At 38.0% G+C, this 71,307-nt stretch overlaps 5 protein-coding genes, 1 non-coding gene and 1 pseudogene across 7 annotated transcripts; 4 read left to right on the top strand and 3 right to left on the bottom strand.

The window, feature by feature from the left end:
- LOC139194110 (ent-kaurenoic acid oxidase 2-like) overlaps positions 1 to 6,260 on the bottom strand; it is a 9,157-nt pseudogene extending 2,897 nt beyond the window's left edge.
- Positions 6,261 to 39,732: 33,472 nt separating this feature from the next.
- Positions 39,733 to 40,137, top strand: LOC139194782 (uncharacterized mitochondrial protein AtMg00810-like). Its single transcript, XM_070819697.1, has one exon. The coding sequence runs from the start codon at positions 39,733 to 39,735 to the stop codon at positions 40,135 to 40,137; it is 405 nt and encodes a 134-aa protein (XP_070675798.1).
- A 4,946-nt stretch (positions 40,138 to 45,083) lies between these two features.
- On the top strand, positions 45,084 to 46,557 carry LOC103429190 (early nodulin-like protein 9). Its single transcript, XM_070818430.1, has 2 exons — positions 45,084 to 45,395; positions 45,924 to 46,557. Exons 1-2 carry the CDS (start codon positions 45,200 to 45,202, stop codon positions 46,343 to 46,345), a joined length of 618 nt encoding a protein of 205 aa, XP_070674531.1. The 5' UTR covers positions 45,084 to 45,199; the 3' UTR covers positions 46,346 to 46,557.
- Positions 46,558 to 48,124: 1,567 nt separating this feature from the next.
- Positions 48,125 to 56,958, bottom strand: LOC103429182 (protein disulfide-isomerase 5-3). Its single transcript, XM_070818429.1, has 15 exons — positions 56,650 to 56,958; positions 54,935 to 55,025; positions 54,476 to 54,570; positions 53,870 to 53,927; positions 53,564 to 53,745; positions 53,385 to 53,442; positions 52,677 to 52,717; positions 52,414 to 52,488; positions 51,127 to 51,183; positions 50,312 to 50,378; positions 50,033 to 50,179; positions 49,196 to 49,417; positions 48,798 to 48,950; positions 48,621 to 48,698; positions 48,125 to 48,544 (listed from the first exon to the last, which is right to left on the bottom strand). The coding sequence occupies exons 1-15, from the start codon at positions 56,688 to 56,690 to the stop codon at positions 48,467 to 48,469; spliced, it is 1,443 nt and encodes a 480-aa protein (XP_070674530.1). The 5' UTR covers positions 56,691 to 56,958; the 3' UTR covers positions 48,125 to 48,466.
- A 2,707-nt stretch (positions 56,959 to 59,665) lies between these two features.
- Positions 59,666 to 63,500, top strand: LOC103429171 (electron transfer flavoprotein subunit alpha, mitochondrial). The gene is made up of 8 exons (XM_008367317.4): positions 59,666 to 59,861; positions 59,994 to 60,176; positions 60,460 to 60,671; positions 61,103 to 61,266; positions 61,526 to 61,684; positions 62,136 to 62,188; positions 62,736 to 62,876; positions 63,199 to 63,500. Exons 1-8 carry the CDS (start codon positions 59,778 to 59,780, stop codon positions 63,274 to 63,276), a joined length of 1,074 nt encoding a protein of 357 aa, XP_008365539.3. The 5' UTR covers positions 59,666 to 59,777; the 3' UTR covers positions 63,277 to 63,500.
- A 780-nt stretch (positions 63,501 to 64,280) lies between these two features.
- Positions 64,281 to 64,351, top strand: TRNAG-CCC (transfer RNA glycine (anticodon CCC)). Its single transcript has one exon. It is a non-coding gene; the product is annotated as a tRNA-Gly (tRNA).
- A 2,539-nt stretch (positions 64,352 to 66,890) lies between these two features.
- Positions 66,891 to 68,196, bottom strand: LOC103419004 (vascular-related unknown protein 3-like). Of its 2 annotated transcripts, XM_008357125.4 has the most exons (3): positions 67,561 to 68,196; positions 67,365 to 67,433; positions 66,891 to 67,226 (listed from the first exon to the last, which is right to left on the bottom strand). In XM_008357125.4, the coding sequence occupies exons 1-3, from the start codon at positions 67,933 to 67,935 to the stop codon at positions 67,089 to 67,091; spliced, it is 582 nt and encodes a 193-aa protein (XP_008355347.1). In that variant the 5' UTR covers positions 67,936 to 68,196; the 3' UTR covers positions 66,891 to 67,088. The 2 variants fall into 2 exon arrangements, with proteins under 2 accessions (XP_008355347.1, XP_008355348.1); XM_008357126.4 differs by lacking the exon at positions 67,365 to 67,433 and having other exon boundaries at positions 67,561 to 68,059.
- Between the last annotated feature and the right edge of the window lie 3,111 nt (positions 68,197 to 71,307).

Raw genomic sequence — 71,307 nt, 5'->3', positions numbered from 1 at the left:
ATATAATGGATATTGATCATACATATCCGAAGCTTTTCAAGGACATTAGGGTGTTTGGAAAGACAATATATAGCCCACATTGATGCAATGCATATCCGCCAACAACAAGGCTCAAAATGTTATCGATCACCTCTTGGTCACTTAGTTTATCACCTTCATCATCTTTAATTTGCATCAGTCCATCCATCAGGTCATTTGTCAACCCCTTTTCTGGGTTTTTTTCTTCTCTAGCTCCCTGCCGAAAATGGCCTCGAGCTTCTTCCTACACTGCACAATATTCATTCACATTCACACGTAAAGAACATATTAACGAGAAGTGATTTCCACACTCCCATTTGATCTTATGCCCACTTCTAGGAAAAAAGAAGTGCAAGAGGTGAAATGAGGAACACAGAAATAGTGTTCTTAATTAAACCCTTTCCGGTAGATATAGAAAAATGAATGGACAGTATATTTTTATTTTTGGTGAAATTAAAACTAAAACCTGAAGAGCATGGTGAAAAGCAGATCCAGGAATGTTAAATGGTTGAGCCCTAAGTCCATCAGTCAATCCACCAAACAACTTATCAATGGTATCTAGGAGAGGTCCCGCCTCCTAACTTAAGAACAACCTTCCAATATTTTCCAAAAGTCATCTGCAAGTAAAAAATATTGTGAGTATCTAGAACTTGTCAACTAAATTACTTGATTCGAGTAACTAATCATTTAAGTGATTTGATATTCGAGTGATATTGCAGCCCCAATATAAATAAAATAATAGTCTTAACTCTGATTAATCTTGTTGATGCACAAAACCGGAGGTCTTGGAACAACGTAAACCCGACCGTGAATTTGCAAGAAAGTAAATAACACAAGATGTATCGTGGTTCACCCCAATGTTTGGGCTACGTCCACACTGATGTTCGTATTTCTGAGAGGATTGTGAGGGAGAGAGCGTGAGAGCCTCTGTAATGAGAGTGAGGCTTTGAGAGGGGTGAAAAGGCTTAAGAAATGGCCTCCTTTAATTGTGAGGGTGAGGAATCCTTTTATAGAATAAGGACTCCTCACTTATTACATATTTGCCCCTTCCTTTATTACATAATTACATTTAAGTCCTCCGAGTATTTATACGAGGTCTAAATACGGAGGCCCTAAGTATGGTATAAACAGTAGTCCCCCAAGTCTTCAGTTAAGAGAGTTTTTTGGCTGAAGACTTGAAATTCAGTCCATGTATGGGCCGAAGTAACTAGATGTCGTCTAGGACTGATACTCGATATGAGGCGGTGCTCAAAGTGAAATGATGCTCAACTAGAAGTAGCACATGTTGCGAGGCTGCTCTGCTTGTGGCTTATGTTGCCTTGGTTGGCTCGGCTTGTGGCGTTTGAAGGTGAGGGAGTCTGTTTTACAGAATAAGTGTTCGCTCCTCAATACATGAATAACGTGCTAGAGTTGATGCTCTCTAATGAGGGTGAGGGAGTCCCTTTTATAGAATAAGGGCTCGCTCCTCAATACATAAATAATGGGCTAGAGTTGATGCTCTCTAATGATGGTGAGGGAGTCCCTTTTATAGAATAAGGGCTCGTTCCTCAATACATGAATAATGGGCTAGAGTCCCCCAAATATTTTTTATGAGGCCCAGTTGAGGCCCAGTTGAGGCCCAATATATGGTACATAATGTAGTCCCCCAAGTCTTCAGTCAATAGAGTCTGTTGGTTGGAGACTTCAAATTGAATCCATGTATGGGCCGAAGTGGCGGTTGTTTGGAGCCGGTTTTTGTATACCCTGCACTGAAGCTTTGTAGATGAAGCTTTGTAGGTGAAGCTTTGTAGGTGAAGCTTTGCAAGTGAAGTTTTGAAGCTGGAGCTCTGTAAATGAAGCTTTTGAAGCTAGAGCTTTTGTAAATGAAGCTTTTGAAGCTAAAACTCTGTAAATGAAGCTTTTGAAACTAGAGCTTTTGTAAATGAAGCTTTTGAATCTAGAGCTCTGTAAATGAAGCTTTTGAAACTAGAGCTTTTGTAAATGAAGCTTTTGAAGCTGGAGCTCTGTAAATGAAGCTTTTGAAGCTAGAGCTCTGTAAATGAAGCTTTTGAAGCTAGAGTTTTTGTAAATGAAGCTTTTGAAGCTGATTGACATGAGTGATGCTCATGAATGTTTATGTTGATTGACATGAGTGATGCTCATGGATGTTGACATGAGTGATGCTCATGAATGTTTATGTATGATTGATATGAGTAATGCTCATGAATGTTTATGTATGATTGACATGAGTAATGCTCATGTATAATTTGGGAGTACTGGACGTACTTTTGATCACCTGGTTGGTGGTAATAGCGGCATGTTGCCGAATAATTTTGGAGTACTAGGTGTACTTTTGATCACCTGGTTGGTGGTAATAGCGGCAGGTTGCCGAATAATTTTGGAGTATTGGGCGTACTTTTGATCACCTGGTTGGTGTTATTTTGGGCTTATGGGCCTTCGCCCTCCACAGCATTCCAGCCCATTTATTTTGGGCTTGCCGTTTTTTTTTTAAATTACCCTCTGATGGGGTTATATAGATGTCTCCGAAAAATAAGAAAAATAAATTACATCATTTTGGTGGGGTGTTTATTCCTTGCTTTTGCAGTGTACCCATGTGCCTCCCTTTTGCTTTCTCTTTATTTTTCTTTCTTTTGGCAGATGACAGACAAGGGAATAATGCCATTTCCTTTTTTAGCCATTGCTTTTTGCTTTTGTTTTTTTTTTGCTTTGCTTTTGCTTTTCCACCGCATCCTCTCTGTCTCTTCACCTGGCAAAAAAGAATCATGATAGAATGATAATAGGAAGCTTTATCTTTTTCCTCTCTACTGTCGTTCTGGGTGAAGGTTATGGCTTCCTCTGGAAATAATTGTTGACTGCATAGTTGTATCCACAATGGTAGTGTTGACTGCATAGCTGTGATAGTCTTTGATTCAGTAAAGTAATCTTTTTTCCTCACCAACACAAAAGCAGAGAAAGTGGTGTACTGGAGGAAAGCCCTCATCTTTTCCTCACCAACACAACCCGTTTCAACTTTTTCTTTTCTCTTTTCTGTTGCACGTTATCTGTCTCTTTCCACTTTCATTTCTGCTTTAATTATTTTGTTGCTGCTCCTTTAGCATTCACTTCTTTTCACTCTTCCCTCAATAAAGCTAGCAATAGCACTAGTGTCCAATCCATTTGGATCTATCGAGGCAGAAAGTGCTTCGAAAATGATTGCATTCACACTGGGGCAGATATTGCATCAGATAAGCCAGTCGAGGAATCATTCGCAACTGGAGTTGTATCGCGTCTGACTCGAGTTTCTGTTGATACCTCGCCTTTGAATGGAGTTACCGCTGGTGCATCGCGCCTGACTGGAGCTCTGCTGGTGAATCATGTCTAGCTGGGGTTGCTGCTTTGAGGAAGGCTTCATTGATGGAGTATGGCGGGAAGGCACATTCTTCGAGGCTGGCGTCTTCGAGATGTGGAGGAAGGATCTGGTGTAATATCCTAGCTCCTTTATTCTCGGTGGCCTTCATCGTTGAAACCCGAGAGGAAGAAAAGCTTCGAGTTCGGAAATCCCTCGCCAACAGTAGAAGCTCCAGTTAGGCCTCTCTCAAGCCGCCAAATCCCATCCCAGGCATCATCATCACCATCGCCGGCATCTCCTTCACGCCTAATTTCTTCCTCAGAACCTCCGTGAGGTCCGAGACTTCGTGCAAGGTGAGGCTCGAGATCTTGTCCGCGATGGCCGATATCACCCCAGATGGTGGCGACCTTTGTTCCACCACAGCACTGACTCACCAAAATCTGACTAAAACCCAGTTTAGCTTCCTTTAAATCAAACCCAGTTTCTTTCTTCATTGGCTCACAAAAATCTGACCAAAACCACTCTAAACCGCGATGTATGGACCGAGTCAGACTCTGCCAAGAAAACCCATCAGGCCCATTTGAATTTACAGACGCCATAACTCGAAAGGTTGGTTTTTGCTGGGAAATTTTGGGTCTGTGCTTTGTGGGCAGGTTGAAAAGAAGGGGTCTTGGAGATGTGTGATTGAATGGGGTCAAAGAAACGAGAAATGGGTTCGATTTCAATGTGATTTGAAGGTCCATTTTTTGGTGGAGAATAGGGAATTACAGAGATTGCATAGAGAAAGAACTTGAATTTGTGGGAGCTCGTCTGCAGAGGTTGAATAGGGAATTAGAGACATCACAGAGGTTTTCTGGAAAAGCTCAAGGAGGGAGATTCTGGGTTCTTGTGATTTTGCAGATTCATGGTGGAGGTGAAAAAATTGAAAGAGAACCGACATAGTTTTTCGTGTCGATTCCCACAGACGGCGCCAAATGTTGATGCATAAAACCGGAGGTCTTGGAACAACGTAAACCCGACCGTGAATCTGCAAGAAAGTAAATAACACAAGATATATCGTGGTTTATCCTAATGTTTGGGCTACGTCCACACTGATGTTTGTATTTATGAGAGGATTGTGAGGGAGAAAGTGTGAGAGCCTCTGTAATGTGAGTGAGGCTTTGAGAGGGGTGAGAAGGCTTAAGAAATGGCCTCCTCTAATTGTGAGGGTGAGGAGTCTTTTTATAGAATAAGGGCTCCTCACTTATTACATATTTGCCCCTTTCTTTATTACATAATTACATTTAAGTCCCCCGAGTATTTATACGAGGTCTAAATACGGAGGCCCTAAGTATGGTATAAACAAGTCTATTACGCACTCCTATTTGAAAGACTTATTATGGTCGGATATAAAATATACAATTGTGATTTTGAGTATTTTTCATTTTAATATTAGGCTTTATTGAGAGATATTGTAGTAACCATATAAGAATTGTTCATGCTATCACAGTATACGCCATATTCCAATTCTAAACCATATTCAATAAGATTGTTGAGAGTTTAAGACATTCTTGACCATATGCCGACTCTTCTTCTATAAGTTAATTGTAGTTAATTCAAGTAATTTTGGTTTATTAAATTTGTGATCACGATGTCTTGTTGTTGTATTTCATCATAAATTTTACAGCAAATGTCACTTATATGCGACGAGATCAACCTCTAGCTAGCTACAATTACAATCGTATAACACCAATTACCACACATCAGTAAAACTGCCGCATCAAACGTACATATAACACTCGAGAGAAGAGAGATGACAAGCACTCGAGATCAACTCAAGAAGTGTCAAGATGAAATTCTTACTGGCAATGAGATTTAGGTAAACAAAGGGTTGAATGCAGTTACAACAAAAGGGCCAGTTAGGTCTTTTACCTGAAAAAAAAAAAAATTAAGGATAAAGTTTTAAGAGTTTTGAAAAGAAGGGCAAAAGTCTTGTTGTCCCTCTGATTTTTTTTCCAAATTTCCCTAAGCCTTGAGCAATTTGAAGAACTTTGGGGTTCTTTATTTCTTTCCCCTTCTCTTTTGAAGCAAAATTAATATATGCTTGATATCTTAACTTCTTAACCTCATCATATGCATTAATTCTACCCTTTTGAGCCCATGATTCAAGTGATGCAATCATGTGGGGTTGGACAAGGAGAGCAATGCCTCGGAAAGCGTCGGGCTGATTGATTACTTTCGTGATTAGCTTTTCAGTCGTTCATGAGACTTTCCATGAACGGCAAACATGACCAAGAAGATCATATTACTTGGCCAAACTAGGGTGAATATATCCGATGATTGTAATACAAATTTGTTGACTGCCGGAAAGCATGTTATGATGGATGGTGATCCAAACAGGTGGGTTCTATACATTCCTACTCCATCACCATACCTGATCCATAAGTTAATATTTCAATATATATTCAACTTTCAAAATTGTTCTCTAGGTTATTTGGTGCTGAAAGAATGTATGGTCACTCATCTTTGAATTTGACATCAAGAGTGGAGATTGCTTTAATCTTAACTCTTAATAAATATGGAATCTAAAGTTGAGTGTTCATAAATCCGTCATCTCACCTGATGATCAAAAGAATGAGACTCATGCTATAAGTAGAAATTTGAAGAACATTGAAGAAAATAAAAGCATACTGAGCCCGTTTAGCATTGATAAATTCATTTGGACGGCAAAGAAATTTGAAGTACCAAAGGAAGGGGAGCAGTTCACCAATAAATGGAAATCCCATAAGACCGGTCAGAAGTTTGGCACCAGTAGCTGAACGTTGTAGTTTGAGAGGAAGCACATACCGGAGCTCATTCCACCACCAGAAGAGCAACCCAACAGTGGCAAACCTCCCAAAACCACAGCCGCCCATACTCCTACAGAAATTTCCATGCTTTTGGAACAAACAAACCCTGCAACACTAGTCGGTTTATCTTTTGACAAAAAAAAAGTCCGTTTATCTTTAACAACTTATCCCTGATCTGTTAGATTGGATTAAAATAATGCATTAGGTATACCATCTTGGCATCTTGCTATGCGCCAAAAATCTTGTTAGTGTTTGGGAAGAGAGTTGAGATGGCAACTCGGATGCGTCAAAATCTGGGCTCCCCATAACAGCATTTTCACTTATTTTGGTAAAAAGAATAAAAAAATCTTAAAAAGGTTTTTTTTTAATTAACACTCCATATTTTGTTGACTACACCCCAAAGAATAATTTAATATTAAATTGCTCTTAAATTGACTATTTAAGCCCTAAAATGTTCTAAAAATTAAAAAGAAGATTCTAAATACACCCCAAGTTATTTCTTTGAGTCATACCTAAAATTACTTTTACGCTCTCACATAAGCAATATGACTATTTTTCTAGAAAAGAATGAACAAGTTTTCCATAAAAGTTTGAAAACTCAATGTGAAACTGCATCACTTCAATATATATACATACAACTGCAAGACTTAAACCCTTTTGCCCTCGAGTCAGTTTGGGCGAGGCTTTGTGAAGACGAATACACGGGTTTGATGTGGGGTGTATGTGAAGAGTTTAGGGTGTGAGGGTAGCTTGGGAAAGAATGTGGGGTGTATTAAGATATATATTTCTTAATTTAAAAAGTAGATGTGGGGTGTTTTTAGCACGTGGGGTGTAATCAACAAAATATGGGGTGCCAATCAAACAACCCACCTTAAAATTTGTTTGAGTGGATATTTAATGTTGGGCTTAGTGAGAATGGAGGCCTAATAACACAAAAAGCAAAGGGAGGGTTGGGCTCGGACAAGTTGACAGCCCAGGAAGAATTAAAAATCATTTTTTGCCAAGGAATAGGCAACAAGCCTATGTGAGAAGTGACAATTAGAGGGTAGCTCACCTCCAGCAAAAAGCACTTTTCAAGGGCATGAATAGGTAAATAAGTGGTGACTCACCATGTTCTGGAGGCCATCACCAAAAGGCAAGACTTGGACAGTCGGGATAAAAAGTCTATAAAAGCAACAAGGAACACCAGAGACAAGGACATTCAACTAATCAATCAAAAGACATCCAACTTTGTTCTAAGATAATCAAGAAACTAGAAAGCTTCATTTTGTCCAAACTCTACCCTTTTAGTCATAAATCCACCATAGAAAGCCATCTTTTGTCAAGTTTTAGAAGCTCTACTACCTTTTTCTAGTATTGTAGTATCAAATCCGCTTAGTAAACCAGATTTACATCTCATTCTTCAAAGATTACAACCTTTGTAAAACACAAAGAGAAGAGGTTGCAAGAAGATGAATCTTGCCTAACAAGGTTATAATCATGCCCGAGTCTCTTTTGTTTATACTTACATAAAGTAGATTTGTTGTTTAAAATATCTTCCATTGCGTTTTAAATCAGTTTCAATTGCTTTTCGTTCAAAGTTTCATCATTAATCTGGCTAAACTAATTAACCTTGCTTCTTTAGTATTAATTGTAATCAAAGAAATGGTTGGAAGAGCCCTGAACTCCCTTTATCTAGACATATAATATTATGAGTAAAAGTCCTTGTTTACAAGGCAAGAAAAAGAACTTTATATTGACTTAACCCATTTGTAACAATCCAATAGAATCAACAAGTCTAAGTAACTTGTGGCGCAAGTAATCAACCCAGTTCATAACAAAAAAAAAGAACAATCTGTTATACAAAGATGACAGTGGCATGCTCAGATTCATATTAGCTTTGATTGTGAGCCTCAAGGCCTAACAAAGGCACCATTCAAACTAATAGCATACTCATATCGCAGCACACCAAGCAGCAAACTTTGCTTGACAGGCAAGACCGGAGGGGAGTTGTGCGAGGGATAGATCTAGCCCGAAAGTTAATTTTGGTATGTCTGGTGGGACCTATTTTGTGATATTGTATGCCAAGACTAATGAAGGATCAGACGTTCAGGTGGAAGGTGCAATTTGGGCAACCTCTTTGTCTAACAGAAACATGCATGACAAATCACCCAGAAGACTTTCCTTCACTACACGACCTTAGAATCTTAGAGAGCCCGACCATTTCTGAAAAGTCGGGTGGAAATGCTACTAATGAAGATTTGCAAGCCACTATGGTGCAAGTATTGTATGGAGAAGATCTCTCTAGAATCTAGAGGAGAAGTTAGTAGGCTGTGTTCCTTAACAAGAACGCTACAAAGAAAGTTGGAGTTAGAGTACTCCACATTGAATGATGGTTATACCATGGAAAGATTCATGGAGGCAAGCCCAGAAATGGAACTAACAATTCCTTTGTTTCCCTTACTTGAAGAAAATAAGAACAAACGGAAAAGGAAGGAAAAGGCTGAAACCAGTCGGTAAGAAAAAGAAAAGTTTCAAGAGACAGGCTTGCCCGATGCTCTGCCACCTCTACCAGATGTTAGAACGCAGGTCAGGCAGAAAGGAATAAAGATTGGTGTGTCTAACTCGATGGGAGAGACAAGCCTTATCCTTATAGACCACCACCATTGTCTAATAAAGGAGGAGATAAGCTAAATGGAAACAGCCAAACACACAAAGGGAAGCTTTCTCAGGCATCGATCATAGCCCAAAGTGGGGACTTCTTGTACCCCACACAATAAAATAGCTAACCAAAACTCAAGAATGAATTAGCAGAATTGAGGAGGATGGTGGTACGGAATGCTTAACAGCAAGCCCGGTCGATGTTTAAGATAACATATCATAAGCCTTATCTTGAGTACATTGATGAACAAAATCATTTCCCTCTCAATTTTAAGATGCCCGCATTCCCGACTTTCAGTGGAGAAGACTGTAATGCATATTCTAGAGATCATGTTTTCAGGTTCTCAAATCACTGTGTGGCATTCGAGAACAATCCCAACTACAAACTGAGACTATTTGGAAACTCACTGGTAGGCTTGGCTTCCCAATGGTACTCTCTGTTACCCCTTAATTCCATTACCAATTGGGGGCAGATGGAGATGGCCTTTCACGATCAGTTTTATAGGGTGGAACTTGAAATGACCATTAATAATCTGGTGGAAGTAAAGCAATATGAACATGAGTCTACGTAGGATTTTATGATGAGGTTTAAGAAAACCAGGATGAGATGCTAGTTCCCAATCAACCATGCCCAACTCATAGCCATTGCCCAAAAAGCTTTGAGACTACCCTTGAGGAAGAAGTTATATGATGTGCAGTTTAACGAGCTTTAGGAGCTGGTGATTACGGCTACTAAGTATGAGAAGCTGTTGGAAGAAGAACAACAAGTGTAGCATTCATCTAAAGTACCCATTTTTTATAAATGCAAAACGCCAATACATCAGCTGGAGTTTGAAGGTTTAGAGGCAAGAGAAAATGATAACAGGTTGGGAGAATGGATAGAGTTATTTGTTGCAAAAATGACCACTGATTTCAAACCTTTAAAGGTGAAGGGATTGGTTCAACCCATCAAAGACCAGAAGATCGTGATGAACGATTTAGGCTTTGTACCCATGAAGCCGCCAAAGTATCAGTCATATTCCTTTGATTTAACTAAGGCCGCATGCATTTATGAGGAACTGGTGAAGGCTCGAGTAATCTTGCCTGACAACACCAAGAATATGCCCAAACCGGAAGATCTTAGAGGGAATAAGTATTGCAAGGTCTACTATACCTTCAATCATTCTATTGCTAATTGTGTGCAATTCAAAGATTGGATCCAAGACCTTATAGTCAAAGGAAAATTATTGCTATAAAAACCCCAAGCTAACATGATGATTGACACAGGTCCATTCCTTGAAGCCTCAATCAACATGATAAATCTTAATTGGGTTGAGAAGAGGAAATGAAAAGTTACCTTGGATGAAAGAGGAGAAAGAATGCAAGTTGGTAGGCCAACAGAAGACGTCAGTAGGTTGCTTGACAAGCCCAAGTAGTTGTGGTTAAATGAGTAGTTTTGTGAAGCAGATATCAGTTTGAGTATGAGCTTGAGGTACCAACATCAGGTGGCATCTGATAGAAGCATATTTATGCGACTGAGTTAGCTTGTTCTCATGAATTTATGTTGTTATTTCTTAGTTAATTATGTATTTTAAGCTATTTTCGTGTGTTTGTAGATCCATAGGCCTTATAAAGAAATAAGATGCATTTTGTTGCATTTTGGAGCAATTTTGGGCTTGGAATGAATAGCACATGCATGGAGCAAGGTGGATGGACGAAATTGAAGACTAAAGAGGCTAGGAATGTGTTAAAGAGAAAGAAGAATTAATGTAAAAAGGACAAAGAGCTCAGCCACAAAGGGGTGTCACTCCACCATTCACCTTTCCATCATTGCCGTGCACCACCATTACACTCCCTTTGGATTCCTATGCCGTGCATCATCATCCATGTTCCCTCCATTGACTCATTTGTTGCATCATTCCACTTCATTTCCTTTGTCTACCATGTGCATAATATCCTTTCACCTCCTTGCACTCATTGATTCACCACTTACTCACCTTTCCACCCATGCCATGCATAATCACCCTTGTCCCCTCCATCATTTCATATTTCATGCATCATTACATTGAATCATTGCACTCAATTGCTACACCATTCCTTGTTCCCTGTATCATTTCAGATTTCATGCATCATTACATTGCATCATTGCACTCAATTGCTACACCACTCCATGTTCCCCTCCATTGCCATGCACTTCCTCTATAAAAGGAAGTGTGTATAACATAAATTTAGTTCATACTTGGTTAGATCATTCACTCCCATTTCAACACAACCTTCATCCAAACACATCCATTCATCTTCACATCCATTCCTCCATACAAACAAACCTTCAAACACTCACCAACACCTTGTGCCATAGCAAAGGAAGGGAAGGAAAGTGTTTGGATGTGCTTGCTGTCCAATTTGGATTGTTGGAGCGTTTAGGTGTTTTCTTTCTTTTGTTTCTAATGTTTAAATTCATTTCCTTTCGTTTTGTTGTAAATATGAGTGGCTAAACCCCTCTTGGCTAGGGGTGATTTCAAAGCCATGATTATGTGTGCAATATAATTTGATAAATTCCAGTTATGAACTCTTGAATCGTGAATGCAGTTGGCTTAACTATTTGATTGATAACTTATTTGTAATTGTTGATTAAGGGTCGACACTTAATTGGCATGCATAAATCCGATGCTAGAATATAAGGAAGTTTTACATAATCGTTACAAACTTATATTCATAAGTAGTGGAGGTCGCTTATAAACGGTCGCGTTAAGTTCAATTCCTAGCATCAGTGACATGATGTCATAGTTGCAAGTGCTTTGTCAATGCTTATGATTTTCATTAAACGTAATGATCTTTGATTGTATCTCTATTATGATGTCATGTAGAGAACTTTAGAAGAATGTTTTGGGTTGTCGAATGATGTCATCCAATCCAATACAATAAGGAAAACTGAGAGTTAACTAGTGATGTCACGGTTAATTTGGAGCATTGTCATTCATAATTCAATGAAGTAGTAACTGGAAATTGAGTTATTTGCATACATGTCATGTGTGGAGAAAAAACCTCTAGCTATCCCATCCATCATCTTATTTCTCACATTCGTTTTACAATCCGTCTAGTTTTTCATACTTGTTTGTTTGTTTCAACTTTATCCAAATCAAAACCCCCATTTTAGTTTCTTGTTTCAAAGTGTTTCAAATCTGTTTTAGTTTGTGTTTTTAAGTGTTTTGATTTAAGTAAAAGTCAATTTTCGTCCAAAGTCATTCCTAGTGTCTAGTTTAAGTTTATTTGGTTGTTTTAAGCTGTTTTGAGTATTTTAAGTTGGCTTTGAGTCTTGTGAGTCTTGTTAAGTGTTTTTAAGTTTAATTTTATGTTTTTGAGTCAGTTTAGAGGTTATTATCAATCCCTCTTAATCCTCGGTCCATAACGATCCCTACTTATACTTGTACTACAATTGTCAAAAGAGGGTTAAATTTGTGTGTTAAGATAATTTTCGCATCAAGTTTTTGGCGCCGTTGCCGGGTATTAGCTAATCCCTTATTATTTCTTTTTGTTTATTTTCGTGTCTTTTGTTTTTAGTTACTGACTTTGTTTCTGTTTGTGTTTTTTTTTGTTTTACTTTTGATATTTGATTTAGTTTTGTTTCCTTTATTTCAGGTACTAGAGAAGTAAAACATGGATTTTGCTACCATTCAAGCTCAATTGGCGGAACTTACTTCTCAATTGTCACAATATGCCGAAAGGACCACAATGCAAAGTGTCCCTACATGTGGTGTGTCCTATGGGCAAGGATATCCAACTCAGCAATATTCTCAATTCGTTGCGAATGAAGATGTTTGGGGTTATCAAGGCCATAGCCAATCATGGGACAACATGTTTTCCAACGCTTACAATTCGGATTGGAGAGATTATTTAGATTACATAGAACCTCAAAAATTCCAACAAGATGGATATTGGTAGCAAAAAGAGTAGTTCCATTCAAGACCTATGCAGCCATCACAATCTCATATACAACATGCTCAATCAAACTCAGGTTCGTCAATAGATTATGATCGAATTTTTGATGAAATAAATTCTTTGGTGCAGGGCTCACAAAATCAAACCAAGGAGGCTCAACAAGATGGATATTGTCAGCAATTTAATGAGTTTTATTTAACACCTATGCAGCCACCACAGCTTCCCCTACAACAATTCCAATCAAGTTTAAGTATGTCCACAGATAGTGATAAAAAATTTCAATTACTAACCTCTTTGGTGCAGGGGCAGCATAATTAAAATGAAACAATGCTCAATCAAGCTAAAGAGATGAGTGAATTGAAAAATCAACTTGGAGAGATTATGGAGTTCACGGCACAAATTCAAGAGAAAAGTGAACTCTCCAACTCAACTATTGAAAATTTGAAGGAAGATTTTGAAATCCATGATGCTATCACTTTATGAAGTGCTATGGAGGTTGGAGGTGAACCCAAGACATCCAAACCAAGCCAAAACATGGATGAACAGCTGATGCTCGAAGAAGAGGAGAATAACAAGGCCACGGTAAGGGAAGAACCACCCTTGCTGCAGCCCCATATGCCCTCTATGCCGTCCACTACAACCAAGGTAAGCCTAAATTCAATTCGTCTTGACCCCGTTTCACCAAATGTCCTTATTCCTTACAGGATCATGCAATCCAAGGAAGAAGAGGGTGAGAAAGGCATCTTCAAAACCTTTCCAAAGAATCAAGAGCAAGAAGTGGATGGGGAATGTCTAGAATTCATATAAGAAGATACACTTAAGATGAAAATTCCCAAAGAAGTTGAATTTTATGACACGGGAAAAGTCATAACTCTCAAAACACCAAATCTGGCCAAGTCCTATATCCCTGCAACCTTCAAAGATATGGTGTTTGTAATTGAGTTTGTGTTGGAGCAAGCAAGTAAGCCATCTTTTCCAACTTCGATTTTATTATATACTAACTTGCTGATTTTGATGATTCAGGCACCTACACTAGAATTTAAACCATTGCTGGATCATGTCAAGTATCACCTTCCATTCAAGGATCAATTCCATACTATGGGCCCTATCCAAGTTTAGAAGGAAGTTTCGTCTGGCTGGAAGACGTTAAAGCAAGTGCTTCTTGGGAGGCAACCCATGTATTCAAATGAGGAAGATTTTTGAATCGCTCCACAATCAGTTTTGCGTTTCTAAAAACCTTCTCTTTTCTGCAGTTTTATTTTGCCATGATTGTCATTTTTATTTGTTCCTTGTTTAATTGTTTTTGGTGTGGGTTTATTTTTGAAACATTGATAGATATGCAAGGTATTTAGACATTCATTTTCATGAAAAAAAAGGAACATTAAGCAGAAAATACAAGAGGAAGCCTTCACAAAGGCTGCTTAGGAGAACTCTCAGTAGTCAGCGGAGCCCCAGAAGGAGGAGGAATCAGAGGTTGATCATTTGGAGCTTCATTACATGGTACAGCTCCAGAAGACGAAGACAAATGTTGTTGGAACAAACCCACAAACCTCTGATGATCAAGTAAAATTTGACCATCAGATTCCTGCATTTGGTCAATCTTCATCTTCATGTTTGTAGCATAGTTATGTGAGAGCTTGTGCAACTGTTTATTCTCATGCTTGAGCTCTCTAATCTCCTATTTGAGACTCATCACTTTAGTCGCCAACGATTCAACTTGACGGGTTCGAGCAAATAGGCGTTGGGCCATATTAGACACAGAACCTGCACACTGCACATTGAGAGCCAGAGAATCCTTAACAGCCAACTCATCAGACCGTTTGGAAAGTAGTCTGTTATCTTTGGGAGTGACAAGGTTTTGAGCCACCACCGCAGCGGTCATATCATTCTTCATCACCGAATCCCCAACGGTAAGAGGACCAGTATGGGATATGAAGGATGGGCGTCATATGTTGTCTGGAGAAGGCATGGCTGCCTCTTCACCAAGGTTCAAGTCAAAACGACAGTCGGATGGGCCATACATTTTCAAAGGTGTTGAAGAAAGAAGAGGTCAGACAAGTCAAGATCGTAGAAGTGCAAGAAGGGAGTTTCTACAAGCAGAAATTCAAGTGTGCTTTGAAATGTACTGCGCGCTTCTATAAAAACCAGCGCTCAACGGGATTTCAAAGATCGAAGAGGCGAGCTCAGAAATCGAAGAGGCCAATTCAAAAATCGAAGAGGCACTAGCTTTCTCAAAAGTTGGGCTTGCTCAGAAACCACGGGCCAATCTTCTTTTTCAGATTTGTCCGCACTTGTCACATGCAACCTCTGCACTCGACAGAGCTCAGAACTCGAAGAGGCAAGCTCAGAAATCGGAGAGGCATCTGCTTTTCCAGACGTGTCAGCATCTGTCACATGCACACTCAGCTTTGTGGAAATCATGGGTAGTTTGTTGAAGCGCCGATTCCAGATATTGAAAAGGCACTTGCTTTTCCAGACGTATCAGCGCCTGTCACATGCACACTCAGCCTTGCTAAAATTACGGGCAATCTGTCGAAGATTTCTTGTGAAGTAGAAGGCATGTGAAGTTTACCATTAAATCATCCAACGGTTGCCGACAAGAGTGAAAGAATAGTACCGGTTATTAATTCCTATAAATATCAACTTTCACCCTCCATTGCAAGGCAGACATACATAACCTTTCTTCATCTCCGAGAATGCCTTCCTAACAAAGCCTCTCGAGTCACTCAGTGTTCCTTATTCCTTGGGGTAACTCTGCAAACAACTCATCCAAAACAAAAGTATTTCATATCATAAAGGTTGAAAGCAAGAGTATCTCATATCATGCTTTCTCCCTGTCCTTCTCCTTGTCGTTGTTTTCATCTGCGGGATAAGGAGAAAGAGAGCAATTAGCCAGCACTTGGTATCAATTTTCCGATTTGGAATCGACTGCCTGGAACCCCTTCCTGATTGCTTACCTAGCCTTGCTCTCGAGTAATCATCTTCAACATCTTATGCTTCCTCTTCGTCTACCACATCTGCCTGGGGAACAGATAAGGGAAGTGAAAATGATACCTCGAAGCATGTGGAGACAATGTGCTAATTCATCATCAGCTAGGGTCAAGGAGAAAGAAAGCAAATGGTGGGCACCTGGATAGATTGAAGAAATAAACAGATTATCACCTCTACCTCGTGCCTGCCTGCCATGCAGAAGAAACAAGCAGAGAAGAATATAGACTGCACAACCAAGGAACTCTAATATTCCTCACTCAGAATTCCAAACCAGTTCGAGATCAAAGCTGTGGAAAGTCAACAAGATCATCTATCTCTAAAACCAGATTTGCGTTCTTAAACTCTACTCTGTCTAGTTTTTACTTTGCTATACTTGTCATGTTTATTCGTTGTTTGTTTGTTTGCTTGTTTTTGTGTGAGTTTATGCTTGAAACATTGAGGACAATGTTTGATTTAAGTGTGGGGGAGGGGGGTAACCATTGTTTTGCATGAAATTCGTAGGAGTTTATCACCCATTACTTCTAGTGTTGTTCCTTGCTGTTTTAAGCTGTTTTGGAGTGTTTTAGTGTGTTTTGACATAAAAATCCGAAAATCTCATAAAAATTTGAAAAATTGTTTTGAAAAAACCAAAAAGAGTTGTTTTTGTGTGTTTATTTGTGTCTTAGGGTACCTTCCAACACAATGATAAGGATTTGGTTTTTAATTACATGACTGTTAAAGAGAGTTATAAACATGGATGAAAATTTGATTTACTCTTTGGTGTATGCTTGGTTGTGGTTATAATTTATGAATTCACATGCAATCATAAAGGAAAAATCAGTTTTTGTAACATGCTTGAAGGAAGGAACTCAAATGAACACTACAACCTTGTGAGACTTGAGCCTAAACGTTTATTTGGAGAGTTAATAATATGTGCATCATTTTTTTCTAAAGTCGTTGGATGATCTCATTACTCTTTGCTTGGTTGCTACTGAGAAGGCGTTTCATCATTTAATTCCAAATGCTAGAACTCATGCCTATTTCATTCAAAGCATGCAACTGATTTGCATAACACATATTCAAGATGAAGTTGTGTAGTGACCACCAAAGCCAAATTGCCGTGCCCCTATTTCATTATGTGTTTAAGTTTAATCTCGTTGAGCCTTGTTAAGCCTATGTTCTTTGTTAACCCACACTATCCTTACCGAGCCTAGTTTTAGGACCATCCATACCCTTATTCTTGAAGCATAGTAAAGCATGACTTAAAATGAACTCATTTTTTATCAATGTATTGCAGAAAGCAAGTGTGGGGGAAGTGATTCTTGTGTGTGTGTGTGTGTGCCAAAGTCCTTAATAAGGCACGGGTAGAAAAGAAAAAAAAAAGAGTGAAAAGAAAAAAAGAATTGAAAAGAGTATGAAAAAGAGCCTTAAGTGTCGCATGAATCTTCCCTTTGTATTTAAAAGTTGATTCTGCATTCTAAAGTGAACTCCAAGTGTCTATTTCATTGCTTTGCTTGCTATCGCTTTAAGAACGTTTGTTATTCCTATCCTTTCTTTATTAGCCATTACCCCTAAGCCCTGTTACAACCCTTGACTTCAATCTTGAGTGTTGTGTGTTTCAATTTGTGGAGTTCGAAATTGGTATGAGCATATGGTGTCACTGGTTCTCGCATCTAAGTAGTAGCATTCCATTCATGAGATCATATCTAAACATGCTTAATAACTCCAGAAAATTGCTTTCTTTGTTATAACATATGTGAGTCCTAGTCTTTTGTGTTTACATCAATCTTCTCACATATACTAGTGTAGGGTGTGTAGTCAGAAAATGTGTGTGAAAATAGAGAGTATCTGGTAATGAATTGAGCAAATTCTCTAAGGCATGTTACTACATTCAAAACATTGTTTTAATTGGTTAATTGTGAACTAGTAAGTGGTGACTGTGATTAAGTATGTGCTCAAGTGTAAAGATGACCAAAATATGTGGGAATGATGATTTTTAACATGTCATGTTTTATTAAAAATCCCTGAGGCAAATGTTGGAAGATCTAGGTTGTGTTTTGTTTGTTTCGTTTGTTTTGTTTTGCTCGAGGACTAGCAAAAGCGCACAATATCCTTTCACCTCCTTGCATTCATTGATTCACCACTTACTCACCTTTCCACCCATGCCATGCATAATCACCCTTGTCCCCTCCATCATTTCATATTTCATGCATCATTACATTGAATCATTGCACTCAATTGCTACACCATTCCTTGTTCCCTCCATCATTTCAGATTCATGCATCATTACATTGAATCATTGCACTCAATTGCTACACCATTCCTTGTTCCCTCCATCATTTCAGATTTCATGCATCATTACATTGAATCATTGCACTCAATTGCTTGTTCCCTCCATCATTTCAGATTTCATGCATCATTACATTGAATCATTGCACTCAATTGCTACACCATTCCTTGTTCCCTCCATCATTTCAGATTTTATGCATCATTACATTACATCATTGCCCTCCATCATTTCAGATTTTATGCATCATTACATTACATCATTGCACTCAATTGCTACACCACTCTGATAGGAGCATATTTATGCGCCTTAGTTAGCTAGTTCTTATGCATTTTCTTTATGTTTTCTAAGTTAAAATAGACTTTTAAGTTACTTTCATGTGTTTTCAGGTTTTAAGGGCATATTACATGAAAAGATGCAATTTGGAGCCTTTTGGAGCAAAATGGAGCTTGGAATGGATGTCACATATTTGGAACCAAAGGTTTGGACGAAAATGAAGATTTGAAGATGATGATTCCTACTTGAGCAAGGATTCCTAGTTGAAGTAGGAAAAAGCCAAATTGAAGATGAAATCCTAGTCCATGAAGGAGTCCTAATCAATCAAGGATTCCTAATTGAAGATGGATTCCTAGACGAATGAAGTTTCCTACTCAAACAAGGTTTCCTACTTGAAGTAGGAAAGTGAACCCTAATTGGCCTTGATTTTCAGCAACAAAGAAGTATTCCAAGTTGAAGAAGGAAAAGGTTTCCAAGAAGAAAGAGGAGTCCCAAATACTTTAGGACACTTTATCCTTGTCTTAGAAGTATGCCGTGCACTTTCCCTTGTTTTGTAGGGTTTCTAGAAACCCTATCCTTCCTTGCCGTGCATAACCTTATCTAGAACCTATTTCCTTGCCTTGCAAGGCTTTCTAGAAGCCTTATCTTACCTTATCTAAACCTGCCGCACCTAGGAGGTTTTTTCCCTTTTTAATTCTGATTTTTAAGCCTCTTTCCTTGTGGATTTGGGTTATTCAAGTCCATATCTGATTTACCTAGGGTTTTAAATGCCTATATATACTCATTAAACCCTTTGGCCGAATTCACCACCTCTCATAATTCACAATTCACGCCAGAAATCTGCCTTGCCCTTTGCCGCAGCCTTCCACCACCATTCTTCCAAATCTTTGCCAAAAACAACCCCTTGCCGCACCACCCATCAACCCTAAACCTTTGCATACCATTCCCCATCCATTCTACACCATAAATCCACCCAAAAACCTGTCCACAAGCTTCATGCCGCATCAAGGAGGAAGGGAGATCCATTGATGCACCTGCTGTCCAAGTTGGAGCATTTTAGGTGTTTTCTTTCCTTTGATTTTAATGTCTAATTTGATGTATCTTTGCTTTGGGAGTATGAGGAACTAAACCCCCCTTGGCTAGGGGGGATTCAAAGCCATGTTTATGCTTGCTATATGATTTGATTACTTATAATTGCGTTTCATAAGTTGTGAATTCAATTTACTTATCTATGTGAATTAAAACTGGTTTGTGTATGTTGGTTAAGATGGCCCGCTTAGTTTGCATGCATGAATTTGATGCTAGGATATAAGGGAATTTCAATTAATTGTTATGAACTTATATTCACAAGTAGTAAAGGTTGTTGATCACAATCGCGTTAAGTAAATTCTTGGCATAAGTATCATGCGCTTTCATAGTTACGAGTGCCTCGTCAATGCTTATGATTTTCATAGAACTTAATGATCCTTGCTTGAATCTCTATTATGCGCTTTCATGTAGGGAACTTGTGGGGAATGCTTTGGGTTGTCGTATGCAATTCATCCAATTCAATAACTTAAGGAAAATCTGAGGGTTAATTTAAGCGGACCTAATTAACTTGGGGCGTTGAGAATTCATGGTTTATTGAGAAGCAATTGGAAATTGTTTTGTATACAAGTGTGACATGTGTGGAGAAGAACCCCTTAGCTAGCTTCCCATCCATCCATTTAAACCAAATTCGTTCTCAAATCTGTTTAGTTTACAAAGTTTTCGTTTTGTTTTCAAATTCGTCTAAAAACAATTCCCCTTTAGTTCAAGTGTCATATTAGTTAAAAATTCATTTAGTTTGTGTTTTTAAGTGTCTTGAGTCAAGTTAAAACCAATTTTCGTCCAAATTCTTCCCTAGTGTTCAAAACTGCCCAGATTGTGATTTTAAGGCAGTTTTGAGTGTTTCTAGGCTGTTTTGAGTCTTTTGGTTTGTTTTAGTGTTTTAAAGTATAGTTTTGCATTCTTTGAGTCTAGTTTAGTGTTTTAAACTTTGTTTTTACGTTTTTGAGTCAGTTTTAAGTGATTTAGCAATCCCTCCTAATCCCCGGCCTAGAACGATCCCTACTTACATACTTTGCTACAATTGATAAAAAGAGGGTTTAATTTGTGTGCTTATATATTTCGCATCAAATTTTTGGCACCGTTGCCAGGGATTAGCAACATTGCTAATCCCTTGGATTGTTTTATTTCTGTTTTAATTCTATCCAGATTCTGAGTTTGTTTTGTTTTCTTGTTTTAGGTACTAGTTTATGACTCGGAGTTCTCATCCGGTTCGTGAACACATCTTGGACTTTGACGACGATTTTGAGCGAGAGTTGAGACGAAAGAGGAAGAATCCCGAACCTAGCGAATCAAGTTCAAATTCAAAAGCCGAAGTTGAGTTTGAAGAAGAGGAACCCACGGTAAGAGTGGGTGAAGTAGAGGTAGTCATGGCACAAGACAATCGTGCAATCAAGGAGCTTTCGGCTTCGGGATTGGACAATGCCGCACCCTTATGCATCCAATACCCCGCGACTGCCCAAGGAAAGACTGAAGAATTCGAGTTGAAGTCAAGTTTGCTATACCACATTCCGAAGTACCATGGGTTGTCCATGGAGGATCCTAACAAGCACTTGAAAGAATTCGAAGTGGTGTGTTCAAGCATGACCCCCATCAATGTTGATGGAAGTATTTTGAAGATGAAGGCCTTTCCCTTTTCTCTCTTAGAAAAGGCGAAAGATTGGTTGTATGAATTAGCTCCCGGAACTGTCACATCTTGGGAAAGCATGAAGCGGGCCTTCTTGGAGAAGTTCTTCCCAACTTCTCGAGTCATCCTCCTACGAAAAATGATAAGTGGAATTCAACAAGATGAAGGTGAATATTTTCCTACTTATTATGAACGTTTTAAATCTCTTGTTGCTTCTTGTCCACAACATCAAATGAAGGAGAAGCTCATTCTACAATACTTTTACGAGGGACTTCTACCAATCGAACGTTAAATGCTAGATGCCTCAGCGGGAGGAGCGTTGGTGGACAAGACCCCCACGGCAGCAAAGACTTTGATTGCCAATCGAGCGTTAAACGCTCAACAATACGAAGGTGTTGGGCAAAGAGGGACCCCACGGCAACACCAAGTGAATGAGGTAAGTGCCATCTCCGAACTTCAAAATCAAATGGCTAACCTTACTACTCTTCTTTCTCAGGTTGTGGAAGGACCAAAAGTATAAAATGTAAGTGCTTGTGGCGTGTGCTCCATGCAAGGACACCTTACGGACAAGTGCCCACAATTGATAGAGAATGGAGGGTGGGAGACCCTCAATGCCGTGGGTCTTAGGCAGCCATATCAACAAAGAAGTGATCCCTTCTCTAATACCTACAATCCCGGGTGGAGAGATCATCCAAACTTCAAATGGCGAGAACCCCAACAAGGCCAACAACAAAGCACATTTAGGCAACAACCCCCGGGTTTCTATCAAAAGCCGTTTGCACCCACACAACCTCAAGCACAACCTACCCAAACCAATTCAGGTTCGTCCATTGATAATGATCAGATTTTTCAATTACTCACTTCTATGGCGCAGGGTATGCAAAATAGAGACAAAAGGATGGATGAGTTGGAGAAGCAAGTAGGGCAGATTGCGGAGTTCATGGGCCAATTTCGAGAGCAAGGCAAGTTGCCAAGTTCAACCGTTGTCAATCCGAAGGGAGGATTCGAAACTGCCAAGGTCATCACGCTAAGGAGCGGGAAAGAAGTAGGAACTGAGCCAAAACCATCCAAATCTGCCCCCAAGAAGGACGAGAAGTTGCAATTTGAAGAGGAGAACCAAGCAAAGGCCACGGCAAGGGTAGAAACACCCTTGCCGCAACCACCCAAGCATTCCAATTCGGCCACCATAGGTAAGGAAGGTCCAATTCAAGTTAATTCTAATGTCATTCCTCTGAATGTACCGTTTCTTAGCAGATTTTTGCAAGCCAAGAACGAAGAAGAGGAGAAAGAATTTTCTCGAGACGTTTAGGAAGGTGCATGTCAATATCCCACTCATTGATGCTATAAAGCAAATCCGGAAGTATGCCAAGTTTTTTAAGAAGCTTTGTACAACAAGGAAACGGATTCGGGAGAAAGAGGTGGTACACGTAAGTGAGAATGTATCTGCATTGTTGCAAAGAAAGTTACCACCTAAATGCAAAGATCCAGTTAGTTTCACTATCCCTTGTGTTATTGGCAATACGAGGTTTGATCATGCTATGTTAGATTTAGGTGCATCTATAAATGTCATGTCATATTCTATTTATGCATCTATGAATCTAGGAAAGCTTAAAAATGATGGAGTTATTATTCAACTAGCCGATCGATCTAATGCATATCCCAAAGGAGTGTTGGAAGATGTTTTGGTCCAGGTAGACCACTTGATTTTTCCTGCAGATTTCTATGTGCTTGATATGGAGGATTCAACCCACTCTCCACCATCACTACTCTTACTTGGACGACCATTCATGAAAATAGCTCAAACCAAGATTGACGTGGCCAAAGGAGCAGTAACTATGGCCTTTGGTGGTGATATGATTAACTTTAAGATTTCTGAATCGGTTGAGAATACTAATGATGTTCGTTCTTGTTGTGCTATTAATGTAATTGAACATATAGGGCAGGAATGTTCAACACTAGTCAAGAAGAATGTACCACAACCCACCATCGAGGAAGGAATTGGAGTGAACAACGAAGAGTGCACGACCTCAACCTTGAAATCACCAAATCTGGCCGAGTGCACCCCTTGTGCATCTGTCCATAGTGCTACCACTTCTTTGCCGTACAAAGGTAAGCCACCTATTCCAATTTCGATTCCCATTTCAACTAATAGGTTGCTACCTTGTATGGTGTAGGTACCTAATCGAAGTCAACGTGGTGGGAGAGTTCGTGTTGATTTAGAGAAGCAAAACACGATAATAAGAAAGGATCATTATCCCATCCCATTCAAGGACCCAAAGAATGAAGTATTTCGTAGGACAGGTAGTGGAAAAACCCCTCCATGCTGTGGGGTTCCATAAACCTTCAATGGAGCATCGTCCGGCTGCAAGACGTTAAAGAAAGCGCTACTTGGAAGGCAACCCATGCATTCGACAAAGGAAGACCTAGAGAGCACTCCAATTCCAGATTTGCGTTCCTAAACCCTTCTCTTTGTTGTTATTTCGTTTCTGCCATGTTAGATTGTTTAGTTGCTGTTTTCTTTGTTTGTTGGTTATTTGTGTTAGTTTATGCTTGAAACATTGAGGACAATGTTTGATTTAAGTGTGGGGGGGGTAAGCAAAGTGTTTTGATACAAATTCGTAGGGTTTTATCACCCATAATTTCAAATGTTGTTCCTTGCTGTTTTTAGGTGTTTTTAGGCTGTTTTGATGCATTTTAGTGTGTTTTACTTAAAAATCCAAAAATCCCAGAAAAAATTTGAAAAAATGTTTTGAAAAAAAACCAAAAAGAGTCATTTTAAAGTTGTTTTGTGTGTTTGTTGTGTCCAACACAATGATGAAGATTCGGTTTTTAATTGCATGACTGTTAAAGAGAGTTGTAAACATGGATGAAAGTTTGATTTACTCTTTGGTTTATGCTTGGTTGTGGTTATAACTTATGAATTCACATGTAATCACAAAGGAAAAAAAATTAGTTTTTGTAACATGCTTGAAGGAAGGAACTCAAACTAACGCTACAACCCTGAGAGACTTGAGCCTAAACGTTTATTTGGAGAGTTAAAATCTGTGCATTATTGTTTTCTAAAGTCGTTGCATGATCTCATTATTCTTTGCTTGGTTACTACTTAGAAGGTGTTTCATCATTTAGTTCCAAACACTAGAACTCATGCCAATTTCATTCAAAACATGTTATTGAATTGCATAACACATATTCAAGATGAAGTTAGTAGTTACCACCATAGCCAAAAAGCCTTCATTCCATGCATTTGTTTTTGTAGGTTTAACCCCGTTGAGCCTTGTTTAGCCTATATTGTTTGTTAACCCACATTATCCTTACCTAGCCTAGATTAGGACCATCCCTAACCTTGTTCTTGAAGAATAGTAAGCATGACTCAAAATGAATTCCTTTTGATCAATGTATTGCAGAAAACAACTGTGGGGGAAGTGATCCTTGGGTATGTGTGTGCCAAGTCTTAAATGAGGCATGTATGGAAAAGAAAAAAATAAAAAATAAAATTTCGTGGAAAAAGAAAAAGAAAAAGAAAAGTGTGTGAAAAGAATGAAAAAGAGTGGAAAATAAGTGAGAATGTACTCACATGTGTTGATTGTTGAAGAAATGATCCAAAAAGTTGAATTTGACCCTAAATGTTGTATGAATCTTCCCCTGGTGTTTAAAAGTTGATTTTTGCATGCAAAAGTGAATTCTAAGTTTCAATTTCATTGCTTTGCTTGCTATTGCTAAAAGAACCTTTGTTATCCCTATCCATTCTTTGTTAGCCAATACCCCAAGCCCTGTTACAACCCTTGACTTTAATCTTGAGTGTTGTGTGTTTCAATTTGTGGAGTTTAGAATTGGTATGAGCATATGGTATCACTGGTTCTCGCATCTAAGTAGTAGCATTCCATTCATGAGATCATACTTATATACATGTTATTAACTCCGGAAATTGGTTTCTTTGTTATACATATATGTGAGCATTCGTATTCATATTTACATCAATCCTCTCACATATAACTAGTATAGGGTGTGTAGTCAGAAAATCTGTGTGAAAATTGAGTGCATATCTAGTAAGGAATTGAGCAAATTCTCTAAGGCATGTTACTACATTCAAAATCATGTTTTAATTGGTTATTTGTGAACTAGTACGTGGTGACTATGATTAAGTATGTGCTTAAGTGTGAAGATGACTAAAATATGTGGGAATGATGATTTTTAATATGTCATGTGCATTGGGAATCCCTGAGGCAAATGTTGGAGGGTTTAGGTTGTGTTATGTTTGTTTTGTTTCGTTTTGTTTTCTTTTGTTTCTTTGTTTTGCTCGAGGACTAGCAAAAGCTAAGTGTGGGGGAATTTGATAGGAGCATATTTATGCGCCTTAGTTAGCTAGTTCTTATGCATTTTCTTTATGTTTTCTAAGTTAAAATAGACTTTTAAGTTACTTTCATGTGTTTTCAGGTTTTAAGGGCATATTACATGAAAAGATGCAATTTGGAGCCTTTTGGAGCAAAATGGAGCTTGGAATGGATGTCACATATTTGGAGCCAAGGGTTTGGACGAAAATGAAGATTTGAAGATGATGATTCCTACTTGAGCAAGGATTCCTAGTTGAAGTAGGAAAGAGCCAAATTGAAGATGAAATCCTAGTCCATGAAGGAGTCCTAATCAATCAAGGATTCCTAATTGAAGATGGATTCCTAGACGAATGAAGTTTCCTACTCAAACAAGGTTTCCTACTTGAAGTAGGAAAGTGAACCCTAATTGGCCTTGATTTTCAACAACAAAGAAGTATTCCAAGTTGAAGAAGGAAAAGGTTTCCAAGAAGAAAGAGGAGTCCCAAATACTTTAGGACACCTTATCCTTGTCTTAGAAGTATGCCGTGCACTTTCCCTTGTTTTGGAGGGTTTCTAGAAACCCTATCCTTCCTTGCCGTGCATAACCTTATCTAGAACCTATTTCCTTGCCTTGCAAGGCTTTCTAGAAGCCTTATCTTACCTTATCTAAACCTGCCGCACCTAGGAGGTTTTTTCCCCTTTTAATTCTAATTTTTAAGCCTCTTTCCTTGTGGATTTGGGTTATTCAAGTCCATATCTGATTTACCTAGGGTTTTAAGTGCCTATATATACTCATTAAACCCTTTGGCCAAATTCACCACCTTTCATAATTCACAATTCACGCCAGAAATCTGCCTTGCCCTTTGCCGCAGCCTTCCACCACTATTCTCCCAAATTTCTGCCAAAAACAGCCCCTTGCCGCACCACCCATCAACCCTAAACCTTTCCATACTATTCCCCATCCATTCTACACCATAAATCCACCCAAAAACCTGTCCACAAGCTTCATGCCGCATCAAGGAGGAAGGGAGATCCATTGATGCACCTGCTGTCCAAGTTAGAGCATTTTAGGTGTTTTCTTTCCTTTGATTTTAATGTCTAATTTGATGTATCTTTGCTTTGGGAGTATGAGGAACTAAACCCCCCTTGGCTAGGGGGGGATTCAAAACCATGTTTATGCTTGCTATATGATTTGATTACTTCTAATTGCGTTTCATAAGTTGTGAATTCAATTTACTTATCTATGTGAATTAAAACTGGTTTGTGTATGTTGGTTAAGAGGGCCCGCTTAGTTTTCATGCATGAATTTGATGCTAGGATATAAGGGAATTTCAATTAATTGTTATGAACTTATATTCACAAGTAGTAAAGGTTGTTGATCACAATCGCGTTAAGTAAATTCTTGGCATAAGTATCATGCGCTTTCATAGTTACGAGTGCTTCGTCAATGCTTATGATTTTCATATAACTTAATGATCCTTGCTTGAATCTCTATTATGCGCTTTCATGTAGGGAACTTATGGGGAATGCTTTGGGTTGTCGTATGCAATTCATCCAATTCAATAACTTAAGGAAAATCTGAGGGTTAATTTAAGCATACCTAATTAACTTAGGGCGTTGAGAATTCATGGTTTATTGAGAAGCAATTGGAAATCGTTTTGTATGCAAGTGTGACATGTGTGGAGAAGAACCCCTTAGCTAGCTTCCCATCCATCCATTTAAACCAAATTCGTTCTAAAATCTGTTTAGTTTTCAAAGTTTTCGTTTTGTTTTCAAATTCGTCTAAAAACAATTCCCCTTTAGTTCAAGTGTCATATTAGTTAAAAATCCATTTAGTGTGTGTTTTTAAGTGTCTTGAGTCAAGTTAAAACCAATTTTCGTCCAAATTCTTCCCTAGTGTTCAAAACTGCCCAGATTGTGATTTTAAGGCAGTTTTGAGTGTTTCTGGGCTATTTTGAGTCTTTTGGTTTGTTTTAGTGTTTTAAAGTATAGTTTTGCATTCTTTGAGTCTAGTTTAGTGTTTTAAACTTTGTTTTTACGTTTTTGAGTCAGTTTTAAGTGATTTAGCAATCCCTCCTAATCCCTGGCCTAGAACGATCCCTACTTACATACTTTGCTACAATTGATAAAAAGAGGGTTTAATTTGTGTGCTTATATATTTCGCATCACACTCCATGTTCCCCTCCATTGCCATGCACTTCCTCTATAAAAGGAAGTGTGTGTAACATAAATTTAGTTCATACTTGGTTAGATCATTCACTCCCATTTCAACACAACCTTCATCTAAACACATCCATTCCTCCATACAAACAAACATTCAAACACTCACCAACACCTTGTGCCGTAGCAAAGGAAGGGAAGGAAATTGCTTAGACGTGCTTGCTGTCCAACTTGGATCATTGGAGCGTTAGGTGTTTTCTTTCTTTTGTTTCTAATGTTTAAATTCATTTCCTTTCGTTTTATTGTAAATATGAGTGGCTAATCCCCTCTTGGCTAGGGGTGATTTCAAAGCCATGATTATGTGTGCAATATAATTTGATAAATTCCAGTTATGAACTCTTGAATCGTGAATGCAATTGGCTTAACTATTTGATTGATAACTTATTTGTAATTGTTGATTAAGGGTCGACACTTAATTGGCAAGCATAAATCCGATGCTAGAATATAAGGAAGTTTCACATAATCGTTACAAACTTATATTCATAAGTAATGGAGGTCGCTTATAAACGATCGCGTTAAGTTCAATTCCTAGCATCAGTGACATGATGTCATAGTTGCAAGTGCTTTGTCAATGCTTATGATTTTCATTAAACGTAATGATCTTTGATTGTATCTCTATTATGATGTCATGTAGGGAACTTTAGAAGAATGTTTTGGGTTATCGAATGATGTCATCCAATCCAATAAAATAAGGAAAATCTGAGAGTTAACAAGTGATGTCATGGTTAATTTGGAGCATTGTCATTCATAATTCAATGAAGTAGTAACTGGAAATCGAGTTATTTGCATACATGTCATGTGTGGTGAAAAAGCCTCTAGCTATCCCATCCATCATCTTATTTCTCACATTCGTTTTACAATCTGTCTAGTTTTTCATACTTGTTTGTTTGTTTCAACTTCATCCAAATCAAAACCCCCCTTTTAGTTTCTTGTTTCAAAGTGTTTCAAATGTATTTTAGTTTGTGTTTTTAAGTGTTTTTATATAAGTAAAAGTCAATTTTCATCCAAAGTCATTCCTAGTGTCTAGTTTAAGTTTATTTGGTTGTTTTAAGCTGTTTTGAGTATTGTTTAGTGTTTTTAAGTTTAGTTTTATATTTTTGAGTCAGTTTAGAGGTTATTAGCAAGCCCTCTTAATCCTCGGTCCAGAATGATCACTACTTATACTTGTACTACAATTGTCAAAAGAGGGTTAAATTTGTGTGTTAAGATAATTTTCGCATCAGCATCATTAGTCGAGAGTTGGTCAGAAGGAAAGAGATAGAAGAACAAGACGTCCACATGAGTATTCTTCAAGCTGCTGAAATAAACAAAGAGACTACTAAGAATGTGTTCCAGAGGTTGGGAGGAGATTCTGAGCCAAAGGGTTTATCTGAAGTGTTTAGAAACTTTGAAGCCTTTGAAGAAATATAAGATAAGGATGTGAGGTTACCACGATGGGTGGATGTTAAGACTCCCCAACCAACGAACCACAACGGCATGAGACAAGGAAGGTGAGAAAGAACCATGAGCCTGATACCACCAGTTACAAAGGGGAATTCAGCCCAACTGGGTCGAAAATGGTACATAGTGGGCAAAGACGGAAGATACGTCAGAAAAATTAAGGCATCTATGATAAGAAATATTCATAGGCAACACAAGGCTCATATAAACTCACTAAAAATTCTTGCTATTTCAGAAGCTTCTGAAAATGTTAAGTTTGAGAAGTTGACCCAAAAAGGAGAAAAATGACTCAGTTGGAGAAGCAAGAAAGAAGTAGAGAGGGCTAATAGCAAGGATGAAGGTGGAAGAGATCATGTTCCTCGAAACCCTCATCCAGGGAAGTACATAATATTAAGAAGAGCTTAAGAGAGCATGGTAATGGTACCTACACCAGGTTGGAATCCAAAGCCTATTTGTTTTGGAACCATTTCTCCTGAAAAAGGGATGCCTCCACTACCACATGAGGATGTTCCCTTTGAAACTCCAAGACAGCTACATGATTTCAACGCAATAGGAGAAGAGGAAGTGCCCGAGTTGATGTTAACCAAAGATGCCCAAGCATGAATGGATCAGTTTCTGTGCTAGATTAGGGAGAAGAAGGAATGAACACCTGGACCTAGCAACTTTCATGTAAACATAACCTATGTATTATCATCCATGTTCTGTGCAGAACCAAATCAACCAACAGTAATAGAGGATGATTATTTGGCACAAGAGCCAATGATGGCACTTGTAAACATTGAAGAAGTTAGTAAGGAGGAATCAAACTTGGTAGACTTACCCGATCCTACACAAAAAAAGCGAGATAGTTTATTTTAATAAAATGGTGTTCAAAAGGCCAAGTATAGTCTTAGTAAACCATCTAAAGCCCATATATGTGACAACTCGTTTGGAAGGAGTTCTCTTTAAAAAGGTGTTGATAGATGGGGGGCAGAAGTTAATGTGCTACCACTTAAATAGATAAAGAGACTTTGCGGAGGTGAAGAATACCTTATACCTAATGATCTCACAATGTTAGTTTTTCTGGGGCCATTACCAAAACTCATGGGATACTGCCCTTAAAAGTAAATTTAGGATCCAAGAAGATTATGTTGGCATTTTTTGTGGTGAACAACAGCTCTACTTATAGGGCATTACTGGGAAGGGATTGGATACACCAGAGTTTGTTTGTACCATCTACCTTGCACCAAAAAGTTGTCGTCCATCAAGAACCCATTAGTGTATAACAAGGATTTTAGTAGATAGTGGAGGTTAAGTCACGACCATTTCTGTTTACAGCTAATGTTGCTGAAGCTAATTTCTATAATCCCAATGTTGGGATCCTACAATGTCTAGGTGCTGATCAGAATGACCATCCTACCAAGGTGATGGCCCAAAAACTCTTAGAACAAAGACTTTCTCTCATGCAGGAGGAATAAGACATGCCTCATATTGTCCCTGCTCGCCAACACCAATGGTGATAGACTAAAAGAGAAAGGACCAAGTAATAGCAATTAGGTCTTTAATCAAGAAACTGTTGGACTATAAGAGAGAAGGAAGAGAGATCAATGAAAGCTTAGTCAAAGAAATGACAGTAGGGAGAATGAGCTTCAAGCACCAAAGATGACCAATGAAGGGAAATTTTGGAAGAAGAAGTGAAAGCGGCCAACCACATGAAGAAGTGAAGGTGGCTATCCATATTGCAGAATGTATATATGACTTGGATTGATCGAAGGATGAGCCCGAGGCTCTAAAGTCAATATAATTTTTTTCTACAGAACCCGATAAACCAACACCCGAAGTTCAAGACCCCTTAGAAACCATTAATTTGGGAATTGATGAGGATCTAAGGCCAATACAACTCAGTGGCCTACTGGAAGCCAGAGATTAGGCAAAGATAGTTGATATTCTACATGAATTGAAAGACTGTTTTGCATGGCATTACACAAAAATGCCTGGATTAAACTCTAGTTTAGTAGAGCATAGAATACCTATTAAAGAAGGGTACAAATCTGTAAAGCAAGCACCAAGGAGAATGTCAAAAGAAATAGAAGAAAAAGTTAAAGATTAAATTGAGAGGCTAATAAAGGCAGGCTTTATTAGGCCTGCAAAATATGTAGAGTGGTTAGCTAACATTGTACATGTACTGAAAGCTGTAACTAATGTCATTCGATGTTGTGTTGATTATAGAAATATTAACGAAGCAATTTCCAATGATGAGTACCCTATGCCTATAGCTGACCCATCCATCGATGCAGTTGCAAAACACAAAGTATTATCTTTCATGGATGGAAATGTTAGGTATAATCAGATAAAAATGGCTAAATGAGACATACATAAGACAACATTCTGATGCTCAGGACATATAGGAGCTTATGAATACGTTGTCATGCCCTTCGGGCTGAAAAATGTTGGTGCTCCTTACCAAATGGCGATGAATGCTATTTTTCATGATTTGATCGGGCATAAGATGGAGGTATACATTGATTACATTATGGTGAAGTCTAGAACTGAAGATCAGCACCTGAAAGACTTAAACATGCCTTGCTGAGAATGAGAACCCACAAGTTGAAGATGAATCCTAGAATGTGTGCCTTTAGGGTTAAATCGGGTAACTTTCTAAGGTTCCTGGTCCATTAAAGAGGTGTGAAAGTGGACAAGAACAAGGCTAGGCCTAAAATGGAATCACCTACCCCCACTAACAAAGTGCAATTATAGAGGCTGCTAGGGAAGATTAACTTTTTGAGAAGATTCATTGCTGATCTTGCGGGCAAGATCCAATCGTTGACTCATTTGTTAAGATTGAAGAATCAAGATAAATTTGAGTGGGGCCCTTAACACCAAGAGGCATTTGATAAAGTAAAGACTTGCCTAGCCTCTCCTCTAGTGCTCATGTCTCCCCAGAGAGGGAAACCTTTGAAGCTCTACATCTCAGCATCCGAGAAATCAATAGAGAGTTTATTGGCTCAGAATAATAAATGGGGAAAGAAGTAGGCAATATACTACCTCAGTAGGATTCTTACCGAGGTAGAAACAAAATATATCCCAATTGAAAAGTTATGCTTAGCCTTGTACTTCACTGCTAGCAAATTAAGGCACTACATGTTGCCTTGCCATATCCATATAATTGCCAAAACTTATACGATCAAGTACATGTTGTCCAAGCTAATGCTAATTGGAAGAATTTGGAAGGGGATCTTAGTACTATCAGAGTTTATTTTTTAGTACGTACCTCAGAAGGCAGTAAAGGGACAAGCAATTACAGACTTCTTAGTTGAGAACCAAGAATCCAATGAGGAACTTGTCAACATCCCTGAAACTCTGGAAATAGCTAGCCTTTGGATCCCACCTAGTAAAGCTTATTCGGACAAGGAAGAATGGATCAAGCAAGAAGTAAAAACAATAACTAGCCTATGGATCACTCACTGGAGATTATATTTCGATGGATCATGCACACAACATGCTGCAGGAGTTGGAATTGTCATCATTAATCCAAAAGGGATTCAACATTGCTACTCGTTCCTTCTAGATTACAAGGATACTACCAACAACAGGGCAAAGTATGAGGCACTGATTATTGGCTTAGAAATCCTAATAGAGTTGGGGGCAGCTGAAATAGAAGTATATGGTGATTCTGAGTTGGTGATTAATTAATTAAATGGAGAGTACAAGTGCAAACATATCACAATGGTAGGGTATTACCTGATAACTACTCAATTATTAGATTATTAGGGCAATAAAGCAATAATTAACCATATTCCTAGAGAAGCAAATGTGATTGCCAATGAAATGGCACAGAAGGTTTATGGAGCATAGGTTCAAGTAGGCCTGAGATGAAAGTAGAGATACAAAGGAGAAGTCTCTCTGGTATCTTTGAAAGGGGATTTAGCCTGGATGTAATGACTAAAGAACCTAAGATGAAGGACTGGAAAACATCTATCATTCAGTATTTGAAAGATCTTTCTCTTCCCACTAGTAAGAATATTAGACGACAGGCAACTAAGTTTGTTATGTGGGATAAAACTTTCTTGAGAAAGACTCCATATGGGTTTTTGTTGAAATTCTTGGGTCTGGAAGAGTCAATGAGAGTGATGGCTGAGGTACATGAAGGTATTTGTGAAGCACACCAAGCAGGGACAAAGATGAGATGGTCACTAAGAAGATATGGCTACTTCTAGCCCAACATGGAGAAAGATTGCAATGCTTATGCTAGAGGATGTGAAGAATGTCAAAAGCATGGACCCTTCAAGCATACATTATCAGTGCCTTTGAATATAGTAGTAAAGTCATGGCTTTTCAGAGGGTGGACCATGGACTTTATTGGACAAATATACCCAACTTCCAACAAAAGACACACTTTCATAATTGTGCTGACTGATTACTTTACTAAGTGGGTTAAGGCTTCAGCTGTGAAGGCAATTAATTCAGCTACTGTAAAAAGGTTTATTGAGACCAAAATCCTACATAGATATGGGGTACCGGAAATGATTGTTACATACAGAGGCCCATCATTTATCTCAAAAGAAGTAGAAGAGTTTGCAGCTAAGTTCAAGATAACGATGATTCAGTCTAACCCTTATTACCCCAAATCTAATGGTCAAGCAGAAGCGAGCAACAAGATATTGGTGAACATCATTAAAAGAATGGTGACATATAGCCCAAAATGGTGCATGAGAAGTTGGAAAATACTTTTTGGGCTTACAGAACCTTTAAAATAGTAGAAACTGGGACCACTCCTTATGCGTTAACATTCAGGCGAGATGCAGTGCTCATTATGGAGATTGATATGAGTTTTTTGAGGATTCATAACCAATTTGGCTTACACAGTGATGAATTCATTCAGGTTAGGTGTCAAGGAATTGAAGATTGGATGTTGCCTAAATTGAAGCTCTAAACAAGATCCAAGAAGGGAAAAAGGTTATTGCCCAAGCCTGTAACAAGAAAGTAAGACTGAAGACTTTCAAATAAGGAGAATTGGTATGGAAAACAATTCTGCCATTGAGAGCTCAAGTTAGAGGTTTTAGGAAATGGAGTCCCACTTGGGAAGACCCTTTTGCAATTACCAAAGTATTAGACATATGGGGTATTACTTGGCAGATTTAGAGGGAGACTTACAGAAACATCCATTCAATGCTAAATTTCTGAAAAAGTTCCACCCAACTCTTTGGGATGTTAGAGACTGTTATGTTAGTGAAGTCTAATACTTAAAGAAGAAGTGAAAGCCATTTTTATGTGTTTAAAGTAGTTGTTGCTATTAGAAAAAAAAAAGAAAAAAAGTAAGTAAATTAGTGAAGCAATGAAAGATCTTTTTATTCAATAATTTGGAGAAGTACAGAGGCCCTAGCCTAACAGGATTGCATCTTTAGCCAAGGCAGCTCTCCTATAATTATAAGTCTGCATAATGGTAAAAATACAACCCAGTTCTTCTAAGGCTATGTTGTTGTTGGCTAACTAAGCTTCAGATTCCTCCACTTCATGATTGACTATCTTCAGTTCCTCAATCTTTTTGTATATCTTGCTTGAAAGGGTCATATGTTCAGCCTTTAGAGCAGATAGTTGTTCTTCCAGCCTCTAGAACTCAACGGCTACCACCATTATTCGATCCTCCATGGTCGAGCCCTCTTTCACCAGCTGCTGCAAAGTATGGGAAGTCGTAGTGTGCTTCTCCTTATAGCACCTTACTCTGTTTGCTTGCCTCTCAGCCTTGAGATGTTGATCCCTCAAAGCCCTCAGATTTTCAAAGAAGGAGATGAAAGACTCATACTGCACCTTAGTCATCTGTTAAGCTTGGTATAAATCAGTGAGATCTCTTTTAGCCTCTTGAAGAGCCTTGAGGCTGAAGGAGGTAGAAAAGTCTTCTGCATCCATTCTATGAAGACCCTACATTGATCTTAAAGATGCTAAGGCTCAGAGGGGCACCTTGGGGATCTCAGCTTTGTCCTAATTTGCCCAAACTTTCTAACTCATTCGAGCAAAGAGGTTGTGGCTAGAAGAAAAGCCAGATGATGATATATCACACCAACACCACCGAAGGCAGCAACAGCAGTGGCAACATCAACATAGATGGAAGACAAGTTAATGAAGCAATTTGGACCCGAACTAAGAAAAGACAAGTTTGCGAGTATGTTTGTACCTGAGAGGGGCCTTATGCTTTGGAAGAATAATGTGTTGCTACAGCTGTCTTGGAAGAAGTTGGTTGGCTTGCCTGAAGAAGAGCATGAGATACCTTGAAACTAGTCGCCTCTGAGACAACTGGTATCTTAGAGACTATAGGCTGCTAAGCGATTGATGTTAGTTAAGTGGTAGTCTCTGGTAAGGGGGAAGACTGGCAAAGACAAAGTACAGAGCATAAATTCAAAAAGAAAAGACATTAAGAAAAGATTAGAATGGCAGAATAAAATAAAACTTACAAAGGTATTATCATCTTCTACGAAGTGAAGCATTTCTCCAGTTGTTAGATTGAACTAGGAGGTAGGTATCACTACCATTGGTGGAGGAATGAAAGAAGAAGAATGAGATGGTGCTTGCCCAACCTAAGGTGCTGAGGTGTCTCCCCTTACCTAGAAAATAGGAAAAGTAAAGTCAGTACTTAGGACTTAAAAATATAAAGTTGACAAGTTTTGAGAAGAAGAATTTTACCTTTAAAGGCTCAGCCCGAGAAGAAGAAAGATGCACAAGTCGGGTTGGAGGTGAAGAAGGCTCTGTTTGAGAATTCCTTTTTGCTTTGGAAGCCTGTATTGGAAAGCATCAAGAAACTAGCTAAATTTAAGAGGAGTGAACTTCTGAATGAATTAAATACTCAAAGTTCGAGAGGCTACCTTCAACTCTTTTAAGATCTTAGCAATGACCTTCTTATCGCTTTGCTGCATCTCTGCACTTGCCTCTATCTCCTAAGGGGTAGAGTCCAAGTTTTTGTTGATAACAGGTCTTAATCACAAGGAAAGATATGATTAGCTTAAAACTTAAGGAGATAAAATTAAATAAAGAAAAATCAAGATTGAATCACTTACCGGCAGACTTCTGTTTTTTCCTACCTACTTCATTTGGAAGGGCAGAAAGAGATTTAGAAGCTTGAAACGTCTGAGACTTGGTTCTCTTCTTGGTTGAAGTAGCTCTTAGAGCAGGGAAATCAAGTCTAGCTTAGGGCCTCCCCTCGGGCTCAGAATCAGAAGATTCTACAACAACAGATCTTACCCGACAAGAAGCCCTGGTCTCTGCTTCGGGCCCAGCTTCTGTCTCTGATTCACTGAACATCATAGAGATGTCCCCATCATCCTCAGAAACATAGCTAAAGCCTACTTTTTGCCTAGCTACCTCTATAGCAGCCTCTTGAAGAATCAAGGCATCAACAGCCTTTTTTTCTAGCCTAACATGCACTTCATCAGGGTTGCCTTGGGCTGTAAGATCAAAGAAAGAGTTAAGCAATCACAAACTATAAAAATATGAAGTAAAAAAAGAAGCAGCAATATAGGTTACCTATCAACATAAGTTTGTTTTTCTGATTGATGTCCTCTTTCCAACTTTCAAATTCTTCTTTCTTGGGAAGGGACTTGAAGAAGACCTGCCCAAAAAGCTTAATTTGGGCTTCTCTAAGATCTTCATCATACTTACTAGACCACTTGGCCTCCCACTAAGTGGTGAACAGAGATGTACACTCCAAATTGAGGGTTACAGGTTTGGAAGCTATCTCGCTCATTACTTACAAGTTGCACATGCTTGCTTGAAATGTAGCCTCTGAATGAGAACGGAGACGATATGAAGTTCCACACTAGACAAAATCAAAGAAGGGGATTGGGACTGCCTGTCTAAACTCAGTTGCCTACCACAGGAGTTGGGGTGGTAAACCTCCAACCCACATTTATAGCCTGCCCTGTCACTCTAGACTCCCCAGGCCAAGTCCTTTTGCTGGATGCAGCTAACAAAATTTCTCCTTACAAAAGCTGTTGGCATCCCCCCGAAATGAATCTTGGAAGAGGTTGTCCGAGAACCAAGGGTATCTCCTGAGCACTAAGGTACAACATTTCAAATCAGCCCGAGTCCTACATATTTTGAAGAAATAGAGGTGGGCTAAGGTGGAGTGGTTGGTGGTGGGCGCTTTTACCAGAATTCGGAAGGGAACTACTCCCTCTAGAAACTCCATATTGGTAGCCTAAAACTCTGGGAAGTATCATTGAAGCTAAAGCCCTACCATCCAAGTAGCTCTATTGATATTAGTCTCGAAGGGCTGGTCCCTTGTCATCTTATAAAGAAGATGATAGATATATGCTAGAATGACCGGTGGCGACATCATCGAAGGAATGCAACACCTCTACCTAAGGAATCCATTCCATCTTTATGCCTTTAGATTTATTGGGCAACACATGCTTATTCAACCAATAGAGGAAAAGGTACATGTGTTTCTAAGTTGGGTCAGCAATGGGAGAAGGCAGGTTAAACATCTTCTTGGCAAAAGGAATGAAGCCCACGAATGAGGTATCATAACTCTTGAAGGTGGTAAGGTTATATTCCAAGCTAGTGATGAACTGAGAAGTCTCTAAGCTTTCAGCAACTGGGCAAGAGGGGGATTACCAGTCATGTGCAATGTCTATACACCTGTCTGATGGCCGCAAACCAAAGACCTAACCTATATCCAGAATGGTAGGAGACATGAGGCCCGCTCTAAAGTTAAAAGTGTTGGTCCCTATGTTCTAAAAAAGAAGAGCGGTTAAGAGAAGCTCGTGCTTGATGGGAATAGTGATCTTAGACATCATGATGAGCTCATAGATGCCATTTGCCATCCATTTCTGCTTCTAGATGGGCTCTAGTTTATCCACCAACTTAGACCAGGCTTCATCATTCATTAAGGGGAAATCCCTCTTGAAGTTAGACCACTTTGAGGAAGAAGTTCCAGCCTCGGCATCGTAAAGGTTAGGGGTGAACTAGTTAGCAACGAGCATGTTATTTTCCACCGTAACGGGAACTCGGGCAGTCCAGGCATGCCCCAGTAAGTGTACTCCCTCTTCCTTGAAGAAAATGGACAAATTATGGCCAACTTGAGGGCTATAAAGGTCGTTGAGCTAACGGCGCAGAGTGACAATCCCTTCTTCAAACTTGCATGCAGGGCACGATCTAGGAACAATTGTTGAATTCGAGAAAAAATAATGAAAGAGTGACTGGAGATTGAGGCAAGAAAGGGCTGAGAATGCAAGAGTTTTGGGAGTTCAGAAAGTCAAGTTTGTTGAAGGAGATGGCCGAAAAGGGTAAAATGGAAGTTATTTAAAGCAAAGTTGGTCCGCCTAAAGCATGTTGCGACACAACCATTTAGTGCCCCTCAGTTGGGTCACTGGATGCGAACCCGACATATCGCATCTGCGCATCTTTGGTTGTGCGGTATATATGCCGATCTCGTCGCCCTTACGTACAAAAATGGGGGCATCAATGAAGCATGGGAATCTATGTCGGATATGATTCTCCTTTGATTATTCGTTACTTAGAACCTTTGACAGGCGATCTGTTTACCGCTCGTTTCGCAGATTGTCACTTCTATGAGACAATCTTCCCACCGTTAAGGGGAGATAAGAATGTCAACATTCCTAATGAACGACGCGAATTATTGTGGACGACTCCCACTTTATCTCATTTAGATCCCCGCACCGCTCAGTCCGAAGAGGAAATGCAGCGCATATTAGATCTCCAGAGCATAGCTCAGAGCATGCCAGATGCTTTCACCGATCTAGCGAGCATGACAAGATCACATATTCCAGCTACGAATACGCTTGCAAAGATGGATGTACCAAATGTACAACGGACTGCACTTCTGGAAGCCCAGGACGCCAATTCTGGTGATCCACGTACATTAGCGGCTAGCCAATCATCTACCCTTACACAAAAGCGTGGCAGACCTCTTGGTTCAAAGGATTCACACCCTCAGAAGAGGAAAACCATGGCATAAGGTCCTGAAGAGCCTACCGTGAATCCGACTATCGTTTACTCATTCTACCTAACTCATGAGAAAATTCTAGATCACAGAAGCGTCTTTGAAGAGACGAATCCTCCTCCCGAGAATCGTGAGATTTCGGTCTATTATGCTAGCTTAAATCATGTGTTGCGTAGAACTGAGATGATTGTCGACGATGCATTAGCATTTGCAGTAGCTACTGAGATCATGTTGAGTGATGACATTGAACCGTGTTCCGTTGATGAATGTTGACGTAGAGCTGATTGGTCAAACTGGAAACAAGTAATCCAAGTCAAACTCGATTCACTTGCGAAGCGTAAGGTGTTTGGACCTGTAGTTCCTACTCCTCCACATGTGAAGACCGTTGGCTACAAATGGGTTTTCGTTCAGAAGCGTAATGAGAAGAACAAGATTGTGCGTTACAAAGTTCGTCTTGTAGCACAAGGTTTCTCGCAACGCCTTGGGATTAACTATGACGAAACTTACTCACCCGTTATGGATGTGATTACTTTTTGCTACCTTATCAGTTTGGTAGTTTCTGAAAAACTGGATATGCAGCTGATGGACGTAGTAACCGCGTATCTCTATGGGGATCTTCATACGGAAATTTATATGAAAGTTCCCAAATGACTTACATTGACTGGTTCAAATATTTCTAAATCCCAGAACACGCTCTCAATTCGGCTGAGGCGATCACTTTACGGTTTGAAACAATCCAGAAGAATGTGGTATAATCGTCTAAGTGAGTATTTGACTAGTCAGGGATATCTGAACAACAAACTATGCCCTTGTGTGTTCATTAAGAAGTCAGGCAATATATATCGATGACATGAATCTCATCGGAACTCTTGAAGAGCTCACGAGAATTGCTTCGCACTTGAAGTCGGAATTTGAGATGAAAGATCTAGGTAAGACTCAATACTGTCTCAGTCTCGATATAGAGCATTGTTCGGATGGAATCCTAGTACATCAATCGAACTACACCCAAAAAGTGTTGCACCGTTTGAATGAGGATAAAGCAAAGTCTTCGAGTACTCCTATGGTCGTTCGTACGCTAGATGTAAAACGAGATCCCTTCCGTCCGAAAGAGGATGATGAAGAGATTTTGGAGCCTGAAGTTCCTTATCTAAGTGTGATAGGCACTTTATTGTACTTAGCTCAATGCATTAGACCTGACACCTTCGCTGTTAATCTTTTGGCAAGATACAGCAATGCACCAACACACAGACACTAGACTGGCGTGAAAGGCATCTTCCGTTACCTTAAGGGTACTACGGATTTGGGCTTGTTCTATCTCTACAAATCCTCGAGTGATGCCGCACCCTATGCTCATCGGGTTGATTCTTGATGCCGCACCCTATGCTCATCGGGTTGATTCTTACCTTATTGGTTATGCCGACGCTGGATACTTATCCGATCCGCACAAGGCGCGTTCTCAAACGGATTATGTCTTTATCGTTGGAGGCACTGCAATCTCTTGGAAGTCAACTAAACAGTCCTTAGTTGCAACTTTGTCTAACCATGCTGAAATTCTCGCCTTACATGAAGCAACTCAGGAATGCTTTTGGTTAAGAGCAGTAGTGGGCCATATTTGAAGCTCTTACGATCTTCATCCCGCCGTTAATGCCCCGACGACAATTTTTTAGGACAACGCAGGTTGCATCGAACAGCTCAATAAGGGTTACATCAAAGGAGACAACACCAAGCACATTGTGCAGAAGTTTTTCTTTACACATTAACAACAAGAGCATCAGAAGGTTGAAGTCACGCAAATCCGTTCGCAAGATAATCTGGCCGACCTCTTCACCAAATCACTGCCGAATGCGACGTTTCAAAAGCTTGTTCATGGAATTGGTATGCGTAAACTTTCTAAGTTGTAACTTTGCTATTTCTCTTTGGAATTATGTCAAACTCAGGGGGAGTATCATGTAGATACTTGCTTGATCTTAATATACTCTTTTTCCCTACGATTAGGAGCATTTTTTCCAATGGGTTTTTGCTACCTAACTAGGTTTTTGCTACCTAACTAGGTTTTAACGAGGCACCCACCTTGGGCTGGTCATATCCCTGATGACGTCCTGTAGACGTTTCTTTTAACGTTGCATTTCTCATACATTTTTCCTTAGACTATGGATTTTGTCCCTACTCGAGTTTTTGCCATAGCCTTTGGGTTTTTTAGTGAGACTTACTACTTATGCAAGTTCCTACCTTATTGAGAATAAGCGTTGTTCCTTGGAATCAGTGCCGACGAGTCGACTTCCTCAACTTCTACATGATGCTAAATCTACCTTTAGTATTTACACACTTAAAGGGGAGTGTTGTGAACATTCCTAGTTTAAGTATGATTATGTAAATCCTATATTATATTTGATTCTAGTTATCCTTTCTTATTACAACTTGTATTACTTGGAGAAGAAGGAATATCTTATCTCCCTTTACTACTATAAATAAAGGCACAATGTAGGAGGGATAACAACACACATTCCCCTACAATTCTACAAACACACATCTCTCTTCCCTCTCTCCTGTGCCGCCGGCCCCTCTCCCTTTCTAATTGTTGGATTATTTGATTGGATATCTTATAATATGGTAAGAGTGGAACATATAACGTTTGCGCAATTGTAGGATGAGATGCATGGTTAGTCTCACGTCAGTAGCAAGAGTCGCTAAGACAAGTGTATAAGTGTTTAATAAAGACTAAGTTCACTGAATTTGATTGCCTAGAGATCTATGTATGTATACTAAATACATACTCATGTCAATAAGAACTAGGCATGGGCATGGTTCAGTATAAAGATGGTACCGAAACCAAACTCGTAGCAAAACTTCGATACAATTCGGTTATGTATGCCTGGGTGTACCGAATTAGTACCGAACCTAATGAGTTCAGTTCAGTTCGGTCCAAAACAAGTCCAATTCGGTTTTAGGCCTTTTATTTACGAAGCCTTTTTTTTTTTTAAGAAATAGGCCCAAATCAATTTTAGGCTTTAATTTGTTGCTAGTTTTATTTTAATGTAAATAGGTCCTTTTTTTTCAATTCAACAAACATCAAAGTTCAAGCATCTAATTTCACGACACATACTAGTGCCAAAATCTTTTTTTTTTTTCTTTCAATCCAACAACATCAAACATCAACAAATCCAATCTAACAACATTAAGCATCAACAAATTCAATCTAACATCAAAGTTCATGTATTTGCCTTAGTACAAACCAAAGTGAAAAATCAAAGTTCAAGTAAATGTCTTATGACATTAACACAACTTAATTCCATCTGTATACGCTTCCAAATTTCGTGGTTGATCAACCAACTCATGTCCATGTTTTACCACTTTACGAGGGCAAAATATTACGTTGATATTAAGATCCGTACAATCTTTCAATCCTTATCATGTAGGCATAACTTTACAATTTTCAATCCCTACCTTTTAACCCTCGAACTCTATCACACTTGCAATCTTTTAATTTCCAATGCCTATAATAGAAAAAGATTTAAAACAACAAAAGGTAATCAAAATTATGCTTATCTAATCTTGATTATTCATTAAATTCAAGTATTGTACATCCTCGTAACAATTAGAGTGAAAAAATAATTTTTTTTTAGTACCACGATATATTTTACAATAAGAGGAGGGGCAGTTTCACTAAGTCACACAATGGGCAACCTAATTTGGTATTGACTTCACCATCTATGGCCAAAGACCTCTCACTTACAAGTGAAAAAATAAATTAATTTAACATAAACATTAATATACTAATTTATGCTATATTAAATAATTTAACATAAATATTTCTAAATATTGTTCATTTAAATTTTCTCATAACAATTTAAGTGAAAAAATAAATAAATTTTATTAAATATTTATTAATTTAACATCAATATTACTAATTTATCTAATTAATTGAAGAATTTCGTCGTCGATTTATACATCTTGGACTCAGCCAACTCAAATAATACCCCCTACAAAACAAAATCGGAAACAAGAATTAGATACAAGAGGCGTTGAACGAAAGAAGAAATAGAAGATGAGAAGAAAAGATGAAAAGAATAGAAGGAAAAATAAGAAAAATAAGAACAAGAACTGAACAACTTACAGTGAAGAAGAAATGAAACAACTTACGCCATTATTAACTTATATCCGCCAAGATAGGTTAAAAATATTTAAAAAAATAAAAACTATCCACCAAGAGTACAAGTTAAGGGCGAAAATTTTGCCACTTCATTATTCCTCTCAGATAATAATGAGTTTATGTTGGTTATATACGATATATATAGGTTATGTCTGCTATAAGCGGCAATATTAATTTTTTATCCGATACTGCTTATAAAATTTTCTTCACCAACCCCAGGTCTGGGGCGTGACACTAGCAATATGCAATGCATGAAATGTCTCTACCTTAGTAGAGCGCCTAAGATATTCTTCAGTACGAAGCTTTCAATTCTTCAGGGCATTCTTCAATCCAAGCTCATCAAGTGACAATAACCCTAAACTCTACTTTGACCACAACACAAAGTCGGAGGTTTTTATCTTTAAGGAAATAAGTCAATCATAGCTTATACAATGCAATTTGATAGCTTTCACGCTTTGCAGCTCCAAACTCATATTGAAGGTGACAACTGGATTCAAAACCTTGAGGTAGTTGTGTGGATAGGCAAAAGGATGGTGAATATCTCGGCGACTTCAATGTTTCAAGGTGACAATTTTACACCAAAAACAAAAGTAAGAGGAAGGGGATAAAATCTAGCCATCTAGAGAAAAAATTGTGTCCTTCATATTATTACATATATAAACTACAAACTCGATGCAAACAAATACGATATAGCATCTTCTTCAAAGTGGATTTTGGCAAAGCTAGCTCAGCACAATATTATGCTTGGAGAATCGGTTTTACATAAGGAAGTTGAGGTTTCTTCATAAAATTTCACGTGTCACAAATTTTTATGCTTAACACGGTCTAACATGCTCTAATATATGAAGGAAATTGAGGTTTCACCAAAAAATCAAATGGCAACATGGAGAGTAGCAAAACTCCTTGTAAGCATATGGTAGGTCTCTTATATACACTCAACATTTACACTAAGGGATGATGGGTTAAGTCATACATTGAGTTAGCCATAATATTTTAGTGTCAAACCCACCCTTAAAAATTTGATAAAATTACCATTAAACTGTAGCATTAGTGGAATAACATCCTCATTAATTGTGATGCATATATATAATGATCCCCTTGAACAGAATCATTCAACGAATTTGCAACAGCCACAAGACCAACTCTAATCCAAAAGGGTACTTCATTACCTTCTCACAATGATTTGATTAATTTGTATATTTTTTAAAAGAGATTGCATCCGTACGTCTGACGGAAAAACAAAGTTAAACTTAAACTTGAGTTCTGCAATTTGGAGTTGGAACATGTGCTCGGTCACTAGTCAGTATAAGTCAGTTCTTCAATGCAAATTATCATTCTGCAAGACTCTTATTACTAAGTTCCTGAACTCCACTGCAAATTGACATAGGCAAATGCCAGGAGAGAGAGAGAGAGAGAGAGAGAGAGAGATAGACAGACATGTTAGAGTATATAAGGCAGTTAGGAATGTGACTGTTAGAATAATTAGTTAGGATTGTTGGTAAGGGAGTGAGTCGGTTAAGGTGGTTAGCCTAGCACTCATCTATATAGTACGCATATCATTGTAACCATTGAATTAATCAAGAAAATATCAGTGCAATTCTTTCTTTCTTCCTCTCTAAATTCTCTCTGATTCCTTCTTCTTTTTCCTCTGTGATCTCTCTGTTTCTCCTTCTGCATATTGCTTAACAAGACAGACAGAGATCTTCAATTATATTTGCATTTGAAAGTGGGAAATGAATGGTGCATAGGTTTTGTGTGAATGACTGATCACTTTGAATAATTAATTAGTCTAACCCAGAACACAAGCCATGAATATTCTTGATAATGTATAAGCAAAGAATAAACCCACACAACAAGTTATTTAGAAGTTCCCAAACATAAAGTCCCAAAGAACAACCCTTTAGCAATTTGAAAGTGCACGTATGCTTTGCTCTGAGAGCCAAGAAACCTAAAAGGTAAAGAAAAAGAATTAGAAAAGTAGCAAAAGCTTCACTGACTCCATAGCTTGTTAAAAGTATTTCATGCAACTTGCCCTCTATAAAAACCCCTCTCGAACACCATTCATTCCACCCCATTTTTCTTCGTCTTCCAAATTTAACTGGGAAATACAAGCAATATTTGGTTCAAAATATATATTATACCAAATCTTGAATTAATTTTTTCAACAATGGCCAACCCCATTCACAAAAATAATATTAATGCAGTTTTTGTTCTGGGGATCGTATGTGTGATGCTGTTGATACAGAAGAGTGGTGCAACTGACTTTGCAATTGGAGGTTCAAAGGGTTGGAGTGTTCCAGATTCTTCTACTCACTATAGTCAATGGGCAGAAGGAAACAGGTTTCAAATCGGAGACTCCATTGGTAAGTTTTTTTATGCTCCATATTTTGAGGCTCTACATATTCATCTCAGCTTTCAGTATGTCAAACTTTGAGGACAGAATTATATTACTTTTCAATGGATATACTTGTCATTATTCATGTTCATAAATTGATCAACGATGATAAAAATCGAAGTTATGTGATTAGAATAAATATAAAAGTAAATTTCTTCGACCTTACTACACAGTCTGGTATGTTGTGTATATAGGTCGCTAGACAATTTGAAATTTATTGACCAACTGTAATTAGGATTGCTGATTTCGTGGAATTATGTGTATATGGGTGATTTTAATTTATAGTCTCTCACGACAACATAACACGTCAAATAATCATAATGAATTACGTCCATACTAAAAAAATAGAGTTCAAATTCCCCTCCTTCCCCTCTCCGTATAAAAAAGCACAATAAAATTGTAAAAAGTAAAAGTAAAAATAAAAATAAAAGGTTTGTGACTGCCACATAGCCATGCTTGCCCTTGTTAATTTACTTGAGATATACTTCAACTGCAGTGTTCAACTACCCTCCTGGACAAGACTCAGTGCTTCGAGTAACCCAGGATGACTACAACAACTGCAACACTGATTCGCCTTCGGCCGAGAAATACTCTGATGGCCACACTGCCTTCCAGTTTAACCAATCTGGACCGTTCTATTTCATCAGTGGGAACAAAGACAACTGTCTCAAAAATGAGAAGGTGCTAGTGATTGTCTTGGCAGACAGAAGCAACAGAAATGCAACTCCTCCTTCACCTTCACCTTCAAACTCAACAGATATGACCCCATCTCCAGCTCCCTCTGGTGAAGCGTCTCCACCTCCAACTCCAGCTCCTGAAACACCTCCTCCACCTCCGAATGCGGCTTCTTCAATTTTCATGAGTTTTATTGGGTCCGTCGGGGCATTTGCTGCATCCTCAACACTTTTACTACTCTAACTGGATTGGATCCCTTAAGTATAAAGCTTCTTTTCCTTTGAGAGTTTCCTTTCTTTTTATTACTTGCTTTTTTTCCTTAAAAGCTCAGTGTATATGTTTGTACCGGTGCTTGATATTTGTTTCATACTCATTTGTAGTGTGCTCGTGAGACTCCAAAATAAAGGCCAATATTGTAGATATATGTACAAATAAATAAATTGATTGATTTTACACGGTGCATGCAAATGTATATGTGCATTCCCGATGGAGATGCAAGTATTATCCTTCTTCCATGACTCGCGATTATGGAAGCAATAAGATATTTGAGGTGTTCGTCTATCCAAAGACGTTAAACTTAGCTAGCTAATCCATATTTGATCCAATATAAAATTTGTTGTGAATTTAAGTTTTTATCGTTTATAACCAAAATTTAGCCCCTAATTCCACAATTTTAATTTTTTATAAAACTTTCAAATATAACAAAAATCTCACTTGAACATATAGACCCCAAAAACTTTCAAAGCTAAAACCTAGTTATACCCACAAGCCAAAAATCTCTAAATCTTATGCTTTGTTATAGTTCTGTGAAATTTTCATCGTGGTCTTGGTTTGTAGATTTTGTAGTTCTGAAATTTTCATCGTGGATTTTTTTGTCCTGTGTAGAACAAAAACTGAATGCTAAAGAAAAAAGTAACACTAGGTAGACCAAATTTTTTTAAAAAAAATTGCAAACTAAATGATGTGGTTGTAAATGATTGGATTATTAATTAAGTATCGATTAACGTGTTTGTTTCTTATTGGTGACAGATAATTTGGTTTGCAATTTGGTTTCCATAGCATTACTAAAAATATATATATATATATATATATTTGGCTTAATAGTATAGTAAACATAATTTCAAAAAAAAATTGAAAATCCTTACCTATGCCAGAAAAATAGCGTGCTAGATTGAATTGTATAAGTGGATTTTTGCAAAGAAACTAATCACATAAATCTAATCTATTGATGTCCATCAATGAATATAGGAATACAATCCAACTGGCTAAGTAATTGAAACCAATGAAATTGAAGGGACTAGCTACAGTACATGCGCATTTACTTAATATCACTAACTAACAATCAGATATATATTTTTTTTCTTTTTTTAGTTGCATATTTGACCGTTAAATAAAATTAAAATTGGACAGCGAATTTGATTTTTATATCAACGCCTCACATTTATCCCTACTTTCTGCTCTCCTTTGCAGCAAAAAACATCAAAGAACAGAAAGCGAAAGATATATTCTGGAAGGCAGAAAAACAAAGCAGAAGTATAATTGCTCCTTCGACTTATCCCTCGTGGACATGTTCCAGAACAAAAGGCGAGAGTATCTAGTTTGTGTTTTCCTTTTTAGTATAAAGTTACCTCACTAATAATTACAATATCATGGGGACAGATAGGTTGCACTATTTTTTTGGAATTGGATCCCCTCCTGAGCAAATGGTGGGGATCATCATGACCACATAACACGGACTGTTGAATTTTAATCAAACGGCTACAAACAGAGAAGTCCCTCCAAAATTATAATAATTGTAGTTGTTTGATCAAAATTCAACGGCCCGTGTTGTGTGATCATGATGATCCCCACCATTTTGCTCAGGAGGGGATCCAATTCCCTATTTTTTTACACAACTTTTGATAAAGATATATTGACCAAAAATCACCTAAATCTGAAACAATATGATCGTTGAATTAAAAGTTTAGAGTTTTTTTGTAAAATCGTAACCATCTATTTTCTTCCTACAAGCGAATGTCCTAGTGGTTTTGATTTTTTTTTTATCTATGAATAATATTCTAAAAGATACAGTTTGGATTGTTAAAATACATTACAAAATAAACCCCCAAAAAACATATAAAAAATAATGTACAAAAAGTAGTGTCATGAATCCGCTCCCATCATCAAATTATTTTCGAAAAAAATAAAATAGAAGCTAAACATATATTACAGGAGTTACGAACCATACAGGCATGTATAATGTTTATAAAATCGTTTCTTGCACTGAAAACTCGAACCGAAAAATTGGCACTTGAGATGCTTCATTCCACTTTTTTCTTTCTAAAAGAATTCTTCTTGTACACTAACGAAAGCTTCGCCTATCTATCAAAAGTTTTTGCCTAGTTCAATCTTCCTCATCATTCTAATTGTGTTGTGCAGAATTGAATCCATTATCCCCGCTACCTGCAAACCAAAGGAAAGAAAAAAATCAGTTTGCTTTCTTGAGAGAAGTAAAGAACGACGGCACGAAGATACCAACCGTGAAAACGCCTCCGATAATAGCGCAAACATTGGTGATAAAATGTGAAAAGGATTTCCGGTTTTCTGTTATTAAAACCTGGTTATGGAAGACAACGAAAGAGAAATGAGAAGCGAAAATATTAAAAGCTAAAAGGCATTTACGGTGTTGGTTTTCCTTTTTAAACAAAAATTAAACCTGCATGGGGGAGAGCTCGAAATGGAACTTCGCAACTGGTACTTGGAGACTTTGCACCAAGCTGCTGTGGGCCGTATACTCGTATTCCTCAATTAATTTGTGAGATCTCCCTGTTATAACTTCCGATTTTACTATTTGAAGGTAATGCTCTATCTGCACATACAATTACCAGAAAACGTATTTATAACCAGCTTAAGCATTAGCTATTCCTTCGAAGCAAAATAAACTTCATTCATGATCTCTTCACTACTGAATAGATCATATGTTAAGGACAGAGGAATAATGAATAAACATGAAGGAATATCGCTAATCTAGAAGAGGAATAAACACTATTTAGTAAAAAAATGGAGCAGCAAACACAATAAGATAGGAAGAATCATGGATAGTGACAAACTTACTGTAACATTAGCACCTAACTCCCGGTGATTTATGAAAGACTGACCATTCAACCTATCATGGCTTCCACCAAGATAAGGTACCAATCGCTTGACATCACTCATCACCTTAGGAGCAATCATCCTACCGAATGAAAAATGTGATATGACGTGAGACATGTTCATTTGAGAAGCATCGAACGAATGGGCTCCTGAATGTGCAGAAATGACAAGGTTTCCTGGAACCTGCACGGTACAGGACAAATCATAACTATATTCCAACTCAATAACAACTAGGAGTTTCATTGTAGGGTCAATTGACAGGTCAAAGAAGGTCAGAATTGTGAAAATGAGTAAATGCATATTACTGGTACAATATTCTCTTTTGTTTATTCATGTTAACCATCAAGTACAAGAACTTAAAAACTTAAGGAGGTACCAACTACACAAAGCCATAGTTTAGTTGCTAATGAGGCAAAAAATTTATTCATGAAGAAGCCAAGGCCAGCCATGGCTACCATGACTGCACATGTGGTTCTCAGGGTGTGAGGGTGACTTGTGTGCACGGGTCTGGTAACCAAATTGAGTAGTCATGACTGACCTTAGCATTTCTCTTTATTCATACCAATTTTAAGCATGTGAAACACCTGAAGGCATGCTTCAGGAAAAGATAGATATGAGTTGTTCAATCCTTATCACTTCTCTACTTTCATCGCATTTCCAAGCATGTGAAGCACCTCAATCCATGCTTTGGGATCAAGAAGAATAAAGCAAAGAATTCTATGGGAATAACAATTGCCATACGATTAGGTCTAATGTGTCCAATGATTCTAGTAATTTCAATTTCAACTGAAAGATCACCTTCTTTACACGCACATATCCTTCAATTCTACATCCTCCTGTCAATGGTGCTGGTCTTTTTGCATTCTCACCCCTGTTGTCAGATTTATCCTCCAAAGAGTGTTTGTCAGACTCCACAGGGATAGGTGCAACCAAAGCTTCCATTGTCTGCAAGGATGGAAGCTTCAGATCAGATTTACAATTTCATTTGGGGCATTCAATATCAAGTACTAGAAAGTTCACAGACAAAGTTAAACATGTGATGCAGTGAGGCTAACTGAAACTTATGAATGCTTGTACCTTAACCAGGCTATCTGTATCTCGATCTCCATAATAAGATTCATGCTCATGGTGTCCATGCTCATCCCTGTGAAAAAATGCCAGATAAAGAGGTTGCTTAAGTTAAGCCTCATGTGTACAAGACAGGCATGCCATGGGGATGAAATTGAGAATCGGAGGTATAAATCAAAATAATCCGGTTCTATATAAAGAACGGACACTGAAACAGTTAACCTTTTTATAACCCAGGACATTCACTTCAAAATGGACACACACCCCTGGAGGAAAGAGCCTGGACTGTTATCATAAAAACCTAGATAAGACCTAATTGGCCCTAAGGTTGTATTTAGATAGATGACTTGATATTAAGGATTTGAATTTGCATTTTTATTATAAATTGTATGAGATATTAGACATTAAAATTCTATGCTAATCGAATTAACATGTAATTGAATATTAGATTAAATATTTGAGAACAAAATGTTATTTCAAGTTAACTTCCTAATTTAGTCTACATAATTTTCCCACTTTATCCCTTTTTTTGACACTTCACACACAATATTAAAAAAAACTCAAATTCAAATCTTGCATTAAAATCCACATGTTGAAATGGAGCCTAAGAGAATATTACAAACCACAGGCGCTATGCAATAGATGCAGATAAGATGCACATACAAGTTAGATGAAGATGGAACACAAAAAAAAAGTACAAAGCATAAATAATGCGATCTAAAATGTAATGTTAAGACTCCAAGGGCTGAAATCATTTCGATAATAAATGAATGATTAGAAATCTGTTCGAAAAGAAAAAGTTCGTAGAATTTTGTAGCATTTACCTCACATCACTTCCTTTACGAAAAATACGAATTGATGGATATCCTTGAATGTGATTCCTGAACATTATGGGGAAGCATAGTTAATAATAGCAAAAAAACAGGGAGACAGTGGTACATGCAGCAAACTTGAGAGATAAGTAAAGAAGAGAACAACAACGTTGTATCTAGAGTGATGTAAAGGATTGAAGTATAACAAGATAGCACATAAAAGCTTAACTTGGTGGATATGAAAAAAAATTCAAAACGGTGGTTCAATTCTGGGATACTAAAGAGTGATGGCTTAACTGGGCAACATTCAAGAATATGATGTGAAAATGTAGAAGATACAGACAGTCTAAAATGAGCTCATCCATGTTCCCAACCTGAGGTTAACAGTTCTCTGTTCATGCAGAAAGACAGTCAAACATACTAATGTGCTAGCAAAATGCTATGTTGGTAAGAATACTGCACTTAAGATAAAATCTAGAGCTCTAACAGGGCATTTCAGAAAGGGTAGTGCTATTCACACACCCCTTTTTACCCCCCCCCCCCCACACACCCTTTAATTTTTGTCCACTGATCTTCTTCAATTCATTTGATCCGACGGTCAGAAATTAAGAGGGTGTGTGAGAAGTAAAAATAGGTGTGTGGATAGCACCACCCTTCAGAAAACTAAATTCTAGTACTGATTCGTAAACCACCCCAGTTAGGTACTGGTAGGCAGCTCAGAGTACTCGTTCCAAAATCTTCTTAAAAGGTAAATAGGTTTCTCTTCCACTTTTTAAGTCTTGACCACATTTTCAAGCAAAATTAAAAACCACCCTGATCATTTCGAGTTCAATTTATTATTTAAAATATTCATTAATGAAAAAAAAAAAAAAAAAACCTGCTATTTACAAAATTACAATTGCAGCACATTAAGTGGAGTTTTGCCTTCAGTTTTCTTGTCCGCCGTAAGTCAGCTATTATATATAGCATGTGTAGCTCTCTTTTACAATAAGAAAAAGGGAACTTTAACGAAAAGCACCCGGTACTGTTCACTTTAACGAAAAACCACATTTTTACACTAAAAAGTCAATCCTGGTACTATTCACTTTACCCTTTATTTTGTCCTTATCATTAAAACTCAAAGTTTTCAAGCCTTTTTCATTAGTTTTCCTTAAGAAAAATGCGAATACAACTGTAGAGTGGTTTTACAGCTAATAAGAACTGAAAATGTATATGCTCACAATGGAATGTATAAAAAAAACAATTTGTATTCCCTAGAAAATCAAGTGAAAAGTAGGACTAAGCCATTTAAAAATATACCTCCTACACAAGTCAACCTCTTCAGTACAATCCACCTTCGCCATAAGAATACGGCCATCTATTTCTGGATCATACCTGTTAACCATGGGAGCATGAGAGCGAAACACAGAGAGAGAGTGAGAGAGACCGAAAGAGAGAGAAGAACTGTGAACTTCAAATTGTAAGGAATGAGTCCAGGATGACCATTTAGGAGTGCCAATAACAGCTCCCTTAGAAAATCATATTATGTGGAAGAAATCAGCACAATTTTCAGAGTGAAGCACCTTTCTCTTATTATTTTGGCAGCCTTTTCCCATGAAGGTTTCTGAAAAGAAAGTGATAACGTGAAGTAAGTAATAAAAGAGGAAGAACCAAATGCAGCAAGAAAGATGTGCTTTTGAATGGATTCAACTAAATAGTTCAATTACATCAACCAAACAATTAATGCACACAAAGTATCTTCTAAATATAGAACAGTTCCATCTAAAATGAAGAGAGGGCAACATGAATTAACCCAAGGATCTTGTGACTCATCAAAAGATAATGCACACACACAAGCACATACATGATCAAGAGTGAAATGAAGGGAAACAATCAAGGCAGTAAATGATAGTAAAACACGTCTCCAAAACCCAAAAAAATTGTATGTAAGAAAGAAGTCAGATGAAACAAAATACATAAATTACAACCTCTTAAATTTCTTTCTTTTGGCAAAACTTAAAGATTTCAAATCCTCAGCTAGTGCTATTCCCAATGAAAACTGAAATTGACAAGTTTTCCCATGATTGAACGATCTCATTCTTGGCATACATGATCTAACGTTTAATTTCTGGCCAAAATATGAGATTAATTTCTCTGCAATCATGCCAAAAATATATAGTACGCATATGCATACGCAATTATAAAACAAGATTTGTAGAAATTGATTGATTAAGAAAGCTAAAACTTTCATCAAAAGACATTTGAAAAATATGTGAAGCTATTTTATTTACCAGGCGATTGCTCCAGTAGCACCAAGGAGCATAAAAATTAACAATCAAAATTGGGTGCCTGCAAAAGAATTGTTTAAACAAAATTAGGAAAGGTATCACTTTGCAACATAACAACATAAGTGTCCCACATCAGGGGCATTAAATATCATAAGTATGGACCTAAACTTTGCTCCACTTACTGGTGAGTAAACTTTTCAAAATTCTGGGCAGTTAGCGAAATAGAACCATCACCAGAATACTCATCTCCATCCCCATGCTTAATGTTATGTAAAACGGGTCCGGAGCGGAACTCGGAGCCAGTTGGTCTTAAATCCGTCCCTATAGAGAACTTGCGAATTGTTTTTGTTATATTCAATCTGTTCTGAGAATAAAAGGGAACTGATTCAGGACAGATGGATACCACATAAAGAATATAAAAATAACTAACAAAGGATAAATAGGATTAGGCAGAAAAAATCAGCAACAGAGTAGATAGAGAAGCTTACTGTTCCCAACACATCACTCACGTCAACGGATGCAAATTCACATGAGAGTGCGGGAAAACTACATGAAAAAGGAGATAAAATTAGTCAGGGAGCCAAGGAACTGAGACAAAGGCAGGGGAAGAAATACTGCATAAATAATTATCGAAAGTGAAAAGCCAAGAGTTTTTTTTTTAGTAAAGTTTGCATCAGAGATGTGATATCACCAAATTTTCCAGGAGTAAGAAAGGGGGCACCCTGATAGCCTAATGCTCGCACAATATAATTGCCCCTTTCGGGCCGATTAAAGCATTGCCTACTAATTCGCATGCAGTGCACCTAAGAATCATTTTAACCTAATCAATTTAAATGCACGTGAAGCCATGAACCTAACTAGGCATCACTTTGTCAACACTTCATAAGTCCCACCACTCTCAACCATGACACTTATGCCCCTCTTAATAATTTATAATAGTAATAACTATTCGTTCATAACTTCATATATAGGATCTACATGTGTACCACCACTAAGAAGATAATGTAGACTTACAAAATGATGGTTAAAATAGTTATCTTTGAACAAACTGACTTAATAACTTCATGAACGTCAATGCCGCTATGAAAGTTTACCTGACATTAAATTCAATGCGTAAGAAGTCCCCATCAGAACTCTTGTCAACAATAACAGATGTAGAGGTGCTGACAGTCAAATAATTATTCAGTTCCTGTAAAATGAGCACAATAAGTTCCACCAGGATGTAAAGGAATGTCATGATCATTAAATTAAAGTAACAAAGTGCTGAAACAGATTACTGAAAAAGAAAAATAGAAAGGTAAATGTAGATATGATGATGTACATTAACCACAAGAATATCTCAACAAAATAGAATTATGAAACGAACTTGGAAAACGAAACAGAAGTACTGGAAATTCTCATAGATATTATAAAATAGAAAAAAGGTTAAGCATCCCAAAAAAAACATCATTGGAGATAAAACTTAAAAAAGAATCATCACTCCATCCATGTCAATTGGGTCAAATTTGAATATTCGAGCGCATTAGTAACCAATAGAGATATGAGCTGCTTACCATTCCAAATAAAAACATCATGGCAAGAGCTGCTATTATAGATAATCCTGCACCGGATAATGATGCTTCTGTCAAATCTCTAGGAATTTTCCTGTACATAGGTAAAGCATTTGTAGCTTAAATACATATTTATAAAAATATCAGGACAACCCCTATAGGTGAAACTATTGCACCGAAATTACAGCACAGATTATATATTTTATATAGAAAAAACTGATAAAATCCACCAGCACCATTAGGGGTGTGTGCAAATACCACCCAAACAAAAGTACCACCTAGATTCATGTTTCAGCGTGAATGTACCACCTCCATTAATTTTTGAACATTTAGTCAAAATGTATCATCTGCAAAGACTTTTGGACATGTGAAACGAAGGGGTAGAGGAAGACCTAGGAAGACTTCGGAAGAGACTCTAAGAAAAGACTTAGAGTACTTGGATCTAACGGAAGACGTGACACAAAACCGAGCACAACGGCGTTCTAGGATTCATATAGCCGACCCACTTAGTGGGAAAAGGCTTTGTTGTTGTTGTATCATCTGCAAAGACTGCAAAACATGTGAGCCCTTTACAAGTATATTTTTTACACTTAAAGGCCCCTAGATGACTTAGGGTAAGAATTCAGTTGACTAAAAGCTCACATGACATATCTTCTGCTTCCTCGAAGACAAGCTATAGTCAACGAAATTCTTACCCCAAAATATGCAGGAAAAGTGCTCACGTGCTCATCTCATAATGAGATTTGATGGAATTTCTAACGGAAATTGACAGAGTAGGCATATCCACACTAAAAGTGGAGTACGGGTGGTAAATTGGCAAGATTTTTTGTTTGGGTGGTATTTTGCACACACCCCTAATAGTCCAGGTGGTGTTTGTGAAAATTTCCTTTTCCTTCTATTTCACAGGGTTAGAAGAGATGCAATGCGGCACAATATAACTTTAGTTTCATACATGCATGAAGAAAGTTTACCCAATTCCTAGCACATGTAGTTAAAAAATTTTATGTCAATGCTATGCACTACGACTCTGAAAGCACATTTGCTTTCCAATACTTGTTTTGTATCATTATTTATTATCTTTTGCCTCGGGTTTTCTTTCCGTTTAACTTTTTGTTTCTATAACTTTTGTCCCCCAAAACAATAACAATAAAGGCCAGATACCCAGCAGCTAAAACCTTTTAATCTTTTGCTATTAATGCTTCCACTAAGCACATCCAAATAATCTAGTAATGTTTCCTCGCTCTTCGGTGGTGTGGTTGAAATGGACCTTTCAATGGCACCAACGTATGGATGGAATGCCTAATTCATCTTTTGTGTAACAGCTAAATAGGTATTCCATAGAAAGTTCGATTTCGAAAAATTATGGATAATACCAATTTCATTACTTTCCAATGTTCATTCAAGCAATCAAACACTATTCCAACTCCTCCAAAAAAACAATCAACCTAAATCTGAAAAGAAAAAAATTACTATAGTAATTCTAAGCAACCAAACTAATCAAATCACCAATCTCTTTCATTAGTATTGATTAAATTATTAATCTTGACTATAATCACTTCAATTCCATTTATAATTCCAAGCCATTCATTCCCTTGTCCATATAAAATTCACAGATCACATACACCAAAACCAACTGAATTTCCCACGATCAGATCCAAACCACACACACAGAGCTGATGAACGGTGAGAGGGAGTGAAGGAAATGCGAGAGATCTGACCTATAAAAATCGACGGACTTGATCTTGCCGGTGGAAATCATGGCTGAGATGAGCGGACTGGATTTGATTCCAGAGCAACGGAGAGCTCAAATCCCGATTTCCCGAGCAAAATCACAGAAATAATGAAATGGGAGAGAGAGCTGCTGCGTTCGTCTCTCGCCTTTTGCTTTCTCTATTTGTTTTTCGCTCCTACGTATCGGTCACGTGCGAAGGTGATAAGCCAAGGTCCCCTGAGGATGTTGTGGCCAATAGGGCAGCAAGAGAGTCAGATCGAGTGGAGGAACTTGACTTGATGTTATAGTAATATCACTTGAATTTTATGAGTTTATTTTAAAATTTAATGGAATTCAAAAAAAAAAATTTAACGAAAAATCATATTTGTACACTAAAAGGTCAATTATAGTAATATTCATTTTACTCTTTATTTTATCCTTATCGTTAAAACTCAAAAGTTTTCAAACATTTTTCATTAGTTTTCCTTTCAAAAAAATTATTATAATTACAAAAGAACGTGGGAGTAGAGAGTGAAGAGAGGATGAGAGCGAGAGAAAGAGAGCAAGAGATAACATGGGAGTGGAGAGAGGGGAGAAGTTTACTTTTTTTTTTTTTTAATTTTAAATATTATAGTTCTTAAAATCACATGTAAGTGATACTATTAATATGCAGTTTAGATTACATATTTAAAATTTAAAATTAAATTTTTTAATTTACTAAATAAGTTAACTAATGAGCTTAGGGAAATTGTAAGTGTATTTATACTTTATGTTGCACAATGATACTTATGCTCTGACATTTATTTTTGTAATAAAGATTTAACCTCGCTCACATGCACACTCTTATCCAATTAATTTATATTTTGATTTATTCTTAACTTTCCACCTCGTTATCACTTTATGGCTTCGTCACCTTACAAATCTCGGCCAACATTCTTCGACTCACTTGTCTATGTGAAATCTCATCACTAGATTCCACTATTCAATTATTCGTATATCATATTTTCAGAAAATTATTATTATTTTCCATCAAATTTAGAGTTTTGATTACTTAATTATAAAGTTTGATTTTCGTAAATGGTCATTAAAAGGTTGTAGGCCCTTCGAGGTCACTCTTAGTGTTTTTGGATAAAGCTCAACCCTACGAACGCATAGGCGAAAACCGTTCGCGAAACGAAATTTTAACGAAGGAGAAATAAACAAGCAAAGGCGGGCGGATTTTCATCATTAAGACCTTTATAAGTGGAAGGCTCAAGAAGTACTAGAGAAGCCTTCCCATTTGGGTGTTGGCTAGCATTGACCCGAGTACATGGCTTAGTGACCTGTGTTCAATCCAGACTTCTCGAGGCTTTTTTCAGCGAGCCCTAACGGCAAGGCTTGTTGCCACCACCACCATTAAACTCCTCATCCTCACGAACACAACCCACCCAACCTTGTGCCTATTTGGCCATGGCGTACCGAGATCGACAGCTCCGAGCCTTACTAACGACAAAACTACCCTTTCGTCCAACCCTGAGGTCTACCATCACCACCAGTCGACAGCCTAGGACCCTAGGACGAGATCCATGGGTTCTGATCACCCATCGAAGCATCCACGGTGATGCCATAAAATTACAACAAATATGTGACTTCCATGACAATTTTCACCGTCTTCTGGCCAAATTTGCACTCTGGTGAAGATATGAAAAATATTTTACTCCTCACTATCTTAATGCTAGTATAATTTGAATCATTTAGGTGATCGTTAAAAACTCCAACCAGTCAGAACCGTCGGCCGTTATGTGTGGCTGCATGTGGAGGTGGCGCATTGCCAGTGACCCTATTTTGTCTCCTTAGACTAATGTCAATGCCCTGATTTCATTTTCGATGTCCATTTGATGAGATTTCATCGTTTGAACCTAAATTCACAAAGAAACACCACTTAACTCTTATAGTAAACAAAGATCTGACCATTGGATCGTCACGAAATATAGTATGTTGTTATTCATTTTATGTTAGAATCTTAGGAATTTACAGATCAAAAATTCAATGTGTGGATCTTCCGTATTGAATTACATAGGGTTGTTGACTTTACTGTTAACCACGTTGACTGAAGGTTGACTTTTGGTCAACATATTTTGAATCATTCTTAGGAGCGGAAGTTAGCATTACTAGAGACCCGATAGAATCTAGTGGGTCTACCTTAGTTAGTGAGCCACCTTAAGGATGTATGTCTCGGTTTGCATGCAAGTGGCACTTTATTGGGATTTACGTGTGTATTGAGCTTCTAGATAACAATAATGATAATGTGCGATTACTAATATGAAGAGATATGTCGAGGACCGTATTGTAATTATTCCGTAAAACTTGTACGTCTCTGTGATTACATAATTGTTGATCGTGCAGAGTCTATAGTGTATGTGCTTACAATCGTCATTTATGTGGAGTCTATATTGTATGTTATATCATGTGCGATGAAATGACATCACCATGTAGTAGTGTCGTACATGGATGGTCTCGCCTGGTTAATCTACATTGAGGACTATGAGCATTCTAGGGGTGACTCTGCATGGTTAATCCGCATTGGGGGATCATATGCATTCTAAGGGTAGTTTGCGTACTTAATCCGCATTGGGAGGTTACTGCCTACTTGGTCACTAGATCATAGGTGGTCCTACCTGGTTAATATCAACAATTTAATACTATCTATGATCACACAAAAAAATTGTGGTCACAAAAAAGAGAGTAAAATTTGCACGGGAATATAGAAACCTTGTCATTTTTGGACATTTCTCATTTTTTATAGGTCAAATTCTAAAGATTAACTCTAAAAAATCAACTCAATGGAAAATCGTTTAATAATTCTATTAACATATCTATAATTAAGTGTGTTAATCGAAAAAATTGTTTATTTATTATATAGCCGTTAGATGGGATCGTCATCGTTAGTAAATTGGTTAAGGGAGAGGGTAAAAGTGAAGACCCACGTGAAACGCACCGTTTTTTTTCTTAAAAACCGTTGTGATAACTGATAAGAATGCCACGTTTGTTAGGAATTTTGGAGCTCAGCCGGTTCGATCGTTTGCCTATGTCATTCTTCGTCCATCGTCATCGACCCCAAAAGCTACACACACAGAGAGGGAGAGAGCTTCAGAAATGGCAGCTTTCAGAGCCTTGAGGAAACGAATCGTTCCTTCCTTCAAGTCACGAATTTTCGCTTCATCCTTCAATTCAAGATCCGTAAGTCTCACTTTCCTCCAGTCACCTCAGAATTTTCAAAATTTTCAAATTTTCGCTTCGTCTAATGTACTGAAAATTCATTACCAGTTTGTAATTGTATAATTTTCTGATTTATTTCGAATAATTGAGTAGATTAGCACATTGGTTTTAGCCGAACACGAAGGTGGTGCTATCAAACCCCAATCAGTCAGCGCAGTGAAGGCTGCAAGTTCTTTGAGCGACGAAAACTCGATTTCGTTGCTATTAGCAGGCTCCGGCCCTGCCCTCCACGAAGCGGCTGCGAATGCTGCTTCGTGTGACCCGTCAGTTTCTCAGGTATCTCAAATGGCACCCCGCATGTTCTTCAAGCTGTAATTAAAAATCTTGCATTTGAGGTTGTTTTAGGGCCCGTTTGATAACCATTTCAGCTTTTAGCTTTTAGCATATAGGATATAGTTACCAAACGAGTTTTCGGTTTTAAAAAAAAATTGAAAATTGAAGACGAAATGGTTATCAAACGGCCCTTTATATTTCCAAATGGGCTACTGACCCATATGATGATATGGGATTTTGAAATATGTAGAGTGTTATGGTGTTTGATTGCTAACTGTTTGTGTAGGTGCTTGTGGCTGATTCTGAGAAATTTAGTCATCCTCTAGCAGAACCTTGGGCTAGACTGATCCATTTGGTTCAGCAGAAAGGTGGGTACTCACATGTAATCACTGCTTCAGGTTCATTTGGGAAGAACATACTGCCACGGGCTGCTGCGCTTTTAGATGTTTCTCCAATCACGGATGTGATTGAAATTTCTGATTCTCATCTATTTGTCAGGTAACTCTGTTGTTAGGTTGTTGTTGTGATCACTTCTCGTATTATGTAAATTATTGTTTGGTGATTTTGTACATAACGACTTCAGTAAAATGAAATTAACTAAACAACAGTACAACACGGTGAAATAGCAATTCACTGAAGTATAATCAATCAAAGCCACTACAACCGTGTTTACAAAATCATATCCTCATGCATCAGGAAATACCCTGCTCTTCAAACTAGAACTATCTGCTTACTATAACTCAGATGCATGCCAACATGAAATACGTCTTTATTCTTGTATCTTGTTTCACTTATGGAAAGGTCTAGAGGGGTTAGTTTCACGTTCCTGTGTAAGCATGTCTTGGTTGACTTTGGACTCTGTATCTGTGGTACATGTCGGTTTCATCAGGCTACCAGTAAGAATGTAAGATTATCTTTTCATATGGCAGGCCAATATATGCCGGAAATGCCCTTTGTACTGTTCGATACACTGGTGCTGGCCCTTGTCTGCTGAGCATTAGATCAACATCTTTTCCAGTATCCCCCATCTCGGCTGATTCGAAATCAAATGAAGCTCCTATCTCCCAGGTTGACCTCTCCACCTTTGGTGAAGGTCAGATTGTCATTTTTGAATGCATAATATCTACTAGTCAAATATACGTTTAAATCTAATTTAATTAACAAGAAGTTATGTGACTGCTTCTATGCCCACCTGTGAATTCATTTTCGCTGGTCAACGGTAATGCTACAAGTGTCCATGGTGTAACCCTAGAAAACATCCTTTTGATCATAAATGGAGCTGTTAAATTTTTTACCTCATTGACTATTAAAACATAGGCCATATTTTGACATAGCCTTTATCTCATTTGCAGATTCTGTTTGTAAATCTCGATATGTAAAGCACACATCACAGGATACAGACCGGCCTGATCTTGGGAATGCTCGTGTTGTGGTTACTGGGGGCCGTGCGTTGAAAAGTGCTGAAAACTTCAAAATGATAGAAAAACTCGCAGAGAAACTTGGTGCAGCTGGTAATTCCACTGATCCTTTTTGTGCTCAGAACTCCATTCTTTTTTTCTTTCTTTCTAGCATCTGTAATCTTATTAGTGTTGCTCTTTGAGCTTCTTATTCTTGTCACTTTGTCACGTGTGCGTTGTGGCTGTGCTTGTGTATGCTGATAATCTGTAATGTTTCTTGTTGATTACTTGCCATGCTTTCTTACGACTTAATATGATATACAGAATTTAGTTGAGTTGTATAAATATTTATTCACAATTTAGAAAATTTTTAACCTTCCATATTTGAGTCTATACGCATATTCTGTTCTAGCAATGTGATATGTTGTTGAGTTATATCAACAACATACATTAAATTCACAATTTAGATGAATTTTAGCCTTCCATACTTGGAACTTATAGGCATGTTCTGTTTTTGCAATGTGGATAAGAATAATCTGACGTTTCTTTCCTCTCTTTTCATTAGTTGGAGCTACCCGTGCTGCTGTTGATGCCGGATATGTTCCTAATGAGCTGCAGGTAACATTTATAAATGTTCTTCCCAACCTTGAAGAATATTTTGTGTTTAATGTAATGACATGATACTCTCAAAACTCATCTGTTATAAGTTAACATTATGCAACAAGTGAATAATTCATCCCATATAGAAGGGCTTGTTGAGTCCCAATTGAGAATCCTTTCTGGGATCCAAAAACATCTTCGGTTCTAGTCATTGGACTATTGGAGTAGTTAGTAGTGCAGATGCTTCATTGGACCATTGGACTATTGGAATATTGGAGTAGTTTGTAGTCCCAATTAAGTAGTTTGTAGTGCGGATGCTTCATTGGACTATTGGAGTACCTGTTATAGTCAAAGCTAGTATGCTTTTTCCTCTTTAGTTTATACTTCTTCAACAGGCAAAACATCTCCTGGAATTGAATGTTCTGATTTCAAAATGGTTCGCCATAAAGATATCATGAGGATATGATGTCTCACATCCTTGATCCTGTTATAGTTAGTCTTATGTTCTGTTTGTCCTGTATTTTTGTTCTAACTTCTCTTAGAATGTGATTGCTTTTTCCGTTAGGTTGGCCAAACTGGAAAGATAGTTGCCCCGGAGTTGTACCTGGCTTTTGGTGTTTCAGGAGCCATTCAACATTTAGCAGGCATGAGAGATTCCAAGTACATTGTTGCTGTGAACAAAGATGCAGATGCCCCAATATTTCAGGTGATGATTTGAACTCTCTCGAAGTTTTGTGAAGGTTCATCCTATACAAGATGCATTCATTTCTTAAAGAATTTAGTATTTTCTCAAAGATCCAAAAGTCCAAGCCATTTTTACTTCCTCCGCTGCTGAAAAGAAAAAGGGAGAAGCGTTCTTGAAATATGAATCAGATTGTGTTTTAGGTTTAAGGAATTTACATTCCGCAAAACTTGCTTTGCATGTGGTTTTCGTAGTTCCAAGACCTTTTGGAATGATATGACATGGATGCACTTACATGCTGCTGATTTTGCCATTCCAATAGTAAAATAAACTTTAATCATCCCAGGTTGCTGACTATGGACTCGTCGGCGATATATTTGAAGTTATTCCGGAGTTGCTAGAGAAGCTTCCTGAGAAAAAATAAACCCGAAACCTGCTCGTTTCAAGGATCCAAAACCCGCTGCAAAATAGCTGAACAGTTTGAATAATTGTAACAATATTCAAAACCGATGGTGGAAATTTGAATAACACCAACTTGATAATTCTTTTGGTGAATCCTCTCTGTTCTTCTTCTTTTTTCTGAACAAAAGAGTTACTTATTGGAAACAAAAAAGAAGGCCAAAGGCGTCTGTGGATTTCCCATCTCAATCAGTCATATGCATTAGTATGTAGATATTTTAAGATAGAAGTGGTAGAGGCGATTCCTTCTGTTAGTTTTTGTTTTTTTTATTAGTAATTGTTTATCGGGTTTTTTTTGTATGCACCACTGTATAGTATACATTGAGATCTTCGACTGTTTAATTTTTTATAATTAAATCCTTGACAACACATCCAGCTCTACATTTCTCCAGTCGGGTGCATGCCACACGGGGACGGTTCAATTTTGCATCTCAATGACCAACCCTAATTAAAATAAAAATTAAACCTATATGTTAATTGGTATCAAGGGAAATGCTAAGGAGACTCTTCCAAAAGTGGATCTTTCCATGGACTTTCCGTCATCTCATGTTTTTAGCACAATTTCCGTACCAACATTATTGAACATTGCGCAAAAAACATAAAATGACGGAGAGTCTATAGAGAGTCCTACTTTAAGAGAATCTCCTTAGCATTTCTCTTAGTATCAATATGATTGACTTTGCCAACAATGATTATAAGTGTTTTGTATGAAAAACTTAATAGATTAATATATTAATGCTTGTTTAGTAAATTTTTTAGCTTTTTAATTGTAACTTTGTTGTTTGAGGATGTCCTTATTCATACAAATCTTTGATTTCGTCCCATGCCACATGTCGAAGCATAGTAGAATTTCGGATTGGAACGAGCTTCTATTTGGCTTAGTGAATTTAAAGTTACTTCATAAATCAGAAGTTAGAAATAACAAATTGGAAAACTGTTGTAAGTATAGTAAATCATTAGAACAAGCAAGCGCATCTGGTGTAGTGGTATCATAGTACCCTCCCACGGTACTGACCAGGGTTCGATTCCCTGGATGCGCACACCAATTTTTTTTTAAAAAACATTTAAAACATTCAACTTCATCTCATTCTCTCTCTCCCTCCCTCTCTTAAACATTGGCAACTGAATTAAAAAAGAAAGGAATTACAAAACGGAAGACTATAGACGGCCTTTGTTAAACCTTAAGTACCTTGCTCAGACAAAGTATATCTAATGGGAAAAACCCGGCGAGCCGGCAATACCACATAAGATAACAATGACAAAACAGAAAGCGAACTCGCTTTTAAGTTCAATTTCGCAATGGTTAGTGGTGAAACCATCTCCGCCAGGAAAATACACTAATGATGATAAGAGTAAGTGATCGATCATGAGAAAATTGGACAAATGCTCAATCACTTTGTAGTGAGAGAATGCGAATGTACATGTAGCATATTGTTGACCCTAAAAACTACCAAACCTACGTGGCATGCAGGCCGAGTAATCTATAAGCTAACTACGTCCTTCGGTGAATGTAGGACGTGCCAACTCGTCGGCCGAGGAGTAAATTTATTGATGTTGTGTTGGGTGCGCGTCTGACTTCTGCATCTTGCGATTGCGACCGAGGAAGGAACACGTCTCGGCCTCTTGGGTTCTCGAACCTGAAGACAAGGCTACTATTCTTACGAAGTTCACGAATCGCCGTCGTCGGATTCGGTCACAGTGATATTATTCGTCAGAGTAAATTCACGCCGAATCGACACCAAAGTGTAAGGGCACAAATACTCAAAACAAATATACGTCTTAATAGTGAACGTGGTTCGGCCGTCTAAATGTCGAACTCTAAATCCCACTTGAGAGTATCCAATCATAAAATAACTCGGCGTGCAATGCGCCGAGCTCCGTAAACTGTAACACCTCACTTCGTCGAGAAGGCTAATGAGATGACCTCAATCAATAAGGATTCGGAAATCTTTCCGACCGAGACTTGGATAGGTAACCAACCGTCCTCGCTGCAGTGTTGTTGATGCCAACGGAAGATGCTGTGAGATTGGCTGATTCTACGGCGATAGAGCTATCTATGCTGACTTAAGATATCACCGGTTGCTTTCACAGTGTTGTTGATGCCAACGGAAGATGTGTCAGCGAAAAGAGAAAATAAAAATCTCAAAGTTGTTGAGACAGTTTGCGCATGGCAGTTGTGTGTTGAATTGGAGGGGGCTTCGAACGATGTACAACCTCTTCTATTTATAGCACCGGATACCTTCAAGGTCGAGTTAAAAACCTACCCGGATTAGGACTTCTTCTCCTGATCAAACACCAACTCGACCAATCCTATTTTCACTATAATTGTGAACCTAGTCCTTTATTGAGCTGGATTCACTTCCAGGTTATTAGTCTTGCCGAGACTCCTCATTGCTCCAGGATTCAACTCGTCTTGCAGCATGACTTAACCGACCCAGGTTTGGAAGCCCATGACCTAACCGATCCAGAACTAAACGATCCCTGATAACCCTGTCGTAAGGCCTTCTGGGCCGAGAATAATTCTATACTCGGCCCAAACTGATATTTTGGGCCCAAACACCTACACGTTGCAGATGTCTATCTAATTACCTATTGGGATTCACCCAATCCGCAAGTTTCCTATGCATGCATGAAGACCATGTGTCCCAACAATTGTTTTGCCATCTTATCGCCACCACGTGTAGAATTATTTCCCAAGCATATCACCATTTTTTCCCTCAACCTCATCGTATGCATGCAGATCCGTCAACCAAAATTTATCCAAACCACACATTCAAACCAATTCGAATCGTGCCGCTTGTTTCCAGCATGAGATATATTTTCCATCTTTCATAAGAAAAAGACAAGATAAATCATTATTAAAAGATAATTATGATAAAAATCACAATATTATCCTTCAATAACTACAAAATTATCTTCACTTCTTTTCATCCAACGGTTATGAGCTACGCCCATTCAACGGCCTTGATTGTACAGAACAAGCAATCTAATCCACGTTTTTATGTTTGTTTGTATTTTTTTAAACAAACGATATTATTTACAATAAGGGGGAGGAATATGAGCTTGACCTCACAATGGGCCAGCAATAATATGATTCAAATTTGTCTTTGGCGAGAATCGAACCGACCTCTTACTTGCAAGTGAAGAAAAATACCACTAGATCGTAGTACTAAGTGGCAAATGTTTTTCTTTGATGCGTCTAGTAGTTAATGATTATTTTTTAAGATAAAGATAAATTGGAAAAGGGGATATTACAACAAAATGGTCCTTTAGTGGAGATCTTCATCAATGAACTTAATTGATTTCCTCACTGAAAGACAGTATCGACGAAAATAATCAAGTTTGTGCAGTTTTGGCCCAATAAATTAACGTCTCTTACCTCATCTAACACTAATTCTGCCTGCTATTGTATATGCAAATTTTATCTAGCGTGGTTAACTACGCACTTTTAAGAGATGATAGTGTACATATGCCATCGATACGTCGTTTATAATATTGATACTGTTGATACTATGACTTTATATGATTGTGATCATAGTATAAACCTAACGGGAAAAGACTATATATATCGTCTACAGCTACTGGACAACTGGTTTTGATTTTGTTCTTGCTGAAATTGATGATACATGAAGTGTACTTCCTCAATAGCATATGATAAAAGCAATCGATCACATTATGTACAGAATCAATTATTATGAGAGAGAGAGAGAGAGAGAGAGAGAGGAGATATACGTATTCACTGAGGTACTAGTATATATGGACTATGATAGCAATGATTCATCCAAAATAGTTTGCTACCATAGAAAATGGAACCAAGCAAAGTCCCCTTTTCTTCAATTCTGTGCAGTCACTCTCTCTCCCAATAAATCCCGATTCATTTCTCTCATCCACCCGGCCAGAAGCACTTCCTTTCTCCTGTAAGAGCAAAAATTCAAAGCACACCATCGGTTTAAGGACTCATTGTTTGCAAAAATAAGCACCAGAATAATAAAAGACAATGCTACAATAAAAAGAAAACCGATGAAAAAATAGTGTGGTAAATTTCTTTTTTACCGCATTAGGTATGTCTTTATAATCTTTTTGGATTGTTGGTTCCACAGTTGACTGGCTTAGATTACAAACCTAATGAAAGTACAAATGAAATTAATTCAATCTGGGAAGCATATGTTAAACATTTTACTTGTAAAAAGTTAGCATGATTAAAAAAATATTGGACCGACAAAAAAACAATTAGGAATAGGATAGTCACCTTGGGACTATTTACTGGAGAACTAGCTGTGTCCTCCAAAGCATCATCAAGAAAAGCTTCCTTGGGTTTTCTCTTAATCATGACGTCAGATCTATTATAACCTCCAACCACGCCAAACCCTAAAACTTCTCCATTAATAGTAAACTTTCGGGTGACTGAAGAAGCGGCGTCGGAGATTATGGAACAATTCTCATAACCGTATGAGGAGAAAGAACTGCGGTCGTCATCGTCATCGTCATCGTCTTGACTATTGGTTATCATGAAATCTTGCAAGTACATAGTCCAACTACTCTCCTCAGGGGACTCTTGAGTAGTGGTTCTTGTATCAGAAGAATTACCTCTTCCCATCATAGAGTTTCTGGAGCGATCTTCCATCTGTGTAGTAGTGCTTTTTGAATTAATAAGATGATGAAAATAGAACAAGGAAATATAGGTATATGGTGTTGGTAGTAAACTGTCGGAAAGTGAAGAAAAGACGTCCAGAGGAGAGCAGGTATATATAGTAGAGAAGAAAGAGAATATTGGGATTAAGAAAATAATAACCTGATCAATATTCTTGATAATGTGGGGACACCTTAAGGGAGTAGGAGCAAAATTTGGCTACAGCAACTGCCAGAGAGAGGGTTGGACCCTTGTGGTGTAAGACTATATTTGCCAAAGATTAATTCTAGGGGTGGACTTGCCTTTCCACCCATTTTCTTGAATGCGTCACTTATTTAGTCACCCGAAGACTTTGTACGATACTATGGAGAGTTAACGGAGATTTTTCAAGAACTGCACCACTGTGAACAGGTGGCCATGAAGGATAAAGATGATGTGAAAACATACAGAAAATCTATTGAACATCAGAGAGTGCAATTTTTTTGCAAGTCTCAACTCCGAATTTGAACAAGTTGGAGGTGAAATCCTACGCAAAGATCATATTCCCCTTTGGAAGAAGCCTATGCGTATATTCGTCGCGATGCTCTTCACTAAGAAAAGATGAATGGTAAGTCTGAAGCTGTCGACACTGCTATACTAACCGCTCGAAACCATCCCACGTCAAACTAGTCTCGTAACCATGACCGCACCAACCAACTGGACCAATCCAGCCCTTATACTGCCATTTGACTGGTGGTTCCAGTCGCCCTCCATCAGATAGAATCTGTGAGCAATGTGGTCAACCTAGTCACTCTAAATCTTGCTACTATGAGATTATAGGATATCCGGGATCGTGGGATCATAGCAAGGTCCCAGTTTAGAAACATCAGTTCATAAAACCATTTATAAACTCATAGACAAATCTCGTTGGAAAATCTCAAATGAGTCACACAGACAACCATCGTTTTTTTTAATTTTTTTATATTGAACCACACAGGTTCTCAATTCTCGCTTCCATAAACATACTAAAAATTTGGGCTAGAGTGACATAGTTTGACCAAAACCTACAATATATAACCAAGTAGGAAGTAGCCCTCCAATGCGGATTAACCAAGCAGAACCACTCATAAGAACATTGGTAGGCAGTGATCGCTCAATGCGAATTAACCAAGTATGATCACCCCTTAAAGTATGTAAGGCCACACCTAAGTAATAAGGATCACCCATAACAGATAAACCAAGAATGATCCTAGGATTGCCCAATGCAGATTAACCAAACACAACCCTTAAATAGTATGGTCCCCAAATGCAGATAAACTAAACAGGACAATCTATGTACCAGTGTTACATGGTGCAGACTCCCATGTCACATAACCCCATGACAATAAGGTAGCAGTCTTCTAATCGCCGTCACATTTCAATCATCTCAAATAACTATAACAATTTTTTTTCTTCATAAAAGTAGATTGATGATTGAATTTAAGAGCAACATTTCAATAGAAACACATTTAAAAATGCATACCATAACCACAAAGTATATCAGCATGACAATTTCATGGGTAATAACCATGTCACATATATTAAAGTTACTCACTTGGAGTTTGTGCAATAGTAGCCTAGCACAAGGATAGAAGAGCTCACACACGACTAGCGCCTAAGACAAACAACAGGTGTCATCTTAGAAATCTATAGATAAATAATTCTTAATATAGATAACGAGCCACTTGCACACATACTAAGGTGTACATCACCCAAGATGACACACTGTCACAGCCCGTCCCGAATTATTTTATCGTCAGTGTGAAATGTTTATTTTGCTCTTGGACGTTGAGGTCTGTTGTGTGTGACATGCTTTTAGAGGTGGACCAATATGTTAAGTTTCTAAATTTTTGGACCCAACTAGAACTTAAGCTTTTATTTGTTTTGGTTGGTAACCCAAACTAGGACCACTCACACACACCCAAACAACCCGTTGACCCTTCTCTCTTTCATTCTCTCAGATTTTATCCATTTTTCATACAAGTTGTACGATCACTCTTCAAACTAGCTTTATCTTACTCGGATCGACGTCGAGGAGGTTGCTTTTGTGTTCCTTGTGAACTCAGGAGCTCATCCATACCCTTAGTCAGACGTGAAAACCTCAAAAACCCGTGAAACCAAGATCCCCGATTGGGGTTACTGTTCATGCAGTTGTAAATGTGGACTTTTCAGTGAGTTTTAAGGTCATAGGAAGCCTTAAAACATCTTCACGAAGCTTGGGGAAGAAAGTTGGAGTGTTTTGGACGTCGGGAAGTCCCACTTCGTGAGTTTCAAGTTTTGGTCGGATTATTGAGGTTTCTCCGGCGAGATCCCATGGATTTTAGGGCTTAAAGTTGGTAAGGTTTTGTTCTACTCGTTGTAAGCTTCATTTTGGTACAAATTTCATGAATTTTGGTTGAGAAATGAAGAAGATATGAAGTTTAGAAAATTTTCCCATTTTCCGACGACGACGATGGAATCCGGTGACTCGCCGGAGAAGAAGACGAATATTTCGTCAACTTTGACGGAATATTCCTAATGGTGATTAATGATGTCAGGTATATTTAACGGTATATGCTTATATTTAACGGAATATTCCCGAACGCAGTTAGGGAATCTGTTTGGTGTGTTAGGCACGTGCCTGCGAGTGAAGGCATGTGGGTGGTCGGAAAAATTTTCTAAAAATATAAGGATGTTCCTGAGGTTGAGTAGGCCATGGTGGTATATTCAAATACCCTATTTGAGCATTGTATGAGAAGTTATTTCCTAGTTTTGTATATGTGCTTTAAATAACGTTTGTTTAGTTATTTTGCATATAGGTGAGACCTATCCGAAGGACGAGCATCAATCGAGGCTTGGGGGCTACGACCCTTCCACATATCAGTGAGTGGGCTTTTGGTTTTCCGTATATACCTATATACTTGAGATTTTTCCCAGAAAATGAATTTGAATGATTATACGTTTTGAAATGCCATGCAAAGTATCTGCCTATTTTATTTATGCATTAGTAGTTGCATATATTTATGATTGGTGTTGCAAACGCACAAGTAAGCGTTAGGTAAGTTCATAAATTAAAGATATGAGATTGCTTTAGTTATGCGAGAGATGATGTGATGCATTGAGAGCTCATAAACTTGCACCCTGGTGTTAGTGCTCCCGCCCAGAGTTAGGGCACAGTCCTTCACGTGATGTTCACCTCCCGCACCATATGTTCACCTTGGATCCAAGTTAGGTGCACAGGCTTGTCGTACAGACCACTTTAGGTGGTTCCAACTTGTAGGTGACCCGCGATCATTTGTACAGTCTTCACGTGATCGTAGCACTAGAGCATATTTATTTTACACCTAGTCTTGTCGTACAGACCACTTT

This window comes from Malus domestica, chromosome 03 (assembly GCF_042453785.1).
Source record: "Malus domestica chromosome 03, GDT2T_hap1".
NCBI classification, from domain to species: domain Eukaryota; kingdom Viridiplantae; phylum Streptophyta; class Magnoliopsida; order Rosales; family Rosaceae; genus Malus; species Malus domestica.
Note: the sequence above shows the minus strand (reverse complement) of the source record. Positions and strands in the feature narration are given on the sequence as shown.

Coding starts and splice junctions, on each gene's coding strand:
- LOC139194782 (XM_070819697.1), top strand. CDS start 39,733: ATGAATCTCATCGGAACTCTTGAAGAGCTCACGAGAATTGCTTCGCAC.
- LOC103429190 (XM_070818430.1), top strand. CDS start 45,200: ATGGCCAACCCCATTCACAAAAATAATATTAATGCAGTTTTTGTTCTG. Junction 45,396..45,923: donor TCAAATCGGAGACTCCATTG/GTAAGTTTTTTT, acceptor CTTCAACTGCAG/TGTTCAACTACCCTCCTGGA.
- LOC103429182 (XM_070818429.1), bottom strand. CDS start 56,690: ATGATTTCCACCGGCAAGATCAAGTCCGTCGATTTTTATAG. Junction 51,184..52,413: donor GAGGTTGACTTGTGTAGGAG/GTATATTTTTAA, acceptor CATAATGTTCAG/GAATCACATTCAAGGATATC. Junction 50,180..50,311: donor ATACAGATAGCCTGGTTAAG/GTACAAGCATTC, acceptor CCATCCTTGCAG/ACAATGGAAGCTTTGGTTGC.
- LOC103429171 (XM_008367317.4), top strand. CDS start 59,778: ATGGCAGCTTTCAGAGCCTTGAGGAAACGAATCGTTCCTTCCTTCAAG. Junction 60,672..61,102: donor GATTCTCATCTATTTGTCAG/GTAACTCTGTTG, acceptor TTCATATGGCAG/GCCAATATATGCCGGAAATG. Junction 61,267..61,525: donor CCTCTCCACCTTTGGTGAAG/GTCAGATTGTCA, acceptor TCTCATTTGCAG/ATTCTGTTTGTAAATCTCGA.
- LOC103419004 (XM_008357125.4), bottom strand. CDS start 67,935: ATGGAAGATCGCTCCAGAAACTCTATGATGGGAAGAGGTAATTCTTCT. Junction 67,434..67,560: donor CTCCAGTAAATAGTCCCAAG/GTGACTATCCTA, acceptor TACTTTCATTAG/GTTTGTAATCTAAGCCAGTC. Junction 67,227..67,364: donor ATAAAGACATACCTAATGCG/GTAAAAAAGAAA, acceptor TTGCTCTTACAG/GAGAAAGGAAGTGCTTCTGG.